Source organism: Cavia porcellus, unplaced genomic scaffold (assembly GCF_034190915.1).
Source record: "Cavia porcellus strain 051 isolate PalLab524CR breed Dunkin Hartley unplaced genomic scaffold, mCavPor4.1 scaffold_15, whole genome shotgun sequence".
Taxonomy (NCBI): Eukaryota; Metazoa; Chordata; class Mammalia; order Rodentia; family Caviidae; genus Cavia; species Cavia porcellus.
In genome coordinates this window covers 30,740,947-30,813,035 of record NW_026947498.1, presented here as the reverse complement: position 1 = coordinate 30,813,035, position 72,089 = coordinate 30,740,947, and positions in this window count along the sequence as shown.

Below are 72,089 nucleotides of genomic sequence, written 5' to 3'. Positions count from 1 at the left end.
ATGAGGACAAGGGCTAAAAGAGTTAAAGGTGATTGGTCAGCAAATCCAACAGTGATAGGAAGTTCAAAGTATGCCCAAGCCTCATATCTCAACATGGTTGGTAAATCAGTGGGCTGGAGCAGGGTGGCCCTATACATGTGTCTGATAGGGGCGGACCACAAGATAAGATCAAAAAACTCTGGTGGTTGAGGAATGAGTCAAGCTGCTAATAAAAATAAGCTGCCTAAATCACGGGGAGTTAATCTGGATGCTCAAACTTATGATATTCTACAGGCCACTCATGAAGCCTTAAATGCTTCCAACCCAACTTTGGCTAAAGAATTGCTGGTTATACATGGCACAGGGCTCCCCCATCCCCCTTGCCATCCCCAACAGTGTTTCTGGCTACACTGGAGAAACAAGATTACTTAAATTATAGTGCTGGTCCCCCTTTTAGAGTGCAACCAGTAGACTTCAAGGACTCTCTCTGTCTCCAAGGAGGTTTTCATAATGATACCTCCAACATTGACATGGAGTTCGTTACATTTACTGATTACAGTTCCATAGTTAACCAGACTACCTCCTTTATCCTGCCAAAGGACAAGTATTTATTTGTGGAAGAAATATGGCCTATACTTTCCTCCCAACTAACTGGTCAGGGATATATGTAACAGCTGTCCTGTTGCCTGATATAGAGATCCTACCCGGGGATGAGCCTATCCCTATTCCTAGTTTAGATTACATCACAGGCCACTCAAAGAGGGCAATTCAATTTATTCCTTATTGGCAGGCTTAAAGATATCAGGAGCCTTAGGTATGGGGCAACAAGAGTAGGGGTTTCTGTCCAACCTTTGAACCGATTGTTAGTGATGTACAGACATTATCTAATACCATTCAGGTCATTCAAGACCAAATAGATTTGTTGGCTAAAGTAGTTCTCCAAAACAGGAGGGGACTGGACCTACTCCTCCCAAAGGAGGGTGGCCTATGTGCTGCTCTTAAAAAAAAAAAAAAAAAAAAAAAAAAAAAGAGTGCTGTTTTTATGTTGACCATTCAGGCATAGTAAAAGAAGCCATGTCCAAACTCAGAAAAAAATATCAAAACTAGAGAAAAAATATTCTTTAGAGACATCCTTCCCTTCCCTATGACAAGGGCTAGCTCCTTATGTTGTCCCCCTCCTAGGCCCTTTAGCTGCTTTGCTCCTACTCCTTACAGGTGGCCCTTGCGTTCTAAACAAGATCACACAGCTGGTGCGATCACAGGTCTCCCAGGTAAAGATGATGGTCTTGAGATACCAATATGATGCAGTACCTACTAATAATCTCTAGGATTAGAGATCCTCACAAAAAAAGGAGGGGAATGAAGAGTTAAAACATTCAGGAAACCCCTCTTGCCTTGTCACTCGGTCAGAACAACGAGATGTTCTGACCTGATAGGGAAGTTGTGATCCAACGTCCCCAAAAATAAGCGCACCATGAACTATCAATCCTGCCAGACAGGATATAAGTTTTCAAAAACATCAAGCCACCTGCAGCAGATAGCTCACCCAGCAGTAAGCAAATGACACAACCCCTATTAACCAATGCCATCTGCTTCTGTAACCAATGCTTGCTTTGCGGCTTTTGGCTTTATATACTTTGCACTTCCCTACTCGGCACTCTCCTGCTCCCCTCTCCCACCAAAGTGCAGTCAGAGGGTCCCTCGCATGCGTGGACAATAAAAACCCCTTGATTTTTCATGAGAGCTGGATCCTTGGGGCCTTCTCCACGATGGTGATATTACTATATATATATTTGTCTTTTTCCTTTTTATCGGTACCAGGGATCAAACTCATGAATGCCTGCTTGTAAGGCAGGCGCTTATGCTGCTGAGCTAAATCCCCCAAGGATAAGTATATTTTAAGAAAAAGAAATATCCAATTTATTCATGAAGAAGATATTTCAAAAATGGATGTATCTTTTGTTACTTTATGACTCACTGGATTTATTCCATGCAATATTTCAATGTGTCTAATTCAACACATTAATAAAATAAAGAAATAGAGTAAATGCTCATCTTTCAAATATTACAGTTTTTCTCCATGGCTTAAAAATTTCTAAATTAGGAATATGAAGAACTTTCTTTATTTGTAAAAATGTGTCACTATAAGATTTTGTGGGGGCTATACTTTATTGTGCAATATATGAGAATTTTCTCTTGAAAAAAGAAGGCTATTAACTAAATATATTCATATTCATCTTATATTTAAAGTGCTAGCCAGTGCAACAAGCCAATGAGGGTATTAAAAAAAAGAAAAGAAAGAAAAGGAGTTAAGATTAGTGAAAAAATATTATTCAGACAACTTTACTGCAATTTCACATAGTGTTAAAAGTGTTTTTGTAGTCCAGTAAAATTTATAAGGGGTAGCTGGTCATGATGGTACATCTCTGTAATCTCAGAACTCAGAAAGCTGTGCAGTAGGACTGCCTCATCACACTTGAGGTCAACCTGAACTACATATTGAGACCCTGTCTCAAAAAAAAAAAAAAAAAAAAAAAAAAAAAAAAAAAAACAAACAAACAAAAAAAGACATAAAAGATTTACAAAGATTTACAAAGTGTAAAATTAAGACCCTTCTATTTCTAAGTACTAGTTACCCATAGAGTACACTTTCTGTTCACATCACCTAAGGTAGCCTAAAAATTTGTATGAATTTAGATATAATGATAATGATCCAGAGGAATTGTCAATTGGGCAGCCTTAAGTAAAACAAATAATGCATTCTTATCAGTTCCTGAGCACATGCACAGATGCGTGTGCCCATTTATATGCTAATCAAGTCAAGGTGTCTTGTTGTATACCCATGAAAGACAAAGTAAGATGACATATTAAGTATAGAAAACCATAGCTTCAGAAATAGAAATGTTTTCTTAAGAGATATACTAATTGAACCAGAAAACTTAAAAATTGAACATTATCCATAAAAATGTTTATAAATCAAAATATATCACTAAGAGCAAAATATATTACAGCATGTAAATATTACTACATATGATAGAACTTTTATATTTTGTAATAATGTCAAAAAATTAAATAGTAAAATATCAGTATTTTGTATTCCAAAACTTGAATGAGAAAAAGAATAATTTGATATAACTTTCAGTAGAAACAATGCACAGGTGCTTCATAAATAAAAGTAACAAGTAGGTAAAACCCCATAGAAAATGTTCATTCTTTTTAGTCAAGGATAAGATAAATAGTGTAATAACATTATCTGAAAAATGGTAACAATTACATAGACTCACAAAATAGGAATTGTTAAGAAACAAGGGTTTTCCTGGGACTCATACCAATAGATATATGTTTTTGCCTTTTCTCTTAGCCATTTGGTTAACAGTGTATATAAATGTAAAATACACATTCATTAGTTGTTAAAAAGTGGCAGATATTTTCCAGAAAATTACAAAACAAAACCTAAGCACACTCTGGTCCCCATAGATGAGAAGGTTTCAGTCTGTGGAAAACTTTTTTGTATAGGATTTTATCCAAATAAAGAAGAAATTCTTAGCTCAGAGATACTATATGCAAAGAGGGAAATTAAAAAAAAGAAAAGTGGAAAAATAACATCTCAGAGAAATTTTGCAAACTGCCAGCTTAGGGAGAGCCAGACCAAGCCTCTCTCCCTGAGTCAGCACCATTGGAGAACTGCAAAAGGAGAGAACCAGGCCTCATGAGGGGAGATCCCTGCCTAGATACGATATCATTTTCACTGTTTGGTTGGGTTGAGTTTGTTTTCTTTTGCTTTGCTTGTTTAACTCTGATGACATGAGCAGCTATTTAAAATATAGCAAGACATGTTATGAAGACTTTATGCATTCCCTACTGGCTTGTTTCGATGTCTTTGTTGCATTCATTGTTTTTATTGTTTCTATTCTATTCTGCTGTTTCATTTTTATTATATCCGAAGGAGGTGTCCATAGCTATTTCAAAGACAACAAAGGTATTATGGTAACTATTGATGATTTCATAAGGTTTGGAAGTCCTATATCACTTATTTTGGTTTATTTTGATTGATTTGTTCTGTTTCATTTTCTTTTATTTTAATGTCTTTAAAATAAAAAAAATTAATAGTATTAGTTAAAAATGGAAAAAGCTTTGTCAGTTTAGTGTAAGCCCTTTAACAAATTTAAAAGGTAGATATGAATAAAAATTTGCTGACTACAAATTATATTTACAATAAATATTGCATTTATGTTACAAAAAAGAATGTTTATTTTACTGTTAATTTTATTTATCAAAATGTAGAAACAAATTCTACATCAAATGTCAAGTGAATAAATGTATTGTGATATATTTAATGAAATGTAATACCACATACCAATTATAGCAAATAATCATCTTTATCCCAAAGAATGAACAGTTATCACAAACACTGGGCAACTGACATTAAAAGTCCAAACCAAAAAAACAAGTAAATGTATTACATAAATCCAAAGCTAAAAAACTATTGTGTAATAGCTTGAATAAATGTTATGTGCTCTAAAAAATTAAGATTGAAATGGGCCCAGAGGTAACTTCCAGTGTTGGCCACTAAATTAAAAATGTATAAATTTTAGAATAATTGATAGAAATTTATGGTTATTTAATAGTTCAAAAGATGTGTTATCCTTCAAACTTTAATGAAAATTCACTTTAAATAAATTCACAGTTTTTATGTCACTCACAGGGGAGTTCAATTCAGACCACTGTTGCTTTAGAAACTATGATACAATAGTCTAATTTATCCTACCTGATAAAGATTTTACTTGTTAAAGTGTTTGAATAAAAAATACTATTTAAGAAATTTGTTTCATATTACAATATTTAAGAATATTTTAAAGTTGTATGTATTTTATTCTATATAATTTGTTAAAATATGCAGATGTTAATATTTGTTTAGATCATTTAGATTTATTATATCCAAAGGAGGTGTCTATAGCTATTTCAGGCGTTTACTCATGGGAAACACTTGAAAATATATTTTGCTAATATTACTGTTGATTAAATTGAGAGCTACAATGGCCTAATGTTCATATTGCTTGTATTAGAAAAATTGCATGATGAACATATGATTAATAACTATAACCCCAAAGGAACAAATTACAGCTCTGCAAATTTTTCTAATTTTTACCATGGAAAATCAGGTGATATTATTTTACTTTATTTTCATTTTGGAGACTAAAACCAAGAAAAATAAAACAGAATAAAGCCAATCAAATTGAGACAGTGTAAGTGACTTGATTTCAAACTAAGATAATAGAAAATCAACAATGGTTACCATAATGTCTCTTGCCTACAAAATAGCTGCCATGACAAATAGTAAAATCAAACAAAAGAAAAAGAATAGAACTCATAAAAACGAAATCATGAATGCAATACAGGTCTTCAAAACAAGATAACAGTAAATCCAAAATGGCATAAATATATCTTATCTGCAAACTAGCTGTCCATATAATCAGATACAACAAAATCAAACAAGATAAAGCACAATAAAACTCAACCAAACAAAATGAGAATGATACAAGATTTCCAAACAAGATAATAGGGAATTAACAATGACCACCACCTTCCTAAGGAGATCTCCCTTACATGCTACTTTGTGTATTGTCATCCTTTGGATAAATGATCAGACTACTAGTTTTAGGCCTGCAAAGTAAGTGCAACACTAACCATTACAAGCATTAAGTTGCATTTTACCTCATTAGCTATCATCACAGCCTGTTGTTTCTCCAGATAAGCCAATCTCTTAAGTGATGAGGGGAAGGAGAAGCACTTAGGGCTCTTTCTTGGCTCTCTCACAATCCACCTGAAATTTGTGCCAACTCACAGGAGGCCTTAGCTTTTGTTGATATCTTGCTGCTCTCCCCCACAGTCCACAAATGCTCTGACTCACAAGAAAGGACGGCATCTTCAGATGATATTATTTTAGATGGAAACATTATACTGCCTAATTCCTTGGAATTTAAATTCAATGTTAAATGCTTAGTGAATCTAGCAAAATTTTTTCAGTGGTTTTTAAATAGAATATTCAATGTATAATTTTAATTGTAATAGTGAACATTAAACACTATGATATTTCTCTGAAATTGAATTACAAAAAAATTAAAGGATGGAATTTTTATTTTGGTACAATGATATTTATTCTCTATAAGAAAATTATTATCCTGAGAAAGATAAGAACCAACTGGATAACACTAATAAATGAGCTAATATTGTTTCTAGTTGAAAGAATCTCAGAAAACTACACAACTAATCAATTTGTTAACCACTGTTATGCCACTTTCAAAAACATTTACATGTCTTTCCTAACATGAATATGCAGCAAATAATCATTGAAACCACTTTTGTTAGCAAAAAGACTTTTACAATATTTACATTAATCTACTATTTTTATAAATGTTAAATAAATAAATAAAATAATTTAGAGATAATCACAATCTGAAAAATTTCAAGCAAATCTTATTTCTATTGTGTTGCTTTTTGAAGTAAAAAGGCCAGATGATGTAGCACACACCTATATTCCAAGTACTCATAAGGGCGAAGCAGGAGGATCCCTACAAATTGAAGCCCATCCTGGATTCTATAGTGAATGCAGTGCCAGTCTAGATGAACTACATAGTGTGAACCTGCCTCAAAAAAGGAAAAAAAAAAAAAAAAAAGAAAAAAAGAAAAAAACCTACGCGCGTGCGCACACACACCCACCCCCCCACCCCCCCCACACACAGTCTGTTTACTGACCTTCTTGAATATAGCTTTATATTCAAATGCAGATAACGTATTAACAACTTTTTTTGAATTCAAGATTTGAGTATGATAAAGGCAAATTTTAAAAAAAGGCTTCAGAAAAAGTTCTACAGCAACACTGAAAATTAGTAATATCGACTATTTATAATTTGATGTTGTAATATATATATATATATATATATATATATGTATATATGATCTGAAAAGAAAAAAAACTAGTAGAATCACTCTTGAAATCAGATTTTTCCCTTCTTAAGTAACACTGAATGCTTCTGTCTTGGGTACACATCTCTCATTGCTTAGACAAAATATCTAATGTCCAAAATTAGGGAAGAAAACATTTAGTTAGCTTACAATTTTTTGGAAGTTTCAGTCCATAATCAGCTGGCTCCAAGGCAGATCTGCATGGCACTGGGGCAACACTTCAGGGTAGCAGCCAGAGCAAAAAGCAAACAAAAGTCTTCTCCTCCTTTTTATTGTACACTCTCCATCCTTCAGGGTATATGTAGCACTCACAAAATCTCCTTGCCCTCCTTTGCAAAAGAAGAGGATATTTACAAAGCAAGAAACCTGGCTTCATTCTGAGTCTCTCAGTTTAACTTCTAAACTGAGGTTGACAAATATATCAACCAGAACAGTATCACTTCAAATGGTGTACAGTACAAACATAATACAATAGTTGAAGAAAGAATTAAACTCATAATGATAAACAGCATTGTATTCCCTTGTACTATTTTTTAAAACTCATAAACTTAACACTAGAAAATAATTTTACTTTATAATAGCAACAAAAACATAAAACAATTATAAATAAATTTAAAAAAGAACTACATACTATGTATAATTAAACCCAGAAAACACTTTTAAATGAAGTTACAGAAAATTCACATAAGTGGAAATTGTCCTGTGCTCATGATTTGGAAAACACTTAGTGATATTTCCTTCTCTTCATTAAAACAAGCTATTCTTTTCTAAAATTTGAGAAAAAGCAGGAGAATAAATAAATCATAGCTTTTGTAACCACAATCCAATCAGAGAAATCTATTTAGACAATGGTTCATATTAACTAAATAGCCTCTCAAGGCTTTCTCTGTATATGTAAACTCAATTTTAAGACTTACATTTTATTGAAGATAATGGAGCTTTTGCTTTGTCTCATGTATTGAAAATTACATCTTAACTTAGAAGTGGAACTATAATTGAAACAAGAGAACAAAACGATATTTAATACAAAGGACACAGACAAGAATGTAAAAACTTTGTAAAGTTGTGCACTTGAGTTTCCTAAAAAGGATCAGAGTCATAATCTCAGAGATGTTGACTTTGTTTTAAGTGGAAATTTTTACAAAATCTTATTAGTATATGATAACTATACAAAATAATAGGTTTCATTTTGGCAGGCTGGTTTATGCATACACCATACTTTGATCACTTCTACTCTTCTGTACTTTTATCTTTCATCCATTATTTCTTTCTTCTTCTCTAGTGTCGCCCCAAAAGTGAATTTTTAAAACTGCAATATAGGTTAACTTTCAAATATAGTGTTTAGAAGTATAAAAACTGATAAGAATTCAAATTATCTTTACTTTTAATCAGTATAAAAAGAAGCAAGCAACCATGGACATGAATAAAAAAGACTTTGATGAGATTTACTTTCATATCAGAAATCATAAAGTGAACGAAGATTTCCAAATTAATATCTGCATGGAAATTCCAAATTATCCAATCATAAATAATTCATTCTTCAAAAAAAAAAAAATTACCTTAATGCTTGCATGTGTGTGAGAAACACACAAAAATACTAGCTTTCTCAAAACAAAAGAAAAGAGAGTCTTATTTTTGGTTTGGGCAAATTGAGTATACATAAAATATAAATGAATCAATATTTTGATTAATTCAAAACAAAGCAAATTTTTTGAAAATGATTAATCTTAAAACTAAGATGGACTTAGAATCCCTCTTCTCAGAAACTACAGGGTTAAGGCAATATGGAAAGGTGATTCTCAAAATTCCTTACCTGAATATTTTTGGCTAGGTTTTTTGTTTTTTTTTTTTTTTTTTTTTTTTTGTCTTTTTCCTTTTTACCGGTACCAGGGATCGAACTCACGACTGCCTGCTTGCAAGGCAGGCGCTTATGCCGCTGAGCTAAATCCCCAGCCCCTTGGCTAGGTTTTTAATGTTCTCTTCATTAGAATCACAGTAGTGAACTAGGTAAGAAGATTTTTAGAAATATTTTCCTTTTGATATTAAAACGATTTTTTACTTACTTAAATCTGTTTAAATTCTAATTTCAACTTTCAAATGATTAGTCCTAAAAATTTAGTACTTTTGGTATATTTTCTTGCTCTAGCATTCCATATTCACTCCTTGACTTACTATTTAAGTGTTCCTGTAACATTTGTGGACATTCTAAAAACACTTTTATCAAAGGGCACAATGTTTGTCATTCTGCCATTAGAATATTTTCTAATAAATTTATCTCATGAAAACATAAGTTTTAAAATAAAAGTTTTAAAAAGTTTTAAAATAATTTTATAATACTGCAGCAATGAGTTTCATGAATCATAACATGAATGAGTTCAACAACTCATACATGAATAACATGAATGAGTTCAATATTAATGAATATCATGAATGAGTTCAACAACTCATTCAAGAGCTTACATTTTACTTTATAACTATTTGATGATAATTTTCTTATAATTTCCAAAATAGGTACAAAATTCTGTCTCCTCTCTTTTGACTTTTGTAGCACAGATATTTTGCCACTCAGATTTCTATGTGTACTAATCACTTTCCTTATCACTGAGACACAATATCCAACACCCATAACTTCAAGTAGAGGTTTGTTGCTCAAGTTGGTATAAGATTCAGGTATTGCTGGCTGGCTTCAAGGCAGGAAGAGCGTGCTGCGATTGTCTGGGGGAGGGAAGCTGGGGGAACCAGGAGGCAGAGATCATGCAGAGAGGAGGTGGTAAGGAAATCATTTTATCAAAACCCATGTCAAGCAGGAAGTAACCAGTTAGTCCCAAATTCCTGAAGCGCGTCTGTTTGCTGAACCCATTAGTGAATGAATCCACAGGTAAGTGTAGCGCCACACAATCCAGTCAATCATCTGCCAAAAGCCCCACTGTGAACACATGAGAATTTTGTTAAACAGTATCTAACCCATAATAGTATCTTTGTTTAGTAGTACGTCATTATAGGGAGGTGTTCCTTATTATTTAAAGTCAGAGACTTCCACTTGGTAGAACATTATAATTGTTTAAATAAGGCAAAGAGAAATAGATTCAGTTAGCTGAATTTCCTCTGACAGGGATATAAAAATGATTATATCCTCTTTAGTTCCAGCTGCCTTTCAAAAGTGAAACAACATTGAAGTAATTCAAAAGGAACTTTAGCAACTCATCATTGGTAAGAAAATATGCATGATTTCAAGTTTAATTATTGTAGATCCTTATCGTTTTCATAAATCTTTATAATTATGAATTCCTTGCATTTGTCATCTTGGTAATTTGTCTTCATTTTTCATTGTCTTAATTTCTATTTTTTTTTTAGTTTTTCCAATCCAATATTTTGTTAATTAATTCATTATTGTGTCTCTTCACTCTGTTGAGAGTCTGATACAATAAGGTTTTTAGTCAATACAACATGACTTTTTTTAATTTGTACACATTATGCACAAATAAAATGAATGTGAAAATTTACAATGTTAGAGACAGAAGAAATAACATGAGTTTTAAAGTTAAATAATTCAGGTTAAGATATTTGAATCATATATATATATATATATATATATAGCATAATTTTTATGATAAATGAAATAATATACATAACATTTTTGACAGTTACCATATTAGTAACTCTGGGACACAACAACAAACAATAAAAATTAAAATAACAACCAGAAGCAAAATATTCTACTTATAATTTGAAAACTTAGAAAGGACATTGTTTTATTTTTTTGTAAATGTATGTAGGTTGGATTTGCAGAGAAAATTTCTTAAGCAAAAACTGAGAATGTAAGCTAATATTTTTCTGTTAATATCCAGAGTATAGTTTTCAAGCCATTTTGTAGAGCTTACAACATATTTTCAAAATGTCTTGTTGAAATTGAGGGTGCTTTCTAATTTTTTTTATTTAAAAGATATAACATATTTATGAGATGATTTCTTCTGATGGCAAAACTTTAAAATACTTACTTTGTTCAGAACATTTCTAAGTGTTATCAGTTGTAAAATTTCTCCTAAGAAACAAATTTCCCTTGCTCATTATTTTATGCATTTTGAAAATATTTTGAGTGTTACTCATCTGTTTAATTTCTTGTGCATAGTGTGTTCTTATCTTTTGCTGAAATTTTTCCTCAAACTTGTTGTGCATACCTAGTATGTTAAGATCATCAATATTTTATCAAAATGTTTTCAGGGTATTTTTTTCATTTACCGATATAACTTTTCAATGATCATATATTTGATTATTGACAATTATACATCTTCATTGATATCATTATTTGATTTTTTTTTTTCTTTTTGTCTTGAGACAGGGTCTCACTATGCAGTTTAGGCTAGCCTTAAGCTCACTTTGTAACCCAGGCTGGTCTGAAACTTGCAATGATCCTCTGCCTCAGCTTTCTGAGATCTGGGATTACAGGCATGTGACAGTATGCCCAGCTTGTTAATTGATATTTAGGTCATGCCACTAAAGCCTGTAATTTCATTCTCTTTACAATATGATTTGTAATCCATTTTAAATTTTGATATTTAATGTAAATTATTTTTAAATGGTTTTTCAGCATACGTCTGTGATACTGAATAATTATGTGCAGCCTGGGGGATTGATATGTTGAGGTTCACAATTATTTTAATTTTCTCTATCATTTCCCTTCATCAGATCTCCTTCCTATCTCTATAGATCCTAACACTCTGCATCTGAATATATACCTTATATTACTTTTTACATTATTTAAATATTGGTTCTCTCATCTTGTGAAAACCATGTAAAATTTACACTTCTTATTAGTTTGTTTAAATTTTCGAGGTCTCAATTTTTATGTATTCACCTTTTTAACATTTTTCACGTTGTTGTTACATTACATTTCAAAATTCCAATTCTTTATTTTCATTTTTTCTAATGATTTTCATTTTAATCATGCATTAGGATCTGATTTGGCAAGTAGGACAGAAATCTGTTTTTACTAATTGTATTATTTTATGTGTTTTATTTGCCATCCGTCTTGTCTATTTTCTGAATGTTATGTTTAAGATAAGAGACTATATTGCATTTTATATGCACTTTTTGGTGCACCACTCATCAGAACAGTAACACTGATAATTAAAATAGGTAAGTGAAGAGGATAATAACTGTTTCACCTACTTCAACTATGAAGTCACCTATTTAGGCTTTCTACATAATATACTACCATTATCCTAATCAGTAAGACTCCAAATGTAGGTGATACTTTTGAAACAAAATTTTGCTTATATTCAAGTAGTTTTTAAACTGCAAAGCTCTTCATGCCAGTGTTTTTGGGCTGCTCAATAAAATCTACTCATGGTCTTTGTTACTCTGATTTAATTTTCCATACATACTCTCAGAGTAACAATATGGAAGCTTTTTAGTTTTTTACATTGTTCTTATTTCTTCAATCATTGAATTGCAATCTATTGGGCTTTTTGTTGTTGTTATTGTTGTTTTTTTGCTTGTAGCAAAAGAGTTTTTCATTACTTTTTACTGGCATTCTGTTGCTCACTGAATTTTTTTCACATTGTATGAGCTGGGCTGATACAATTATCATTCAGATTTTAGCCCAGGATATTGAGTTACTTCTTATCTGCACTGGGCTTTGAAAAACATCATCAATGTTTGTACTGTCTATTGTCTACTGATTATGTCTTTGTTTTAACACATTAAGTCTTCCCATTTTCATCTTTTATGAAACAGCCTTCTAAGCCCTACTTATTTTTTCCCCATTATATCACTTCCTTAAACTTGTTTTAATCAGTTAAATTAATCTTTTCTAGGATACTTTGTAGGACATTGTTTATGTTTCATTATACCACTAATAATTCCATTTTTTAATTTTTCATTTTGTATTTAAATTTTCCTTCATTTTCAATTATTAATGATTTGAATATAGACTCGTTTGGCCCTTAAATATAGGTCAATTCATATTTTTATATTTTTTCAATTTTTAATCTTTTATTTGTTTATTTGTTTGTTTGTTTTTTGTCCTTTTTTTTTTTTTTTCATTTTTATCGGTACCAGGGATCGAACTCACTACCGCCTGCTTGAAGGCAGGTGCTTATGCCGCTGAGCTAAATCCCCAGCCCCAATTTCTAATCTTTTAAAATGCCTAAAATTATAATAAAACTTGTCTTACAATTTCACAGCATTTGAATGAGGAATTTATGTTAATAGAATATCTTTTAAATAATTCTACAAACAACAAAAAAGAAAAAAACAAAACAAAACAAGAGAAAGAATTGGGAAGGCTACTTCAGAGGGTTCCCTGGAATATTTTTAATAGAATGAGAACAGAGTCACTGGAGACTCTTGGGGAAAATTTCTGAGGAAGGAGTCACATAGAGGAAGAATATATATAAAGGTGAGTAATTTAAGGTGAACAGATATAACCATTTCTTCGATCTTTAGCTATTTCTTAGCCTTAGTTTTTTTATCTTGTATCTAATGACATTTCCAAAAACTGATTGATAAGTCTTCTTTGAAGCACCTGTTTATAGCAGCACAATTTGTAATTGCCAGATCTTGGAAACAACCCAAGTGGCCATCAACTGAGGAATGGATAAAAAAGTTGTGGTATGTCTATACAATGGAGTATTATTCAGCTATAAAGAAGGATCACATTGAGATATTTATCAATAAGTGGGCGCAGCTTGAGACCATACTAATAAGTGAAATATATCAATCTCACATGTGTGAATACCGAATAGTTTCCCTAATGTAAGTAATGATTCAAATATATAAAAATATGTGGTAATCATGATTCTCCATTATGTGGCCTTGAAGCCTTATAAAGTTTTCACTTATTAATTGGAAAGGCTTTATTCTGGGCTTCTTGATATGCAAATATTTGAAGATATTGTATATAAAGCTTTATTTAAATATTTCAAGGAAAAAGACAGACACTATGGTAACTACTATTAAGTCGGGTTATTTGGTGGTGAAGCACTAGGTTGCTGAAACAGTCATGCTTTGACCTGTATTGTTATATTGTTATGTCCTCTTTTATCTCAATCTCTCCCTTATTTATTAAAACATTATTTAGTTATTTTTATGTTTGTTTTTAATTAAGGGGAAAATTTTAAAAATTAGCAGGATATATAATAGTAACATTTTTTGATTTCCTATTAACTTGTTTTGAAGTCCTGTAATACTCCCACTATCTTGTTTTGACTGATTAGACTCTGTTCCATTCTGTATGATAGTATCAAGTTTGAGGGTATAGGCAACTACTTTGAAGGCAATAAGATTCACTAAGATGCCCATTCTGGTTTGACTATTGTCTCCTTTGGAAGTCCTGTAATTAAAATATTGAAGTTTTATTGCTCTTGTTCTCTACTGATTTGTTCAACTATATAACATCTAATGAGATAGACAATTGTTTTTAAGGAAACAAGAGACATTGTTGATAACCATTGTTGATAACCTTGTACTCTATTTTACATCATGTGCTATGTCTATACTTGGTTTTGACTGACAGCTTTGTTTTGCCATATTTGACTTTATTCCCCTCCCAAAAAAAAGTAATAAGAACTAAGGAGTAATAAAACCCAAACTGTGTGGATTTTGTTGTAAAAAAGAGGGGGGTAGAGCTCTAAAGGATACAACAGCAAGTGTGTTTAGGAGTGTTAAATAGCTGACCATATTAATGTTTTTGGTTGGATCATTGAACACAACTGTTTGCAGTCTCACTGTTTGAATGTCCACTTTATATGCTTTGATACAGTGATTTGAGCAACTATCTCTAAGATGATAATATGTAATCTATTAACTGGTGATTTCTTACTTTTTTTTTTTTTGTAGTTCTGTATTACCTGTACCCTTACACTGCTTTGTTTTGTTTTGTGTTTTTCTCTTTTTCCTTTTAAATAAAATAAAAAAAAAGAAAGAAAGAAAGAAAGAAAGAAAGAAAGAAAGAAAGAAAGAAAGAAAGAGTCACCATTGCTAGTGGCTGCTAGTAATCTGGCATTTAATACTTCATGTTTAAACTAATCTCTAAAGTGATGTCTCCCGATTACTTTTGGGCAAATAAACCTCTACAACTCTATTGAAAATGGTTTCTTTTTTAAAATAGGCATTACAGTATCAATTGCATATATTAAGAATAAGACAAAGAAAATTGGAAATCAGATTCCTACATCAAAATACACATGGAAATAAGTATTTTAAGATTAATAATGGAATAATGTAAATGTTCAGATGATAATTCTTTTAGAAACAAGTGAAATGGGTTACTTCATGAAAGTTTATCTTCAACAGGACATGAAAATCATTAATAGCAAGATAAATGATGAATGCATTGGACTATATTATAATTATGGAATTTTATTCATCAAAGTATACCACTAAGGTTGTAAAACTAGTAGAAATTCAGTTAGAAAGGTCATGTGCAATATCAATATCCAACCAAACTTATCCAAAATGTACACTGCATTGTTGCTGCTTTAGTATCTCCCTTTATACATCCGCACTGCCTAAAATACTGCATAGCTGGCCTCCATATGTGCTGGTTCCACACCTGGGAATTCAAATAACCACCAGCTCAAAATACGAAAAAAAAAAAAAAAACCAAAGGTATCACTCTTGTTTATGTATAGGCTTTTTTATTCTTATCATCATTATTTGTACAATACATTACACTAATTTAAATCTTTGCCTAGGAGTTTCAAGATACTAGGTGGTATGGGTAATGTAGAGATAATTTTAAATATAGGGCACACAAGGAGAGATATTTAAGGCATATAAGGAAGAAGATGTTATATGCAAGAATTCCATTATTTTGTATATTTGATAAAATACATATTTTCATACATACATGTGACTGTGAAATTAATCTCTCTCAGAGATAGTACTATCATTATATTAAATTTTAATTTCTGTTACTATGATTTCCTATGTTTATTCTCTATTCAGATTTCAAGGCATTATAATGACTGTATTTTTATCATGTTCAAATAGTTTTGTTCTTGCAACATTACGAGTTTTTTTTTTAAACTATATTAACTCTACAGAACAATCTGAGTTGAGCTCAGAGTAATTTTGGAGGCTCAAAATATTGAGAGGAGTCATTTGACTTGATTGTATATTTTCTGTAACTAACTTCCCTCAAGATGATACAGAAGCACTAGGTACTGAATTCTTCTTCTTCTTTTTTTTTTTTTTTTTTTGTACTAGGGATAGAACTCATGACCTCATGCTTGCCAGGCAGGTACTTAAGCCACTGAGCCAAATCCTCAGCTAGAGATTGGTTTCTGCAGTAAATGGAACACTGATATTCCATGACTTGACATGTTCACAGAGATACACAAAATATCAATGTTGAATATACCTCATCAAATTTAAGGAATTCTTCCTCCATCCTTCCTTGGAATTTTGTGCAGTACGAAACAACCCTTCCTTAAGTCTCTGCCTGCCAATGTGCTTTGTAGTTGTTTCATGTTCCATGCTAAAGTTCATGTAAACCGATTCCCTAACAACATTCAAAATTCTTTTCTTTCCCTCCCTTTAACTCTAGATATAGATATAGACATAGATATATAGATAGAAATACAGATATTAGAGATAAATTCAATATAGAAATAGAGATAGCTACAGACATAGATATAGAACGATACATGAAGATATATAGGTATAGATAGGAATAGATATAGATGATTGATAAATATAATATATAGATTTCTCATACATACATGTGCAGAGACCTTTTCATTTATACATATTTGGAAAATTCTACTTCAGATTTGGATCTTTAAATCTCTCAGTACACAGATTCAGTATTCCTCTTTTATTGTTGTCTTATTTCATTCTTTTCAGCAATTTGTCATTTCATTACATATATTTAGAATATGCTTGTATATTTGCTCGTTTAAACCTAATGTTTATATATATATGACTTTGGGAGTTTATTAAATTATTTTACTTACAAAATGTAGATTTTTAAAAATTTACAAAATTACAGTTTGCAATGATAATGCACTAGATTTTGTTATACATTAAATTAAGTTAAATTTTGTTTTTTAAATTTCTGTAATGGTATAAGCAGATATTTTGAATAAAACAAGACATTATAATAGCTAGTGCTGATTTAATATCATCTTGTTTTGAAGTCCCACCAAGCTTTTGTTTTTCTGTCTCCATCAGTTTTATCATGTTGTACCTTATTGGTTTTTATTATATGTGGTAGTATAAACAAAATTTTTATAGACAAGGGGATACATACGAACCATTGTTTGTTTTCTGTTAGTTGGTTCTGAATACCCTGTAATATTTTCGTTCTCTTGAAGTTTTACACTGTCTTTTTTTTTTTTTTCCGTTTCTATCGGTACCAGGGTCGCAAGGCAGGCGCTTATGCCACTAACCTAAATCCCCAGCCCTTGCACTGTCTTTTTATGTTTGATACTATAGCATATGAAGGTATACTCAAATATTTCAAGGAAAGAGACACTATGGTAGCTACCGTTATGTCGGGTAGTCTTGTGGTGAAACACTGTTACTGAAATTGTTCTGTTCTGACCTGTGTTATGTCCTCTTTTATCTTAATCTTTTTTTAAAATAAACTAAATTTTAAACAAAGATAAGGAAAATATTTGTTTATGTGTTGTTTTGCTAAGAAAGATATATTCAGGATGTACTTTTTCACATGTAAAATGTAAAGTTTAATTAATTATTGTTCAGACAATTTTTGATTCTATTATAATCATTTTAACTTCTGAGATTCCATTTTGATGTGAATTTTATCATTCCCGATATTGGTAGTTTTTTTTTTTTTTTTTTTTTTTGTTGTTGTTGTTGTTCATTCGGTTTGTTTGTTTTTGTGTGTTACTAGGAATTGAATTCAGGAGTTCTCTCTTGCCAGGCAGGCTGTGTGCTCCTCAACTATAAACTAAGATACTCTGCGTTTTTTATCTTACAAAATTATCCATAGTTTTGTGGATTAATTTTTTAAATGTCTTGCTTTAATTTTTTTCCATTTTCTTCATTGTTCTTATATTTTAATATGCCATTTTATATTGCCTTCTTTTATTGTTTAAACAATAATTTTTAATCTAGTGACTTACACATGCTGTAAATTTACCTATGATTATTCCTTAGCAGAACATAGTATCTATATTATTATCACATTAAAACTATGTTATAATTTTCATTGTAAATCACTTTATGCTTTATATTTTGTAGGTTCTCAGATATATTAATTATTAAACATTGTTTTAATTTTATACTCCCACATATAATTTAAACGTAGTGTTCATTTCCTAGGAATCTGTAATGACAGGGCAGAGAAAATCATATCCTGAATTAATTTTGTAAGGTGTGTAAATACCTGTGCTGACAATGGCACCTGCACTACAGGAAAATAGATATATATGGGTGTGGAGTAGATGGCAAAATTTATAACAAAGTCATTTATTCACAATAACAATTTTATTATCTTTCAGTTCTTATTTCACACCGAAAGAACCATTGCCCCAATTTTTAAAGGAGGGCAGCAACAAATTTTAGGACTATTTTTAATGATGGGTTCAATTAATCAATACTTGTGGAATTAGCATCTATAAATATCTTTATCTTTGTTAATTACAACTTTTGGAAACTTCCATTGTACTGATATGGCTAAGTTTATTTCTGCTTTTCCCTGCACTCACTTGCTGGCTATTTGGAGACCAGAACTGATTGACAGGTGTGCAAGTGCACTGACAAAACTGTGATCTTTGTGGAATAACTTTTTGCAACCCAGGAGGTTGACTATGCAAATACTAGCAGATGGCTATGTGAATGTAAATTTAGATTTTTATTTTTTTAACTGAAGTTTGACATAGTGTTAAATTTAATTAATTTTGCATATATTAATACTTTTCTTGACAATTTATATTAAATGTTTGAGCATCTTATACATTGCAGAATTTTTCTTACCTTTTAGTTTGGCTGATAGGCATCTTGAAATCTTGGCAGAACATTTTATAGCTGAAAGATTTCAATCTCTGAGAGTATTACATGGCAGATGGCAATGTAAAGGAACTACTCAACTACCTGAGTGCTATGTTTACGTAACCATCTGCTGGGTATTCATTCCCCTGGGCCTCTCAAACTAGAGGCTGGAAAGTATGACTTTAGATTCCAAATGCTCAAGAGTCCACACTCTTTCTTATGCTTATCTATGACTGTTACAAATATCTACAAATATTTTCCATGTAATTCTAAACTTTAAAGTTTTAAAAAACTTATTTCTTATAATAAAATAGACAGGTACAATTTAAGTGTCTTGTTTGATATTTTATCTAAGAATCTTGTTGTAAAATCCATCAATATTTAACCTTAATTTATTTAATGTTCTTGCAATGTATTTAAGATAATTTTGAAGAATTAATGACTTCTTCATATACACATAACTTCTTCATACACACATGACTATATTAGTATATGAAATTTTGTAGATTGGCATATTTAAACAATAAATAAAATAATAAAATAAGATATAAGAAAAATTAAGCCAAGAAGAGTTAAAATGTAAATGAAATATTTCATTTTTAAAAATTTTGTTATCTCTCTTTCTTATGGAGATTAAGTAATAGTCACATTCATCTAGCAAATACTTTATAACTATTGCATTATTATCATTCAAAATATTTATACAAAAGCACATATTTTGGAAAAAAATTTTCATAGTAAACAACACATGCTCTGTGAATTTTGTTGTAATAATTTTTGTAAATATCCAGGGTTATTGACAAGTTAAGATGTTCAGAGGGCCAGGGATGTAGCTCTGTGGCACAGCACCTGCCTGGCAGACAAACATCAAGTCTTCATAGTAAAAAAGAAAAAAAAAAGAAAGACAGAAAGATAAAAAAGATATTCAGAGAGTCAGTTGAAGCTGTGAGATGAGTATAGACTTCTGTCAAATGAAACTGACTTGAAATTAATATCAAATTAAATGTATAATGTATAGATTGTAAAAGTATTTTGCTCAATTATAGACAAAATTTAATAATCTGACAAGGAAAAGTTACTTAGTTTCTTCTAACAATTCTTTATATATGCAATGTCTCAGGAAATTTTCTGATAAAAAATTATATTACTAAAGCTTAAGCAACGCTCTCAAAATTTGTTTCCCATGATATCTCTGAAGTTTCAAGACATCTAATCTAGCCAAGTAGGATTTTTCTTCTTTTTGATAAGCTATTAGTTCAGTTTAGTAGTTTGGGGAATTTACAATAATTTGCCTATGTATTAAACTCTCTGATTACATATTTTAATGTTGCCTGTGGGACTACACCCCTTAAACCTCATCCTGAGTTGGTGAAAATAATAAGTGGCAGACAGAAATTATATTATTCCTGGTGCAATTTGGGTACAAAAGATAAACTTATTTTAAATGAACTGTCTTTTTATTTATTAATTTGTTAAGTAAAAAATACAGTCATGTGCTCATTATGAAATATATGCTTTTATCAAAAAGTTTATAAGGTAAGAAAGATGTATACATATTTCATATCTGATTAATTATTTTCATGTTAATTAATTTGTTTTCCATTTTACTTATGCGAAATTTGTATAGTAGCTTGTAAATTTTCAGAAATGGTTTAAAAATCACATTTATAATTCTATTATGTGAATTTCACTGGTTGTTTATATACTTAAATCAATATCTTTTCAAAGATCATTGAACCTAAATCTGATATCTGACACTTTCATTTTCTAGATGATTTAACCTTTACTCCATACTTTAAGACATTTTGAAGCTAGTGTATATGACAGCCCTATTCCTCACCTTAGAAAAAAATGGAAAACTTCACTCTGTTACTGAACTACAAAATTAAAAGTTATTCAACACAATATAAAAGGGGCCCACCTGGCCTTGCTTATTGAAATTTGGCGTGCATTTTAATGAATGCAATATTTTCTAAAAGCAGAGTGGATAAAAAGTTAATTTTTGCCATAGTCAAACAAATATTATTTTGAGAATTTCTGACTAACAGATAAAAATCTAGCATATTGGGATAGTTCTCTTTAATAAGCAATACACAAGTTATATTTTAAATATATTATGAATGTGGCTACATTTTAAATATTGGACGATGCATCATGATAGATTTTTAAAAATTATTAAGTACCAAAAATCTCACAGAATTCAGAAAATAACATATTAAATGTTGCAAATATGTATAAAATATATTTACTACCCTCATTAAGTATAACCAGAAAGGACAATTTTTCTATTATAAATAAAAGAAGCAAAAATCACATCATCTGTAATTGTAGAACAAAATGTTTTCCTTTCTAGTAAAATAAAAAAAAAATATTATCCACTCATTGAAATATATCTTTTAAGTAATATTTGAATTTGGAAGAAACTGTAATATTTCTTACTAAACTAACTAGTATATAGAAAATATTACATAGCCTACTTTCAATCCCAATCTATATCAAATTTAATTGTTCTTCCACAAACTAAATTCTTTACATCCTGAGTAGTAAGATGGCTTTATATTTTGTGAAGTGATAAGCATTAACTTGTTATAAATCCATTATTTTAGATTAAATTCTGATGACAAGAAAACATGAAAACAACTTCTTGTAGCACATCAGGGAAAACATCTAATTCTGGTCAATCAAGACACATAAAGGCTGGATCTTTCATACTGTACTTAATCTCCAAGTATACAAGGATATGAGGAGATGTTCCAAATTCTACCATTACCTTGCCTCATAGTTCAAAAGGCACCAACTTCTATCACAAAGCAAAGAAGTGATGATTTATCTACATGATTTTGAGTTGGTGAATTACGGGGCTACCCAGACTTTAACAGGCCATATCTTGTTTGACTTGGGCATGCTTCCAGGGGCAAGGAAGCATATGCTTCACAGTTATGCCACTTAGGACATATAACTACCAGTTTTTGTGATAACTCCCATAGAATATGTGTCAGATTCCTTGTTTATGATTAAGCACATAATATTTCAGCTAATATGGATCCAATGTCCATAGATTTTTCCATTAACCCTAATCTGGGGTGTGTGTGTGTGTGTGTGTGTGTGTGTGTTGCTTGGCCATTTGTTCTTGTTTGTAGTTGTGTCCCAATATTTCTAATTCTAAAGAACACCTTTCATTGCAGAATAATTTCATTCAATAAACTATGAAAAGATGTGTTCATTTTTAGATCATGTTATTATAGCTATTAGGACTTGGAAAAAGAAAAGGAGCTAGAAATTAACAGTTAATTTTGCATAGAAAATAAACCAAAATAAGGACTGCATATTGTTTAATTTAAGAGAAAAAGACAGAAAAGAAAAACAAAAAGCAAAGAAAGAACAACAACAAACCAAATATAATAATAATATAAGTTTACAAAACAAGATGATAAGAATTTGACAGTGATTGTAATATTGCATATTTTTACCTTCAAAAGAATTGCTTAGATTAACAGATATGGATAGGTAAAATTGATATAAAAATATGAAAATTAATTGTTCTTTTCCAATAACTATTATAATTAATAGTATATTCATTTTATTTATCTTGTATATAGGTATATACATTTATGTCTATTGGGACCTGATCTAGATCCTTGATCTACTAAATCAGTGTACAGCAGAGATTAAGTAAAAAGAAACAAATTATATGGTACTAGAGCTCCAGGAGGGTCAAAACCCTTTAGATGAACTCGAGAATCTGAGGGCTAAGACAAAGACTTCTCTGCATCAGCCCACTTTTATTAGGAGCAAAAACAAAATGCAGGGAAACTGAGGAAGTACAAGCAACGAGCAGGACCATGCAAGTCACTTCAGGGACGTCTCCAAGTAATGAATCAAGTCAATTCAGTGAAATTGTCTTATCATGAAGACATGGTAGGAGTGAGACTGTAGGAATAATTCCTGCAGCTACAGTCTCTATCTTATTAATTGGGGTTGAAGTCAAGTGTCCACAGCTGTGGCCTTAGCTTGCTCTTTGGAGTATCTCTGGCCTTATAGGCCACTACAGGCCTCAGCCAGGATGAGTGATTCATAGAGGTTCACTTACTATGAATCAGCTCATGTCACCAGGCCAGGGTCTGAGGACTATGACAGACTCACAGATAAACATAGAAAGCCAAATAGCGAAGTTTAAATCCTGCTCAGAACCACTTCATAGTCATTTCCAACAATGTCTTTTTCCTTTTCCTTTCTTTCCTCCTTTACCCTATGCTAATTAGTTTTACTCCTTTACTCTTACAACTACATAATATTTATTTTAGAGTTTGGATCATGTATAGTTTTAGAGTTTCTTGAACTAGAAAGACAATATGGTATTTACAAATGTGAGTTTGATTTATTTCACTTTTGAGTATGATCTCTAGTAGCATCCATTTACTTATAAAACACTGGATGCAACATTCCTTTATAGCAGAGTAGTACTCCATTGTTATAAAAATACCACATCTTTTTTTTTACCCATTCCTTGATTGACGGGCAACTTGAATGTTTCAAAGATTTGGCCACAGTAAATTGTTTTGTTATTAAAATGGGTGCACATATATCACTGTAATATGATGTTTTCAATTCTTCTGAGAAAATGCAGAGAAACAAAATAGCCAAATCAAATGGAATCTCTAAATGTAGCTTTTTGAAGAATCTGCACACTGGTTTCCACAATGGTTGCCCCAGCCTACACTCCCACTAACAGTGCATAAGAGAGTTCCTTTTTTCCACACAGCCACACAAGAATTTGTTATTTGTTGATTTGTTGAGCTTGTTTTCCCCCACTAGGGTGACACAGAATCTCAGTGTTGTTTATATTGCATTTCCCAAATGACCATTGATGTTGAATATTTTTAATATATTTATTTGCTATTTGTATTTCTTCAGTTGAGAAATTTATATTTATCTTAGATGCCCTTTTTTGGATTGGATCCTTGAATTCAGGGGGGGTCTGATTTTTTTTTAATTCTTCATATGTTCTGGATAGAAGTACTTTATCTGATGGACAGTTGACTAAGGTATTTTCCCTATTCGTGGGTCTTCTTTTCACACTGTTGGAGATTTCTTTTAACATAAAAAATTTTTTTAATAAAATGAGAAACCAGTTGTTTATTCTGGAAAGAATCTCCCATGCAGTTTGATTTTTATCATTAACTCTTTGTCTACTCCTATCTCATAAAGACTCATAATTACTTGGTCTTCAAGTAGATTTAGTGTTTCTGTTTTAATATTTAGAACTTTGATCCATTTTGACTTTAATTTAGTGCGTGGTGACAGGCATACATCTAGTTTTAATTTTTGGCATATGAAAAGATAGTTTTTCCACAAAATATTAAACAGGCTATCTTTCTTCCTGACCCTTTTGTCAAAGATAAGGTGGCTGAGTGTGTTGTAGTTGTGGATGTATCTTCTAATCTGTCTTATTGATATTCAGATCTGCTTTTATTCCAGTACTATGATGATTTTCTCACCATGACTTTGTAATATAATTTCAAGTCAGGGATTTTAATGCTTCCTTCCTTACCTTTATTGCCCAGAATTGCCTTTGCTATTCTAGGTCTCTGCTGGTCCCAGATAAATTTTAGGGTGATTTATGTAGATCTATGAGGTATGCAAGTGGTATTTTGATTGGAATTGCATAAAATACATTAAAAATTTTTGGGAGAGAGGCCATTTTCACAATGTTTATTGTTCCTATCTATGAACAGGAAATGTTTTTTTTTTTTTTCCATTTTCTTAAATCCTCTTCAATTTCCTTTTTCATAGAAATTTAATTTTCATTGTATGAATCTTTTACTTCCTTTGTTATCTAAATATTTCATTGCTTCTAAATATTTCATTTTTGGGGTGCTATAGTGAAGTATGTGGTTTCACTTATTTCTCTCTCAGTGAGTTTGCTGTTTGTGTTCAAGAATGTTATCACTTTAAGAATGTTGATTTTGTATTCAGCTAAGTTGGAGTTAGGGGTTGTGCCAAGAACAATTAGAATCAGGACATGGAGTTTATAATATTATTTTTATAATGGTCATCTGGAGTTAATGCAGGAAATCTATCTGCAACACCAGAAACATAGAATATTTAGTCAAGGGCCTAAATCCCACAGCAATGTCCTACATAAGTCCAGATAAAAACCCAGAGCTCATGAAAATGCCTCTGAAGAGTCCAACTAGAAGTCCAGAGCCCACAAGAAGAACTCACGCAAGTCTCTTTTACGGATCTGTTCCAGGAAGGCCCAAAGATCAGTGGTGGAAGCCAGGAAAGGCCATGCTAGCAGACTGAAGTAGCTGTCCTGGAAAGATGAGGGTTCTATGCTGGAGCCGAGAAGTCACACTCACAACAAAGACTAGGGCAGTCCTGAAAGACACCACAGCTATCCTCAATGACACAGAGGCCCCAAGCTCCTCCAACAACAAGCATAGTTGGGTACATGCCATGAAGCAGGGTCACAGGTTCATCCTGGAGAACAAGTGGCACACGTCTTCTCTGGATCCGGGAAGCAATGCTCAATGTGAGGACCAGAGCATCTCCAGAAGAACCAACGGCTCAAACAGCAACTCATGAGAGAATCCCCAGTTCCACATTACCTCAATGCAAGAACACATTAATGCCTCAACAACTCCACACCTCCATTCTTCTCCACCTATATATCCTGGCAACTTTCTGCAGGTGGAGCATCTTCGCTCATTGCCATGCTAATGTAATCCAGCTGGTGTTAAATTGACCACCAGTTCTTAATCCATAACAAGCTACATTATTCAATTTAGGTATTACATCTCAAAGTCTTTCAATGGAGTTTTGGGGTCTTCAACATAGAGCACCTTATCATTTGCAAATAATGATAACTGAATGTCTTTCTTTCCTAAACTTATTTCTTTTGTTTCTCTCTGTTGTCCAATTGCTCTGGCTAATCTATGATTATGTGACTCTTTTTCTTAGCTCTGTTGATATTGTGTTTCATATTTATAATTTGCATATGTTGAACCACCTTTGCATTCCTGGAATGAATCCCACTTGATCATGGTGTATATTCTTCTCAATGCATAACATTTACCAGTATTTTATTGAGGATTTTGCATCTATGTTCATTAGAGAGATTGGCCTGTCATTCTCTTTTTTGGTTGGATCTTCCTCTGGTTTTGGTATTAGGGTAATAATTGCTTCCAGGAATGAGTTAGGAAGAATTGCTTCCCTTTCAATTCCATTACAGAGTTTGAGGAGTGTTGATATTAAGTCTTTTTTAATTTCTTGTAGAATTCAGCTATGAATCCATAAGGACCTGGGCTTTTCTTTGTTAGTAAGGTTCTAAATATGTTTTCAATTTCATTAACTAAAATTGGATTCTTCTTCTGTTTTACATATTTGTAATATGGAAATGTAATATGTATGCTTTGGTAATCCATACATTTCTAGGAATTTGTCCATTTATTCTGTGTTATCAAACCTATGATAGTAAAGTTTTTTTAAACTAGTTATTTATGATTTCTGTGTTTCCATAGGGTTTATAGTGATTTTACCCTTTTCATTTTTATTGTATGTGGATTTGAGTTTTTTCTTTCTTTTTTTTTTTTTTGATAAGGTTGTCTAGAGATTTATTCTTTCAAATAACCAACTATTCAATTCATTATGTATTTGTATTGTTTTCCTAGTTTCAGCTGCTGCGTTAATTCCGGCTCTGATTTTTATAATTTCCCCTTTTCTTCAGATTTTGGGCTTCACTTGTTCTTTTCATAGAAGTTTGAGGTGTAGCATTAGAGGTTTTTTATTGTGTGTGTTCATTCCATTTTCCTGGTGTTGGGATTTAGTGCTATAAATGTCCCACTGAGGACTGCTTTCATTGTTTCTCAGTTTTGGCTAATCAGTATTTGCATTTTCACTTGATTATACATATTGTTTAATTTCCTCTGTAACCTGTTAATTGTTTAGGACAGTGTTATTTATTTTCCATGTGTTTATGGAGTGCGTGTGGGGTTTTTGTGTCATTAACTTCCAATTTTAATGTGTATGGTTATTTAATGTACATGAGATTATTTTAACTCTTTTGAATTTACTTAAGAATATCCTGTGGACTAGTATATCATCTATTTTTGAGAACACCCATGTGCAGCTGAGAAGAATGTGTATTCTGATGTTGTTGTTTAGAATACTTGGTACACATCTACTAGTCCATTGTTCACAAGTTTGATTTAGTTTTGTTATTTCTTTGCTGAATTTTTGTTTGGTTGATCTCTCTTTTTGTGATAGTTGGATGTTAAAGTCCTCTTTTATAACTGTATTATTGTTTGTTTGATTTTTAACTGTATTAATATTTGTCTTATTTATTGGGTGTTTCCATATTTGTTGCATATATATTTATGATTATAATGATTCCTCTTTAAATTTCTGCCTAACAAGTATGTAGCAACTTTCTTTATGTCTTTTTATCATTCTTTTTGAAGTTCATACTGTCTGTAAACAGAATAGCTATCCCTGCATTATTTTGGATTCCTGTTGCATGGAGTACTGTTTTCCATCTTTTGACTTTTAATCTATGATTTTCCTGATGAGTTAAATGTGTTTCTTGTATACAAAATATTGTAGAATTTTGTTTCTTAACCATTCTGAGAATCTGGGGTTCTGGGCTGTTTCCTGTGAGGATAGTTGGGCATTCCACTAATTGATTGTACTGGGATGGAGAGCTAGACAGAGCTCAGATCCTCCAGATAGCTAGCAATTACACACCTCCACAGTGTGATGCTGGGGCCTTACCCCTGGCTGGGTGGAGTTCAGACCCTCCACGACCTAGGCAGCTAGGTGGAGTATGGCCCCAGCAAATTGTGGCCAAGAACTACATAATTTTGTGAACACTCAAATAATTTTATTGTTAAATAATCCTGCTAAATAAATTCTGAGTTCTGTAAAAGTGTTTGAATAGGAATTCATTTCTTCATTGAAATATTTCCTGAGTACCACAATAGGAATAGGAAATCCAAACCACTTTTATATTTTATGGAACTTAATTTGTATTGAAATTTACAGAAAAATATTCAAGAATTATATATTCATATAAAGACAGATTAATCTAAATGGGAGCAAAGAGAATTCTCAGGTTGGTTAGTGAAGTTTATATGAACTGACAAGGACAGTAAAATTGTGTTTTCTTATGTTTTAGAGTGAATTCTCAAAAAGTAAATATAATTAATAATTTTTATAAAAATAGTTTATGAAATAAATGACTTTCTGAACTCATCAGAAGATACTGAAATCAACAACACTATGAGAATATACCTTTAGTATTATAAATTGAAAATATGGTTAATAAATAACTTTTCAATAATAATTGGCATATAATTTTAAGCATCTCTGAAATTAGTGAAAACAAGAGAATATTTTTATATGAGATTTCCAAATCTACGATGTATGAGATATAATATTTGGCTTTTTCTATTTTATTTCAAAGTGGGTTAATACATTCAAATAGTTTCTGCGTTACTCTGTCTTTCTCGCATCATTAGTCTAGATTTACTGCTGAGAAGCAGCATTACATTGGCAGCTTCCTCTGAGAGCCTATTCACACCACTGAAACTTATGGAAATTTTAAAGTAGTGACCTGTATTTCTAAAAATTCTTTTGAATTGCCATATTTATGTTGTTGGTAATGCTATCCAAAGACAACAGTCAACACTTAATATGTTAAAAATTAGAGCTCAATGTTTCATTAGCTCCTGGATATCAACTAAAATCAGTCTGAAACATGCAAAAGCAAGTAAATACTGGGTTATATAGAGATAATTTGTCCTAATTATTAGGACAAACTGTGGGCAATGCGAGAAGCTGTTTTCTTTCTTTTTGAATTTTATATTTTATGAAAATCTTTTAAAAACTCATAACAAAATGAGAGAAATAATTGCTGATACAATGTGCATCATTGTATTCAAATTAGTTATGTAGTGTACAAGACATCACTAAACAGATTTTCCTAAAAGACATGTGTAAACATCTCATTTTCGTATTTGTGTGAAAAACTGAGCAGCTAAATAAGATCCAAAATATACAATAGTTACTGGGAATGAAGGAAGAAAAATGTTCAAAGAAAAGAGAAATGATAGTTGGGTAAAAATGAAGGGAAGGAGATGTGAAAAATACAGTATGTATACACACATATATGTATATACACATACATATACGTACATACACGCATACTCACAAGATAGTCATATAGCTTGTTTCTCTTAGTTCACTAAGAAGAAAGGTTTGTGTTAATATTGTTTGTAGAAGATATTATCTTGCACTAACATGAAGATAGTAATACACAATTTATGATTGTTACTTCCCTAATATCTGTTTTGTTTTTTTGATATTTTTATTTTTCCTCTTTAATATAAAATACATAGAAAATAAGACAAATTTTCTTTTCATCAACTAAAATAAACTAGTAGGATAAATTACACAAATTACATTATATATAAAGTTTTGTGAAACCACAGCCTATGTTACTTTGGAAGTATTTGAACTTCTATTTCCTATTTATCTGTTTTCTATTTTGCTCTCCCTCTGACTCACTCTTTGTCTCTCTTCCCTCTCTCACACACACATATTCCTTCTCTCTCTGTCTCTTTCTCTAACACACTCTGTCTCTCTCTCTAGGAAATGAGCAATATATTAGATAGATATAGGTAGAAAGATAGAGAGACAGATAGTCTTATATAAAAGAAAATATTCAGTATTTGTGATAATTGAGCTTGTGTGGCTGATTTATTGCACCAAACATGATGTTCTCAATGTGCACCCAGTTCTCTACCAATTCTTCAATATTATCTTTATTTATCACAGCATAAATACCATTGTGAATAAATAATGCTTTCTCCTTATCCATTTAACTGTTGATGGAAATTACATTGTTACCATGACCTAGATAATTTAAATTGTGCTGTTATAAATATGAATAATCATATATCTGTGTAATATGATTATTAATGGCTTATACAATGGAAAAATTTCATTTTCAAAAATGAGGCAGGTTCAAAGAAGCTATATTTGATAACAAAGTTTCATGTTTAAGTAAAATGCATAATAAAATCATTTAAGGAATCTAATTCAGCATAAACAGATTCAATTATATTTTAATTTTTATAAATTAATAAATAACAGATTGAGAGTTTAATGTCATACCTGTTTGTCATATCTTTATTATTGAAAAGTTAAAAAGTGATATGATTTAAGAATATGTTTTACTTTAAAGAACAAGTAGAAGAAAATAATTCAGATGTTCTTATTTTCCTATCCACACTTGGTGTCATAATTATCCAACTTTTTATTTATCAGTAGGTATTGAGGTACTATTTTACCACAAAACTGTAATTTTCTTTAGCTTTTGGTTGTTAATTTCCAGTTTCTATGTAGCTATGATAGAAGAACAAAAATAGAGTTAATTATAGCTGAATGTATACAATATAGAGGTGAATGATTTTTACCACAAAATTAAAACTCCCTTAAGTGAAATGAATTTTGGCAATGCAACTAAAACTTCAATTTTTGTTAGTTTAATTTTTATTAATAAAATTGTATTTGTATTTATTCTTGTATATTCTCAACCTTATTGAAACTTAAGAAAGTTCATTCTTTTGTGAATGAGAAAAGGACAAAGAGATGAATGTAGGGGCTGGACAGGATGGGCAAGGTGATAAAAAAGAACTAAGATGTGCAATGTACATTTACCAACTCCCCATGAAAAGTATAATTATGTCATACCCCACACATGTACTAAAAATAATGAAATACTATGGCAAGAAAAAGCATAAGTTGTACATATTAATGTAGTACTATATATTATTCAATATGTGTGCACACTTTTTTGTTTATATCAGCTTAATCATATTTTCTTAATATTCATAATTTCTTTATATTAAGACATCCAAAATTCTTTCTAATCATGAAACATACGGCTCGTTGTTTTATCTATGGTCGCCCTGCTGTATAATAAAACATGAGGACTTTTTAGTGTGAATTGATCAAATTTACTCATTTCTCCACCACCCACTGCCTTCGGTAGCCTTTGATGACCACCATGTTGCCCTTGTATTTTATTAGATCAGTTGTTTTAGATTCCACATATTATAGTAGTATCTGACTTAATTCCTTTAGCATGATGTGAAATTCCATCCGTGTTGGCATGGAATTTCAGTTGTCTGTACTTCATCATGTATATAGGTACCATATTTTCTTCACTCATTCATCAGTTGACTGACACTTCATTTGTTTCCATTTTTTATCCCTTATAAATAGAGCTACAGTAACTTTTGAGTACAAATATCTCTTAGACTGATAACCCTCTTTTCGATATATCCAAATAATAGGATTCTATGTCCTATGATAACTGTATTTCTTATTGTTTGAGCAAACTTCATACTATTTTCCATCTGGCTTGAATAATTTACATTCATTCTAAGATTGTGAAAGAGTTCCCATTTTTCCCTGTCCTTACCAGCACTTGCTACTAAATTTAAGACTATAGACATTGTTTCTGCAGTGAAGGGATATTTCATTGTGGTTATGATTTACATTTTCTTCATGATTACTGATATTCAGCATATTTTCTCATACTATTTAGCATAAAATATTTTTAGGTCTATTTCCATGTACTTACTGTGTTTTGTTTTAGTGTTGAATTTTTAGAGTTCTTGTGTACTCTTGATATTAAACTTTTTCAAATGCATAATTTGAAATATATTTTCTCATCTCTTTAATGATAATTTCCTTTGATGTGCAATATTTTGTTGCAATCCTATTTTTCCATCTTTGCAATTCTTCTCAGTGCTTTAGGTTCTTCTTCAAAGTGTCTTTGTCCATTTCAAACTCTAAAATATGTCCATTTTCTGCTAATAGTTCCATGACATTTAAATAATTTAGATTTGATTTTTATAAGTGGCGAGAGGTAGGCATGTGGGGTTTTTTTTCTAGATATTTAATTTTTCTAGCACCACTTTTTCATGAAGACTGTCCATTTACCAAACAATTCAAAATCATCCTCAAAACCACTTGATGATAGATGTTTGGGTTTACTTTCTGCTAAATTTTGTTCCTTTGCTCTTTGCACACCAACATGCTGCTGTTTTGATTCTTATAACTTTGTGACATATTTTACATCAAATAGTATAATGTTCCCTCCTTTGATCTCATTCTTGAAGATTCATTTGACTGTTTTTTATGGTTTCTTAGAAATTAACTTTTTTTTCCATTTCTGTAATGTCATTGGTACTATACAAAGTAATGTCATTGGTACTTACAATTCTATGTAAGAATTACATAGGCTTTGTAGATTGTCAAAGACACTTCGTATATTCTAATACTGTATCTTCCAATTTATGTGCATGAAATATATTTCCCTTTTTATGTAACTTTCAATTTCTTTCATCATATAATTAAAAACTCCTAGAAAGTGACAAGTAAAAGATTTTACTATAATGATTTATCACATATTTAAATAAACATAATTTGAAAATGTAGCTAGGAGATAGAATTATTACAATTGCAGAGAAGAAGCATATTCAACTATTTCATGTAAAATCAAAATGTGATTATAATTTATTAATAAACAAGAAAAGCATGGAAGTGGCTTAAATTTTATGAATATGAACTTATTTAACAGCACATATCATATATGATATATATGATACATAATATATATCATGTTGCTGAAAAGATAAATCATGTGTAATATTTGCATTTTGTAGTTACGATCACAGAATGACTAATATGTAAAACAGAACCTTGTAACAAACAGAATTTCAAATGTGGCATTTTTATTGTTTCATGAACTTAAACAGAGTCCTTAAATTTCAAGAGATGATTTGTTTTGGCATGTAAGTTAAGTGAGGATATTCTTATATGCACTGTGTATAATTTACATAGCTCAATTTAGATATTAAATTCACATTAGTCGAATCAGTATCAACTTACATTTCCTGCAATTCAAAGATGCTGTAGACTTAACAAGAGGAAAAATGATTTTGAGATGCTGTGCAGTTCAAAACTGATTAGGATGAAGTCCCGGGTTTCTCATGGAAGTTCTTAGGACCTGGCATCAATTGGTCTTCAACAGTTAACTCTAGGATAAAAAAATATATCATGTTGTTTTTAATAGGAGAAAATGAACGAGAAATACCCATGGTATGGTGCTCAATTTTTCCATGATATTTAGTTTTTCTAGAGCTGTATTGGCTCTTTGACCTCAACAAACTTTTTTATATTTCATCATATGCTTGTCATAAAAAATTTGTCAGACTCTGCAGCTATTTATGTTTCTCTCAGCCTGTATTGCAGATGCCCTAACTCCCCGGAAGAATATATATTCATTTTGATTTTGCTATCAATTTATGTCTAACAAATGCTGTATTTCTAGAAGATGGTATACTAGATTGTCGGTGACTTTTACCTAGAATGAAACAACACAATATATCATTCAGAATAGTATCCTTTTGCAATTTCATGAATTATTTGTAAGTCTAAATAAACTTTCAATGAAAAATGATTGAGTTATATTTAAATTAGAAAAAGAAATTCTGCTTAATTCATGGAAATTAGAACACTTTTGATTTTTAAAGAAACAATTAAACTTTAAAAGTTTGTGTTTTTATAAGTGAAAATTTATTTAATTATCTGGACCTACATTTTACGATGGATCTATTAGGAACATGAATTCTTTTATATTACTTATGATATTTCATTTTATTATTTTGAAAGCTCTTACTCTGAGGTTTTGGAGCTACATTTGATTTTCATATTTGTCAACAAACTTGTCCTCTAATTAGCTTTATAAAGTGCTACTATGGTTCACAAACTTTTTTCCAGTGGTACTATATTTAATTCTTTCTCATATACATTCTAGCCAGTAATAAATATGAAAAATGACATGCACATTTTTGTGCATAAATATATCTGTCAGTCGATCCTCTACTTTTTCTGTTATTCTACTGTTATGAGATATTACATAAAGACCTGAGTTAAAACACAATGTACCAGTGGAATATTTTCTTCTCAAATTTGCATAATCTATAGCTCTCTAAGTTAGTATACAGTCAATGTACAGTTAAAGTGCTATTTGATATAGCAATTGGCTCAAGGAATTTGTTCTCTTTGTTCTTTTAAAATATTGGAAAAAATTGATGGTTACTTTATTTACTTTCCACCATTTGAAATGTCTTTGATATGAGGCAAAAGAGAAATGATATTGAAAAATGATTCCAGTGTTTGGACTGATGATAGTGAAGAACTCATGCACTAAATTTGGAATACACAAGTCCTTTCCTTCAAAATAGTATCAAATTTTTAAATGAAACTCTAAAAATATTAAAAAAACAGAGTTTTTACAAAAATTGTTGGATTACTGAGATTATTCTTATGTAATTTGCAGGCATCTCTTTCTTATGATTTTATTCTGTATGTGGTTAAGGTTCTTGTAGCCTGATTGTTTAAACTTTTATGACTACTAAAGGAATTATTATATAATGAATGCATCAAAGATTAGTCTCTAATATTCCTGGTCTTACTCTTACAATTAATGCTTGCATTTTTTTGTTTGTTTTTGAAAAATTGACTATATATGACTTTTATGAAACCAAATTCTATACCAAAATGTTTTCAGAAAAAAAAAGGGAAAAATTAACTAAAATCAAATCTGTTAAAAAAACAATGTTAGTGTTCTATCCTGGGCGTAGGAAATGAACACAGATTTACTCACTGAAAGAGAGATATAATGATTTATGTATCATGCAGCAATCAAGAGACAAGGAGATTAGCTTCCAAACGCTACAGTGACAGATTATATACACAATAACAAAGAATGAAAATAAAACTACAAAATAAACTATAAGAGGACTTTAATGTCATTTATGGAAGACCTGTGAGTGCTGCAAATTCTGCTTTAAGATACATAGGTTCTCTTAAATTCAGCAGCATTTTAGCAGTATTATATTTTTCTTTTCATCTTTGATAAAATTGATACAATGTTAGTTAAAGAACACCATGTACTCTGTTTTATATCTTTTGTTATCCTTTACAAATAATTTCATAAAAAGATCAACAAATCAAGTTTGAGCTACAATAGTACTCTAAAATCACTCATTACCACTAGTAATTTCAAGAAGTAAAAAATAATTTATTACTTGAGGAAAATATTTAATAATTTGAATGTTAATTTTAAAAATAAGAATTTTCAGACAAGAAGTAATTTTTTTTTCATTTTTCCTACATAAAAAGGATTCTGAGACTCACAGTTGAAAAAAGAAACACAATAAACACACAAGTTTCATGAAGTTGATACATGTATTTTCTATTATTTTTCAAGCAGGATTTGTGCCTAATAAAAAACTAAAATTTTCATCTAATCCATTCAACAATAAAGCTTATATTTATGGTCAGATGTGTGGTATAAGCCTGTAATTTGGTACTAAGGAGGCTGAGGCAAGAGGATTGCTTTTGAGTTTGAGGCCAGCCCTGATTATGTAGTGCATTAAAAACTGTAGCTTAGCCCTATTTCAAAACACCAAAAATAAAATGAAATATGAAAAATAAAATAAAAATTTGGAATTAGACATTTTGAGAGAGCGAAGGTAGATATTTTATACATAAATACACATGTACAGATATCATGCAAAGGGATTCTAATATAGGCAGAATACAGAAAACAAATAGGCCCACAGATTGAAAAGAGAGATTATCTCCACAATAGTGGGTGTTTTGTTTTGTGTTCTATGTCTCGCATGTAGAACAGCATGTAGCACTGATGAAAGAGATAAAGTAGGAAGTCATTTTATATGTCTCTGCAATTGGATACCTACTGTGATAGGTTAATATCTGTGTCTGGATTATATTATGATGCTTTGGAAAATACTGTGAAATACAATACTTTTGTCAAAAAAAGAATAGCAGAAGTTTAGAAAATAATAAACTGTGAATTTCTGAAAGCTTTGTAGGTGTTTTAAAATTAAACACATCAACTAAAATAATCGTAGCATTTTTCAGTAAAACAATACTTACCAGTATTCAGCTAAGTATTTATGAAATATATAATGACTATATTATTAAATTTATTTTGTTTATAAAGACAGCAAGCAAAACTCATTTGTTATATCATTTCTGTTAATATTCTTGATATTTTGTGGTGTGGTATAATATCAATGAATCTGACAAAGCCAATTTTAAACAAGAAATTATGTAGTTAGACCAAATAACTAAGCCTTGTTTCCCAAAATTGAAGTGGAAAGAATATTTTACTACATTATACTTCATATAACTATGATAAAACTCTATGTAGATTGTGTAGACAGAAGACTGTTGCTTTATCCTTGTGATCATAAAACATTTGCACAACCCAGCAGTGGAATAATATTTTCTCCTTCAGATCTATTCTTATTGACATAAATTTAATGTTCTCTTGTGGTGTTTTACACATCTGAATAAATAAATATTGCAAAAATATTTCCTTAAATATTTGTATTCTAAATATGTTTTTATGCATTTGCTAATGTGAATTTTTGAATTTGTATAATCATTTTTTTAGACTTGGAGCTAAGTTATATGAGGTAAATTAATGGTCCATTAATTTGTTGTGCCTTTCAACTTATACTCCTGGTTTGTCTTGAGGCATCTGCTGGAAATTGTGTATTGATTGGCAGTGTCAACACAAGAAAGATTTATGGAGAGTGCTTTCACTTCTTTCTTATGTGTTTGCCATTGCTTGAGAACGTGTTCGAGCAGGCCTGCTGAAAAATAAGGAGTACAAAGATCAGAGTTAAAATGTCCCAATAGCCCCGGACAATGCCAGTAGACAAATTCATGAACAAAATACATTTGAATAAAAGTACTAGTCTCTAATCGATTACCCTACATAAGTAAATGACTTATTGTTTCCTGCCACTTTAATCCTATGTGGTAGATTTCTGTTGTCATGGTTTGTAGTGTCTGTGAATAAAGAATATTAAACACCTTGAAGAAAAATGTTATGATACAAATTTTATTTACAAGTTGATTTTTTTTTTTAACCAGGGGTTTTCTTTTATACTATTAAATCGGGACAACCGCCTTTTTCTAAAGAACCTGGCAATAGTTATTTCAAACATGTTTAAATTGCTGAACTTTTTGAAAACCACACTAGCCATTAGACAATTAGTAATGTCTTTTCTGTGTACAGATAGTGAATCAAAATCTGATCGAACTGTCTGAAGGACACATTTACACTATGTCCTCCATACTGCTGTTCAGAGGCCATAAGTAATCTATTATATAGTGAAAACTAACCTTCATGTGTACCAAATACATGTCATATATCCATAAACCTGATCATTTCTTAAATAGCATACAAACAACTTTATGAACATGATAAAGTCAAAGGTTTTTCCAAATATGAGTCTAAAATTCCCAGGACCCCTGTAATCACAGGACCCCTGTAATCTTATGAGGACTGTGAAGAAAGAATTAGAGTTTGAGGGCAACTGGACATGTTATAGTGATGTACTCAAGATGGAAGAATGTCCTACAAAGAAATACATGTAGTCATGAAAAGTGTAAACCTGACAGTGCTTTTAGTACAAATCAATTTGTCCAACGTCTGAATTTCAGCACAGTTAATTCATTTTCATACTTTCTAATTACAAAAAGTAAAATAAAAAGGTTTTGTGGGGTTTAGATCAATAAATCTGTAATAACTTCATCATAACCATGTAACAATAATACATGAAGAATGTCTATTTTTAACTCTATCACTTAGTATTTAAGGTAATGTTTAGTTTTGTTTCTTTGTTATATAAAATAATTCTGCCCACTTTAAGTAGATTTAAATAAGCTAATTTTTAGACTTTGCATTCATTCTCTTTATTTCTTATATTCATAAAACGATAAACACAATTAACATTTCATACATGGTTAAAACATAGGATCATTGCCTTAATCAGTTTTTTAATTGCTGAGACAAAATATATGACTTCCAAAGTTAAAGGAATAAATTTTTGTTTTGGTTTATAGTTTGTAAAAAATTTAGTTCATAGTTGGTTGACCCCAAGACAGAGCCATATTGCTAAGAGAAGCAATTCATGCCAAGTGGAAAGAAGCAAGCAAAAACTAGTGAATACCAAGAAGGAGGATGAAGAAGGGGAAGAGGAGGAGGAGGAGAAGAAAAGAAGAAAGGAGGAGGAAGAGGAGGAGAAAGAGAAGAAGGGGAAGGAAGAGGAGGAGGAGGAGGAGGAGGAGGAGGAGGAGGAGAAGGAGGAGGAGGAGGAGGAGAAGGAGAAGAAGAAGAAGAAGAAGAAGAAGAAGAAGAAGAAGAAGAAGAAGAAGAAGAAGAAGAAACAACCTCTCTCTTTTATCCCTCCCTGTCTACTCAAACGCACTGTGAAGTCACTCACTCCCTGAGTGAGCTTCACATTTCCATACCCATAAATATGCCAAACCTAGCAGTGGACTTACTTAGTAATTACACACCTTTAGCATTGCACACTTAATCTCAACAGCACACACCCTATATTCAGTCACCTCTGTTCATCACACCTGTGTTCTCCTGAGGTTATGGGGGAAATCCAGATACAAGTCATAACAGTCATAAATTTTCACTGAATACAAACATGTACTTTAAGGGCACATATAATTATTAATTAAAATTTTTGATAATGGAAGAAATGGCAAAGTAGTGATCAGCAGCAAAGTACAACCACTATATGTCCTGAAGTGAAGACACTGGGAAAACTCAACTTTGTAAAGATAAAAACAAACAAAATTTTTTTAAAAAGTAGATCTCAATGAACTCAGAAGGAGCTAATAGGAAAAGCAGAAATTACAGGAAAGTTAGAGAAATTAAACACAATAGAGAGAGGAGAATGAAGCAGCCTTCAAAGCTCACCATGGCTCTCACTAGGCAGCAATTGTCTCTCCAGTCACAAGGTAAACACAAGAAGAGTGGCAGTTCCAGTGAGAAACAAGGGCCCAGGTCATAATGTAAGCCCCAATAAATTATACAGCTATTGTAAACTGTAAAATAAACGTGCAGTTTTACTACAAAAAATGATTCCACATAGCATGATAGAAATCAAGGATAGCATCTGTCATACTATGGAGTGTTTCATTCAGCATTCATTTTACAAAGGGCTTCATTATTTAATATTGAGCCACAAAACAACTGCAAAATTTCACTTCATGTATTCCAATTATGCTGTTCCACAGTGACTGCATGGAAGACAGTTACAAGTCACACTGCTGGAGAGAATATGGGCATAGACACCTGAGAAAAATCAGATCACATCAGGAAAAACTAGTTGTCCCTGCTCTCAATGTTAAGGGACAAAACTCCACATGTGTGACTTTCAGGGTACGCTGGGTCTGCAAGTGGTGGCATTAAGTCTGCTATATCACTGGCCTACTGCCTACATAAAGCACAAATGTCAGTCTGATTCATTTCCCATCCTCCACTGTGAATAATGACACGTCACCTTAGACTATTGCCACAATCTGAGGTGTACTGACAGAGGAGATCTAGAATGAGAGTGGCATCTCACAAGACCAAAGGTTATAAAGAAAGATGAAAAAAATCTTGTCTTGGGGTACAGTAGGACAGAAACTCCAAATGACTAGAAAAAAAGAAAATCTTAGAGAAAACATCATTGACACATATTGGACAATGGAAAAAACATTGCAAAAGTTAGCATTCACACATAAAAATGAGAATGTGGATACAAAATAGTTCTTAGCAATGATTTAAGTACCTCCCCATTTTTGGTTAGATTCAAAGACTGCAGATCCTACAAAGAAACCACTCACTCAAAAACACAAATTATTTGTTTTACTTCATTTTTTTTCTTTTTTCCTCTGAACGTGATTTATAGGAACTAGAGATATATTTCTGTTTTTGTGTTTTGTTAAGATTTTATCTATTCTTAGCTTTCTTTAATACTTTCATTTCTTTCTGTTTGTCTTATTTATTACTTTCTTTTTTTATCCAACTGTGTTATTTTCCTTTTACTCTGTAGTAGGAACAATTATCTCACTGTCTATCTTCTCTTACATTTCATATTTTAAATTTAAATTTCATCATTTTCCTGTTCAAGGTACTCTATATTTTCAAGTAAGAAAACAAACTTTAGTTAACACTACACTATTACTGTTGAATTGATTTCTATTTTTAGTGGAGGTATTGTTACACTAATGAAATATTAACTTTGTTTGCTTTAATACTTTAGTGCTTTAATATAATTTTAGATCACTTCTTTTGTGGTTAATAGTGCTATATTCTTTATTGTGGATTGGCAATGTCCAGTTTGTGTTTGGAGCTATTATTGTTTGCAATTTTGTTACCAAACCCACATAGGAATAATTCTTAATGACAATATCTTGATTGCTTTCTGTCACTAAAAATAATTGCAGTTGATTCCTGGAGAAGTGGACGCTGGGCCACTAATACCGAATTTTCCCTTCCTAGATTAATGGAAGAGATAAGATCTTTAGATAGTTTTAAAAACCCATAGTGAGTATTTCCAGGATGCATTGCAAAAAGCAGACACTAGCTAAAAGGTCTACATAATAACATATTAGAAAAATAATCTTTCAACTAGAATTAATCTTCAAACCTCAAAACAAACAAAAAAATAAATAAATAAATAAATAAACAAAAACAAATACACAATGGAAACACATGCATCATAATGCTTCCAAAACCTGAGGTCTTTCAAAGGTGACTTGTGGAGGACTGAGGGGGGGCAAAAATGAAATGCAATACAGCTAAATTATTTAGAATGGTGAAAGTGAAGATAAAGAATGATCAACATGGTGCTTTGGAAGTTAAAAGAAAAATAAACAGATAATGGAATGGATAAGCTAAATGATCAATCAGTTTACAGAAAACAGCAATAAAAATCCAGAAGAACTGAACAGAAGATAAAAGAAGAATAAGCAATTAAGAATGAATTGGAGGGGCTGGGGGTTTAGCTCAGTGGCATAAGCACCTGCCTTGCAAGCAGGCGGTCATGAGTTCAATCCCCGGTACCGATAAAAATGAAAAAGACAAAAAAAAAAAAAAAAAAAAAAAAGAATGAATTGGAGTCCACTGAAAATTATCAAACAGAAAGGATGAAGATTAAAAATTATATTGAAAGTGTCGCCATAAGAAAGGACTAATGTAAGGTCAGTGCGTTAGAATGAGAATATTCTAATGACCATATTTTCAGATATTTCTTAACAAAAACTGGGTATCTTTGAAAATAGATACAACAGCTGTTAAATGAGGACACAGAGATTGATCTAAACAATTTTAATTTATTGAAAAATCATAAAACACCATAAATGGCATAAAATCTATTTACCAAAATAATACAATAAAAACAGTTTTAAATTAAATGAAAAATTTACATATAAGTGATACATACAGAACCCCAAATATCCTGAGTCAGAAAAGACACTCAACCTGTAAGCAAAGTTCCAGAAAGCCAATACAAGAACCAAATTTTAAAAGTAGTTGGAAAAAAGGGACAAATCACTTAAAAAGTTAAAGCCATTAGAATTTCAACAGACTCCTCATTTTACCTTCTGTACCTTATAGATGAATAATATTTGGTAGGAGGTGTTTCAACCCCTAGAAGAAAACAACTCCAAAGTTAGACTGACATATCCTACAAAGCTATAAAAATTTATATATAAGTAAAGTTGTTCCAAGATAAAGAACATCTGAAAAAAATTAATGATCTCTATATAATATGCAAAAGCTTCTCTAAGATATCATAAAAAGATACAATGAAGGAAGCAATGCCAAAATAACTAATGGAATGAATACACAAGGCAGAGTTATCAGTTAAGGCAATAGAAAAGGAGAAATTGATAACAGGTTAATAACACAATGAATGGGATAAAGTGATAATGTTCAATAATAATTCTCAACATGAATGATATCAATTCTGCAAAGGGACAGATTAGCATAATGCACTAAGAAAGCCAATAGTGATTCATACATATGAAAAACATTAATCCACAAATAAGGAGCAGACTAAATTCAAGCAGGAAAGCAATCTTCAAAAGGAGTTAAATTGCAGAAATAGGTATTATTTTTCTCAGAAAGTATGGCCTTCAAGCTCAAACTGTTCAGAAGAGGCAAAAAAGTTGACTACCTAACTGTGAGGGAACAATTCAATAAGAAGGGATAACAATTATGAACATATATACCCCAAATATTGACACATTCAACTTTATGAAATAAATTCTATTGGTAAAAGAATATTAAATATCCTTCAACAAAATTATAGTGTGGGCCTTAATAATTCATTACAAGTAGATAAACTAGGCAAAAATCCAATCAATGATTATCAGAATTCAGACAAACCTTTAAAGAAATGGCCTTAATACGTGTCAAAAAAGTGTTCCACCTAAAACCTAGTATACATTCTTCTTTGTAATAGATGGAATTTTCTCCACAATAAAACATATCAATCCCAGAAAGCAGCTTAAGAACAAAAGAATTAAAATGTTCCCATTCTTCATATCAGATCATGGTGAAATGCAACTATAAATTAACATCAAAAATGTGCAAACAAAGGGAAATTAAATAATATGCTGTTGTATAATCATAAATCAAGGAAGAAATTTCACAGTTTCTAGAATGTAGTGGTGTCGGTATAATGTTCCAAACCCTTTGGGACAAAATGAATGAAGTACTAGGAGTGATGTTTAAAACAGAGCATGCCTACAACAGAACACCAGTGCGAGTCCAAATAAATAACCTAATTAAGTACTTCATGACAGTAGAAAAACAAGAACAATCCAAAGTTAAAGCCAATAAAAGGAAGACACTTAGAATCAGAGCCGAATTTAATGAAGTGTACACTAGGAGACAATATAAGAAACAATGAATCAAAGAACTGGTTTTGCCTTATTTTTTTCTATAAAAAATAATAGCAACAACAAAACCTAAAAACTGGTTCTTGAAAAAACAGTAGGCATTTAGGTTTTGTTACCAAAAAGAAATGAATACATCTGAATCAATGTGATATGGGTAAAGGAGAAAAGAAAGGAAAAAAAAATATATATATATATAATGTTATATGTATATATATATATATATATATATATATATTATATGTAATATATTAATTATATGTAATATATCAACTATATAATGTATTAAATATGTTATATAATGTACTATAACATATATAATATAACAATAAATAACATATAATATATAATATGGTAGAATATTACAGTGTATACCATATAATATATGATCTTTTTTACAAATCAAATTCAAAAATTAATTACAATTATTTTATGATATATATATATGCAAAATAGGTGACTACATTATTAATATATTTTTTATCAAAAAGTGGCTTAAATGTTCATTGTATGACTGTTTATCTTTTGTATGCCTGTATCTTATAATCTAAACCACTACTTTTTAAGTAAACAATACACAATATATTAATCATTGCTAATCTCCTATTTTGTTTTGAAATTCTATATCATCATTTCTTGTATCTTTCTAATTTAATTATATTTCTAATTTAATATAATAAAGAAATTAGAAAGGCAAAATCATGGAACATTATTAGTAAATACTTTGGAAAGTGATACTCTAATCAATTTTAAAATACAGTAAAAGTGAATATAGTCCTAGAAACCTATATTTTCAAAACCTAAACCCTGAATAACACTGGAAAAAAAAATGAAATTGAAGCAGTACCAAAAACCTACCAACTTACTAAAGGCTAGAACCTGATTGCATCATTGCTGAATTATCTGGGAGTTTCAGGAAATATATCAGATATTGACACTAACTAATATTCTTGAGACTCTTAATGAAGTTGAAAGGGAAGAAGTACTCCTGAAGTTATTTTTGTAAGCTAACATTTATCTGATTGCCAAAGCAAAAGGGATACAATTAAAAAAGAAAACTGTAGCAAAATGTGTTTTATGGCTGTAAAAGTAAAAAATCCCGAGACACTTCTAAGAAGCATGCAACAAATCATCAATACATCATTATCAAATAAACTTGTAGCTATAGATGCAAGTATAGTTCAACATGTAGTACATCACAAAAAGAAAAGCATGGATAATATACACATTCATCTTGATAGCTTTTGACAAAATTCCACCTCCATTCATAATACAAAAGAAAATCCAAAAGAAGTTATAAAACGATGTTCTTTGCAATAAATTTCATTTATCGCAAACCTACTGCCAACACCATAAAAAACAGAAAATACTGAAACTTTGCTCTCTAATATCATGAACCAATATTGTCCCCTGCAATCACTCCTGCTGTATATGGTATTTAAAACATCAGGTAAGAGAAATAAATAAAGCAAATATATACAATTTGTAGGGCATCACTAAACAAAGAAGACCAAAATTCCACGAAGTCCCCTAGAATTAACATACATATGTCCAATAAATACATGAAAAATATTCAACATTTCCACCCATTAGAAAAGCACAACACTGAGACTGCATCTTACTTCAGAAATTTGATGTCATCAAGATACCAAATAGAACAATTGTTGGTAAGGCTCAGAGGGAGAAGAAGTCTTCACATTGTTGGTAGGAATGCAAACCAGCGCAGCTACTATGAAATAAGTATGAAGGTTGCCCAAAAAGTAAAAATAGATATTATGTTGAACCCAGGTACCCAAGAACCTTCCTTGAAAGTGATAAGTACATCATATTACAGATAGATAATAATACTCATGCTTAGCTGCATGATGCATGATAGTTAAATCTTGGAGGCAGTTAGTTTATCCATCAACAGACAAATGGGCAAAGAAAATATTGCATTTACACACAATGGAGTGCTACTCTAGCATAAACAAGACATTTGTGGGAAAATGGATACACCTTAGGACCATAATGTTAAGTGAAATTGTTCAGACACATAAGAATAAATAACACATGACTTCTTTTTTATGAGAAACCCAAAAGTGAATATAGAGCAAAATAAATAGATAATAGGAAATGAGAGAGATCTTTTCAAAAAGGAAAGGGACCAATAGAGGTGTATATGTGTGTGCTAGGGGAAGTAGAAGAGGATGGAAGGAAAGTATGATATATACTCATAATGACTCTACATGTGGACTGTAATTATTATTGAATCCAAATATATGCTAATAAAAATTTAAAAATTTAACAAATTTGTTTTACTATATAAGGTGAGAATCATAGTTAGCTTCCCTGTTTTTCTGAACAAACTTAAAACTTAGGATTGCAACAGACTTTTCATTAAAAGACTATAGTACCATTGTTCATAATTTTACTTAATTTTTAATTTGCATATGTTTTTATTATTCATTTTTTATGAATGTGATATAATTTCTATAAAATTTCTCTTTACATTTACTATAGTTGCAGAAATTGCTTTTCTATTTATCCTGATAATACTTTCAGATTATGTATCAAATATCTTTCTTGTTCTGCAAGATGAAATATTTTATGTATCTGCATCTTTCATGTTTGTATTTATGTGATTATTTATTGTTTAGGTGCCAGGAACTGATCTCATGAACTTGCACTTGCCACGCAGGTGCTGTGTCACTAAGCTATACACCTGGCCTGCATATTTTTCTTGATCACTTTACATCTCACCTTTTTCTCTAGTAAAACAAAATTATTGAATTGAATTCATACGTGTATGTCTCCCCATAACCTTGCATAAGCATTTTTTTATTAAAAAAGACTTTCCTACTGGACTAATTTGTCTTTATTGACTGGAGTAGTTTTGGTGAAAACTACAGCAGGAAATATTTACCTTTATTCCTTGGTAGGCTATTTTATTTTATTTTATTTTTTTATCAGTACCAAGGATCGAACTCACGACCACCCACTGGCAAGGCAAGTACTTATGGTGCTGAGCTAAATCCCCAGCCTCTTATCATTTTATTTTAAAGAAAATAAAACAAAACAGAACAAAACAAGACACATCAGGGCAAAACAATGCAAAGAACACAGGATTTCGGAATAAGACAACAGGAAATCAACAGTGGCTACCATAATATCTTTTGTTTGCTTCAAAATAGTTGTCCAAACCTTCATAAACAATGAGTTAATACAAATAAAAATAATATAAAAGCAACCAAAACAAAAGAATACAAGCCTTAATGGCTTTCAAGACCAGTCATTAGGATATCAATAATGGCTACAATAATGTATCTTGATTTCTTGTCTTTTTTTTTTTTTCGTTATTATCTGTACCAGGGATGGAACTCACGACCACACAATTACAAGGAAGGTGCTTATGCTGCTGAGCTAAATCCCCAACCCCATATCTTGATTTCTTCAAAATATCTGTCCATACTTTCATACATATTGAAATCAAATAATTAAGAACAGGCTAAACTCAATCAAAACAAGAACAAAAGCATTATTGGATTTTGAAACAAAATGATAGGAAATAATCAATGCTAGCATGATGTCTCATTTTTTCAGTGTAATTGTTCCTCATATCGCTCATAATGAAATCAATTCTTGTAAACACCTTGGATGGAGTGCTAGGCGTATATAAGCTAATATATGCATATCTATAATTTCTGTTTAACAGGGAAAAGCAAAACAACAAATAAATAACTATAACTAAGAGAATGATGTAGGCTTTTAAAATAAAGTCTTAGGAACATAACACATTTTATGGTTTTGCATATTTATCTTCAAAAGTCTTAGTCGAATTACCAGACACAATCATGCTAAGTTGATCTAATCCTATGGATGTTAACTGCTTTGTTCCAAGAACTAATAGAATTAGTAGCACAATCATCTAGATAATCTTAAAATATATATATATATATATATATATATATATATATAATTATTTCTTTTCTCTTCCTTTTTTTCTCCTTTTCCCTGTCTGGGTTATTTTTCACTCTTTGAGTAGATTCTTAAACTTTCAAAATATTCACTGAATAGTTTTATCTTATTTCTTCTTTTAGTTTCTCACACTATGAAGACAATATTGTATTTACACATTTGAATTTGATTTATTTCACTTATAAGTATGATATCAAGTCACTTCCATTTTACTATAAAAGCCTCAATGTGATCTTTCTTTATAGGTGAGTAGTTTCCCATTGTATAAAAATAGCACATCTTTTGTATCCATTCCTCACATGATGGGCATTTGGGTTGTTTCCAAGGTTTAGCTATTACAAACTGTGCTGCTATGAACATGGGTGCACATATGTCACTGTGGTATGATGTTTTCAGTTCTGATATTATACACAAAAGTGGAATAGCTGGATAAATTGGGACTTCCATTCCCAACTTTTTGAGGAACCTCCATATTGATTTCCAGAGTGCTTGCACCATTCTACAATCACAGCAACGTGGAGAAATGCTCCTTTTTCCCCACAACCTCTCCAAAAGTATTATTGATCATTTTCTGGATCCTGGCCATTTTTATTGGAGTGAGATATATCTTCACCCATGTTTATAGCAACACAATTAGTAATAGCTAGATCTTGGAAACAACCTAAATAACCATCAACTGAGAAATGGAAAAAAGATGTGGTATTTTTATACAATGGAGAAATACTCAGCTACAAGGAATGACCACATTGAGATATTTATAAATAAGTGGATACAACTTGAGACTATACTCCTAAGTGAAATAAATCAAAATCACATGAATAAATAAAATATTGTCTCCCTAGTGTAAGAAATGGTATGAGTACACAAGATAAAAAATCTTTAATAAATACAGCAAAAGGATAAGAATCTGCCCATAATAACTCACATAAAAGGAGGGAAAAAATAATATCTAAAATTATATAATCATGCTTAGGATAGCTAAGATGCCTGTGCTACAAATTCTGTAAGTTCTTGGAACAAAAGGGCTAACATGCACAGGATTGGAACAATTTTTCATTTAGTACCTGGTGATCTGAGGAAATCTTGAAATAATATGTAAAATAACATTCCTAGTTATACTCCTAACAGCTTGCTATGAAGGCCTATATTGTCATTGTTTTGGGCTCTTTGCTATTGTTATTTATTTGTCTTTTTTGTTTCATGTTTTTCTAATAATTTGTTTTGTTTTGCTTTATTTTTCCTTCTAGTACAGAAAAGATAGGGATACATGTAGAGGCTTATACATGCATACAACTTCCCCTATGGAGTATACGAGAATCAAGTACATTATGCATGATGAAATGAACAGCTACTTTGAAGAAAAATAAAAGACATCATGGTGCCCATTGTGGATACTGTATCGTCATGGTGTGAAATCTAGTAATGCTATTATTCTTTGTTCAGAGTGGTTTCAGCCTGTTTTGTATTGTTTAATTTCAACATCCATGAAGGTATGGACAGCTAATTTGAATGAGAACAAGAGACATGAAGGCAACCATTGTTGATTTTCGTATTCCCTGGTTTTGAAGGCCTATAATGCCTTCATCACTCCATTCTGATCAGTTTAATACTATTTTGTTTTATATAAATTCATTGTGTGTGAAGATATGGACAGCTATTTAGAAGCAAACAAAAGGTATTCCAGTAGCCATGGTAGATATCCTATTACCTTTCTTTGAAATTTGTGTCAGTGTTTTCTTCTGATCTGCTTTGTTCTATTTTGTTATGTTTAATTTTACCCCATTAAAATAAAAAAGAAGTCTTTGACAGCTAAATATAGAACATATGGTTTTGACACACAGTTGTTTGTATATTGTTTTTTTTTAAATTTAACAGATAGTCAAGTGATCTATCTGAAACATTGTGTTCTTGTTAGTCTGCTTTTATGAATCCAACCTGTTAATTTATTCTAGTGACTTAGCTGAAGTCATTAAGTCAAATGGATGTAATGTTCTTGAAATATCTTTCATAATTTAATAATTTGTATAGAAAAATTAAAATGAAATTTTTAGTATTTGTGGCCTACTTTCATTTTGTGTTAATGTTAGATGTCAAAAATCAGTGTTTTTCTTTTTTAAATCCACCTTCTTTCTGTAAAATAAAAAATATTCCAGCTAAGCTTTAGTGATATGGATCTTATGTTGAATAGGAAACTAATCATAGTCAGCATCTCCTGAGACCCAGCCATGCTACAATTTAGGGCTCTGAGCAAGAAAGCAACATGCCCTCCTTCCTGGTATGTGCTGTGGCACAAGTGACTGGTGGGCAAGCCTGAAAGAGAGCTAAACAGTGACTCCTGTGAGCCTGCCACCAAACCGTCTGAAATCAAACATCCCCCACAACCCACCGCTGTTAGCAACTGGGTCCAGAGGTCTGAGCATCTCTTGGGAGCATGACCACATGCAATACAGCAAATACAAGGATTTCTCTTTATCTTCTCCTTGAAGGCAAATATTGTTTTCCTTGTTTTAATTTGTTCTGATTACTTGTTTTGCTCTATTCAATATTCTGTTGTGATTGGTTTTGTAATGTTCTGTTTTGGGTTTTATTTTGCTATACCTGATTGAATGGACTACTATTGTGAATATAACAGTTAGACATACTACAGTGCCTATTCCTGTTATCCCAGTATCCTGCTGTGAAGTTCTATACTGATTTCACTGTATTGTCTTGATTGGCTTTGTTCTGTTTTGTTCTGTTGTATTTTACTACCTTCAAAAAAAAAAAAAAAGTAAAAAGCACGTATCATAATTGAAACTGTTTTTTAAAATAAAAAAGTCTGGAAAAATTTTGTTTTTGTTTCCAAACTTTGCATCAGGTAACAAACATGACCAATCCATTTTTTCTACCCAAACACAAATGTGGTGACATTTTCCAAAATCATAGAATAAATACATCTGTGAAACAAGGTAGCACTATATTAATGACATCACTTTGGAGAAATTTTCTTCATTTCATTCAAAATCTCTATTCTCTTGAAAAGTGCATAGATGACTCGCCTGGAGGAGGGAGATGGGCTGAGCCATTGGAAACTGCTCTGGCCTTCCTGACCACCTTCTTTCCCTGGGAGAGCACACTGCAGCTGCTCCACCTAGAGGAGGGAGCTGAGCCAAGCCAAAGGAACCTGCTCCAGTCTGGCCTGCAACTTTCTTTCAGCCTGGAGAGCACCAGCACTACTGCCACCACTTGGAGGAAGAAGCAGACATGCTGAGGAGGTCATAGGGGTGACCTTCTATCAGCCTGGGGAGATTTGCCATCCACGGAGGTGGAGGTGGATGGTTACACAACATCCAATCCCTGGGGGACTATGAGATCCTTGCTGTAAGGGTTGGGGGCTTGCTGGGCTTGCAGCCACACTAGATTGGGCTTAGCAGGATTTGAGCCTGCCTGGACCATGCTGGGTGGTCTTCTTTCCCTCAGGGGAGCTTTGCTGCCAGAGGGGGAAGCTGTGCAGCTTGAGGAGGCTTTAGGCCCACCTGAGAGGAGCCTGGCAACTTTCTTTTAACCCAGGGGCCTCACTGCCCAAGGAGGGAGCTATGCTACTAGAGGAGTATGAGGAGCCCAGGACATAGGAGACACACACCCAGGGAATGCTTTGGAACAACACTTGAAACATGGACATATAGGAAAATGACAAAACAAAAGACCAAAATGCAACCTCAAACATCCAGCCCATCCCAAGAAAACCTAGGAGCTAGGAGCTATGTACATAGAAGAAGATACATGCCATTTGCCTGAAATACCTGAAATAACAGTAACTGAAATAAAGAAGCAACTCCGGGAAGCTCTAAAGGAATTCAAACTAGAAATAATCTCCCAGGTAAAAGAAAAAAAGATAAAAGAAATGAAGGAGATGCTGAACATATCTAAAGAAGACACAGTTAAAAAAAAATTGGCAGAACTAAACAAAAAGATAGAATCCCTGGATGAACAATATAAGAAACAAACAGAATACATAAAGCAGATGCCAAGAGATATACAGGAAATCAAAAATTCCAGTGAAAGTTGTAAAAACCACTTCAATGAAAGTGAAGATAGAATTTGAGACCTCAGAGACAAGATTGCAGCCAGTGAACAGGAACAGAAATATATTTTAAAAATAATAAGAAATCAAGAAAGAACAATTGAAGAACTGAAAGATGACACAAAGAAAATAACCTAAGACTGATAGGGATAAATGAAAAAGAAGGGGATAATGTAAAGGATGTCAAGAGGATATTTAGAGAAGTAATAGTTGAAAATTTACCAAACATGATATTGGAAAGTGATATCAGGATCAGTGAAGGATATAGAACTCCAAATAGTCGTAAGCAAAATAAAACTACCTCCAGACATATAATAACCACGATTCTAGGAAATCCAACAAAAGAATAGAATATTAAAAGCTGTCAGAGAGAAAAGACAGATCACTTATAAAGGAAAACCTATCAGAATCACAGCAAACTTCTCAGCACAAACAATAAATTCAAGAAGAACAAGGAGTGAATTATTTCAGATATTAAAGGAAAATGATTTCCAACCTAGACTGATGTACCCTGCAAAACTATGCTTCAAAATCAATGGATAAATAAGACAATTCCCATGACAAAGAACAGCTGAAAAACTTCATGATCACCAAGCCAACCCTGCAAAGAATACTGAAAGACAGGCTAGATGCATCTAGGAAAAAAACACTAAACAAAACAGAAAGATAAAGGTGCAACAGCAGAGAGATAACATGTCAACAATAATCCAACATATAACAGTTATAACCATTAATGTAAATGGTCTCAATGCACTGATTACAATAAACAGACTGATAGAATGGATCAAGAAACAAAATCCAACCAAATGCTGTCTAAAACAAACCCACCTAACTCAAAAGGTTACAGACTGAAGGTCAAAGGATGAAAAACAATACTTCATGCAACAGGAAACAAACAAACAAAAAAAAAAGTTGGGTAGCTATTCTATTTGAAGACAATGGGAACTTTAAACTAATACTGATCAGAAGAGATAAAGAAGGTCACTACATACTGGTAAGGGGAAAACTTCAAGAGAAAGAGATAACTATCTTAAATATATATCTACCAAATTCCAGAGAACCCAGTTATATAACAAGTATTAAAAGAAATGAAAAACCAAATTATCAGTAACACAATTCTAACAGGTGATCTTAACACACCATTAATACCAAGGGACAGATCAACTAAATAAAAAATCAGCAAATAAATAACAGAACTGAATCACACCTGTGAACAAATTACTTGATAGACATATACAGAGTGTTCCATCCAACAACAACAGAATATACATTCTTCTCAGCAGTACATGGATCATTCTCTAAAATAGACCATATATTAACTCACTGAACATATTTAAATAAATGCAAAAGAGTTGAAATTATCCCTTGCAAGTTATAGGATCATAGCACTATGATATTAGAAATTAATGACAAAAGATACTGCAAAAATCCCACGAACACATGAAAAATGAATAAAACACTCTTGCATAATCAGTGAGTCACACAGAAAATTAAAGCAGAAATTAAACAAAACCACAAATACACTTACCAGATTTGTGGGATAAAATGAAAGCCATCCACAGAGGAAAATTTATTGCACTGAGTACCCACATCAAAAAAACACAACGAATACAAATAAATAACCTGATGTTACACCTCAAACATCTAGAAAAAGAATAGCAAGTCAAGCCCAAGGCAGAAGAAGAGAGAAAATTATAAAAATCGAGCAGAAATCAATGTGATAGAGACTAAGAAAACTATCCAAAGAATCAATGAATCAAAGAGTTGGTTCTTTAAAAGAATAAAAAAAAAAAAAAAAGAATTGATAAGCACCCAGCTAAACTTATTTTAAAAAGAGAAGAAAAAGCTCAAATTCATGCCATAAGCAATGAAAAAGGTGAAATCACTACAGACTGTACAGAAATACAGAAGATCATCAACATTTATTTCAAAAACCTCTACTCTCAAAGGTTTGATAACACAGAAGAAATAGACAGATTCCTAGATGCATATTAAGTAACAAAGCTAGGTCAAGAAGATGTAAACTGCTGAATAACCCAATTTCTATTAATGAATTTGAAAATCTAATTAAGTCCTTATCTACAAAGAAGACCCCAGGCCCAGACGCATTCACTGCAGAATTCTACAAGAAGTACAAAGAAGACCTAATGCCGACACTCCTCAAAACCTTCATTGAAATTGAAAGGGAAGCAATCCTTCCTAAGTCATTCCTGGAAACAAATATTACTCTAGTACCAAAACCTGAGAAAGACCCAACTATAAAAGAGAACTACAGACCAATCTCCCTAATGAACACAGACGCAAAAGTCCTCAATAAAATATTGGCAAATAGGATGCAGCAAATCATCAAGAAGAATATACACCATGACCAAGTGGGATTCATTCCCGACATGTAGGGATTGTTCAACATATGTAAATCAATAAATGTAATCCAGGACTTCCATTTAGCCAAAGTAAGAATCACATGATCATAGATGCAGAAAAAGCTTTTGAAAGGTCCAACATTCATTTATGATAAGAACTTTACAGAAAATTCGAATAGATGGTCTTTACCTCGATATAATAAAGACCATCTATGACAAACAACAGCCAGTATCATATTAAATGGCCAAAACTGAAGGCATTTACTTTAAAATCAGGCACAAGACAAGAATGTCCCTTATCATCAATCCTATTTAATATAGTACTGAAAATACTAAGCAGAGCAATTAGGCAAGAGAGAGAAATGAAAGGGGTAAAGATAGGAGAAGAGATGTTAAATTATAATTATTTACAGATGACATAATTATCTACATAGAAGACCTCCAAAATGACATTGAAAGACTTAGGTACAGGAAATAAATTCAGCAATGTAGATGGATACAAAATCAAAACTCAAAAGAGCATTCCTATACACTAAGAAAATCACAGAGAATGAATTAGGAGAAGCCACAGCTTCACACTAGCAACCAAAAACATGAAATATTTATGAATTACTCTCATGAAAGAAGTGAAAGACCTATACAGGGAAAATTGTAATACACTAAAAAAAGTTGATCTCAGAAAATGGAAAGGCATCCCTTGCTCATGAATAGGAAGAATAAATATTGTGAAAATGGCCATTCTCCCAAAACTCTTATACAGATTCAACACAATCCCAATAAAAATACCATGAACATACCTCATACATCTCGAGAAATCACTCCTAAAATTCATCTGAAATGAGAAGAGACCTAGAATAGCAAAGTCAATTCTAAGCAGCAAAGGCAATGCAGGAGGCATCACAATCCTTGACTTGAAGTTATACTACAAAGCAACTGTAGTAAAATCAACATGGTACTGGAACCAAAACAAAGCCAAGAATCAATGGAATTAGATTAGAAGATACAACCACAACTACAAAAACACTCAACCACCTTATGTTTGATTAAGGGGCCAAACGAGTTCACTGGAAGAAGGACAGCCTCTTTAATAAATGGTGTTGGGAAAAACTGGCTCTCCATATGCCGAAAACTAAAATTAGACTCATGTCTATCACCATGTATTGAAATAAAATATAAATGGATCAAAGATCTGAATATTAAAACAGAAACACTAAAACAGAAACACTAAAAAAGACAAATTGGTTAAAAACCTTGAAGACATAGGAGTCAGTAGTGAATTCCGGAACAGGAATCAAAGTGCTTAGGAAATACTACCCAGAATCAATACCTGGTATCACATTTTATTAAAACATTTCTGCACGTGTTTGAATTTTATAATGTTTTCACTCATTAATTGGAATGCTTTTATTCTGGATCATTTGATTTTATTGTCTGTGATAGTATGAACAGCTATTTTGAAGAAAACAAGGCATCATAATAACTAGTACTGATTTAATATCATCTTGTTTTGAAGTCCCATCAAGCTGTTGTTCTGTCTCCATTGGTTTTATCATGCTGCATCTTATTGGATTTAAATATATGTGATAGTATAAAAAATTTTTATGGGCAAACAGATAATATAGAAACCATTTTTCATTTTCTGATAGCTAGTTCTAAATACTTTCATTTTCTTAAATGGTTTCACATTGTCTTCATATGTTTGATGCTATGGTATACAAAATTATACTCAAATATTTCAAGGAAAGAGATACTATGGCAACTACCATTATGTCAGTTTGCCTGTTGGTGAAAAACTATGTTGCTTAAATTGCTGTTTTCTGACCTGTGTTGTTATGTTGTTTTGTCCTCTTTTATCTCAATCTACCCTTTTTTCCTTCTTTTTAAGTTAATTTTTTTAATTAAGGGAAAATAATTTAAAAATAGCAAGATATATTTATAGTAACTTTTTTGTTTTCCTGTTAACTTGACTTGAACCCCTGTATTTCTCTCACCGTCATGTTTTGACCAATTTTACTCTATTCTGTTTTGTTTTATAGCATCAAGTTTGAGGGTATAGGCAACTATTTTGAAGGCAATAAGATTCACTATGATGCCCATTCTGGTTTGATTATTGTCTTCTTTTGTAGTCCTGTAAGGTCTCCAATGTTTAGGTTTTATTGGTTTCGTTCTGTACTGTTTTGTTCAATTTTATAATACCTGATGATATAGGCAACTCTTTTTATGGTAGCAAGAGGCGTTTTGGTAACCATTGTTGATCACGTTGTATTCTGTTTTTACATTATGTACTATGTCCACCCTTTTGTTTTGACTGACTCCATTTTGTTTTGTCACAGTTGGTTTTATTCTCTTCAAAAAAAAAAAGTAATAAGAACTGTGGAAGTAATAAAACCCAAAATATGTAAGTGTTAGTGTATAAAAAAGAGGAAAAGAAAGTGCTCTAAAGGATATAACTGTATGTATATTTAAGTGTGTAAGATAGAAAACCATATTACTAAGTTTTTTGTTGGATCATTGAACAGAACTGTTTGCAATCTCATTGTTTGTCCACTTTGTATGCTTTAATTTTGTAAATTGAATAACTATTTCTAAGATGACAATATGTAATCTATTAATCAGTGAATTCTTCTGTTTATTTTTTTTTTGAAATTCTGTATTACTTGTACCCTTTTACTGTTTTTTTTCTCTTTAAATAAAAAAAAAATTAAAAATGCATAAAACTGAACAAATCTCTTTTGTGGGAAAATTAACTTAAAATTATTGGAAGTCATGATGAATTTCTAAGAATTGTCTTGTATATGTGCCAGATATTTTTACTCAAATGATAATTAATACTAACTCTCTGCACAAAACTAGTTTTAGATAAAAACAAAATGCTGTTCTTTTTGAAATAGATTATTTAAGAACTTATTCTTACATTGGCTTTTGAATTTTCTTTCTGATGCTATTTACATTTTCTGAATTAATAGATGAATATAAATTTTAAATTCACATTAGAGGATCTCAAGTAATTATTCCTGATATGAAACCCAATTAAATACTGTCTAGTTTTGCAGTGTTGAACTTGTTATAATATCCATCAAGAAGGATCTTTTGTTATCCAAAGTGTTACTATTATCAGATAGCAACTAGCCCAAACAGGAAAATCTATTCTCAACACTCTGTAATTCTTCAACAAAGATACTTTTACTTGCACTCTGTCTTTCTGAGACTTCCTATTTCTGGAACCAGCGTGACTTGTTCCACCAAATATATTAGCCTAAAATGAGTGCTAGTGTTTATATAAGTTATATGCAAATCTGACATTTCATGAAACTTGAAATCTTCTCTCACATGTCCAAAAACTCAGTAACTTTCACTTGTTAATTCTGGTGTGCATATATTTTGCTGCAAAAAGTGCAAATATTTAAAGAATTTTTAACAATTTCATAATTTGAAAAAAATATGTTCACAAAGGACAACATTTTGCTTAAAGTTAAATATAAGAAATTAATACATAAAATGGAGATCTAATTTTTGTTGTTGCTATCTCTAGTGATTGTTGTTGCCATTTTTTAAACATGAGTTTGGTTCAATAAAAAGTGGAGAAAAGGCTTAATGAACAAAAGTAAAATCCAAAGATCATTTTAACTATCTTCTATTTCTTTTGACCAAAGTATCTAAATGATATGATCTTGTAAGCTACAAACTTCTAATATTTTGCTAACATAATCTGGAGATAGCTAAAGTTAGAATCAATTACAAAGGTGAGCAAAAGGAAATTTGTATTACTGTATAAGTTTCAAAGAATGAAATTTATTATTCTCTTTCCATTTATATAATAATACTGTTGAATATGCCACTGTTACTTCGTAATATTAAATAACTCAAATCAAGTATTAAGACTCATAAAATGTATCACTGTAGTGTGACATATTAAAAATTAAAATTTCATAAATGTTATGATCTTACTCTCTATAAGAGAACATAAACACTTTATAATACATTTAAATAGAAAATTCACAAAATAAATCACAAAACTTTTCATCTATAAAACTTCTGCATTGGTGTCATTATACCAATTATACCAATTTGAACATGTATTAGATTACTCAATATTTCAGTGAAGTGAAATGATTATACTCAAAGGTTATTGATTCCAGAAACACATTAAAATTATAGATCACATACAATATTCTTATTGATTGACAGGGAACTGTTGGGGTGAATTATGTTTACTTCACTTGTTGTATTTTACTATCATTGGCAAATACTTGCAGAAATTTCCTTCAGCATATTATTTAGGGCCACCAGTTAAAACAAGTACAGAACATGTGTCCTACAAAATGTACTTTCTTTAAAAGCTTCATTTGCAATTATTACATAAATATGAAGATAGTAATTTGTATGTATTTGTTTCTTTTTGATGCAATTTTTTAAAAAGTAAAACAAAACTCACTCAAAATTGGACAATTGTTTAATTTTTTATGTTTGTATAAAATCTTGAACTATGCGTTAAAGGAACATTTTCCATGATAGTTTACAGCACTAGTTTTGGCACCAACATACTTGATTCCAGGTATGGACTATATTAATTAACAACAGTGAGTTGCTGTAAATGTGGTTGGTAGTATGACATGTGAAAATTTTTATAAAGAATTATGTTTAGAGATCCTAGAATAGTGGTTAGTAAAAATTATGAAAATTATTGGTACTTCCTTTGCAACATATTTATGTACATTTTTTATTTTCATAACTTATTTTAGTGTTTTTCTAAAAGTTTCAACTAAGGCTACTCTATGACAGTACTCATTACTGATTTATGGTGTCAACATTAGCTTGAAAACTACTATCATATAATATCAGGTAGTATTGATTCAGGTTACAATGTATTACCACTGGCTTATGAGAGAGGTTCTTTAAAAGCAATTAAAATGTTTTTGCTCATAAATATAAAAATCCTATTTGTGTTTGTTAAATAATCAACTATACATTGTATCAATATGAATGGACCACGAATGAAATCTCACCGATCATTCTAACCAAGATTATATTTTTTCAAAAAAGAAAACAAAAATTAAAAGATGGGACATAATAACATTCACATGTTTCAGTAATATTTTATGTTCTTTATAAATCCAAATTTTATCAGTGTTTTTGCAGGATCTAAATTACCTCTTTGGACATAACTGAGTGATATGTTAATAAGGAAAGGATTATAAATTTTGAAAACTCATTTGTCTGTGTTTCTCTTCTTTTATGGTAGCCTGTACAGGACTGTGCCATTCATGTCTTTCTTATTGCTACTGTACACATTTTACATTTTCAAGTATCACAGTTAGAAGAAACACTGCCTTCCAATTAAAATATGGCTTTGCAATTAGAAGAGTTTGATATCAGTTTTTTATGTAGTGCAGTTCAGGATAAACTATAAAGGAAAAAAAAGACAAAAAGTGACATATCAATTTATTTAATTTATTCATTTTTTTTTAATTTTAGGTTTTTCAGACATCTTACTTCTGTAGTAAGATAAGTAATTTTAAAATAAAATTTTAAAGCTATTGTGTATACTCTACACATGCTCCATTGAGATAAAATCATTCCCTGTTCTTTCAAATTTTTCCCAGTTGTTCTATGGGTTTTTACTGTTATATTCATAATTGATCAAAAAACAGATTAAATAGACATGCTTTTAGTTTTTATTCCATGTAGAAGTCTAGTGGTATGCAATCACTTGAAGTTGGATCAAAAAAGATTTTTATTTAGTAAAAATGAAAAAACTTTGTCTTGACCTTATAATGAAAACTCAAGTAGCAACTGGGTAATAAAGTGACTGAATGAAAACTATGATATCTTTGTATAACAGAGGAAGTAGTGTAAAATTAAAGCCTATAGTTTTGAAGGAAATGACATTAAAGTATACATTTGATTGAAGGTTATTAAAATTGTATTGGAAATCCAACTCAGTAACACCAAAGAAATTTCAACAATGACAATGATTCTGAACAAAAATTTCTTAAAAACACAGCAAGAAACATCAACAGTAATATCCCTTATCAAGGAATTTTGCTCCTTTTGACATTAGATATATGTTGTCAATAGAAGTCTGAGAATATGAAGCAGAAATTTCTAAAAAAAAAACCCTGTTGTATGTTACATGATTATCCAGGTAACGTGGTGAAATTTTGTTTTAATTATCACCTTCTAAAAATTCATTTTTGGAGTATATAAATCATGTATGTTATTGGCTTACTAGACACATAATACCCAGATCTCTTGTCAAGCTGACTATTTCGTATCAGGTTACTTTTAGTCAAGTAACCATTATATTGCTTAGTTCACTTTGGCAATTTGGATATGCTGAAGAAAAACCATAAAGTGCTTTGTTTAAATTTAAAAAAACTTGACTTAATAAGATTTAAAACACCATACTCAAACTTTCTACTGTCTATAGTAAGAATAAGTATGCAATCTTTCAAACTGTGAGAAATAAAAACAAAACAATGCTAGTTTCATTGTAAAAATCTCAAAAATGCAAAAGTTGCAGCCCCCGTATATGATAAATGTTTCATAAAAAAAGAAAAAGCCTTAAATTATAGGATTCAGTTCTCCTACCTTTGGCTTGAGGCATTCATTGGGATTTTAAAACATTTTGCTGCATAAGGCAGGACTACTGTATGTGGAAAAATGGCACATTAATGTCAAACTGAGGTAACGTCTCACACCTGTCAGAATAAAAAAGAAAGGTAAGAGGTGCTGCAAATGATTTGGGTATAAATAAAACTTTATATACCCTGCTGGAGGAAATTAATTCACACATTATCAAAAATAATTTCATAGCTCCCCAAAATTGAAAATCAAGTTGCCATATGGATTCATTAATCACGGGTCTAGGTATAAATCCAAGTAATATATATAAACAGTGTATTGAGAAGTTTATATACTATTATCATTGCAGCATTATATAAAAAATATATCAGGAAACAACATAAGTACAAATAGAGATGAGAGAGACAGCAAAACAGGAAAAGAGAGACAGAGAGAGAGAGAGAGAGAGAGAGAGAGAGAGAGAGAGAGAGAAAGAGAGAGAGAGAGAGAGTTGGAAGTGGAGGGAAGGTGGAGTTAGACATAGATGGACATGGAAACCAAGACCTAGACCTAGACTTAGAGACCTGTTTATTCTTTAAAAAGAAGAAAAACTTGTAATTAATGACAGTATAGAAGAAAATAGAGGATATTATATTAAATGCAATACACTAAGCAAAAAAGTGACATGGTTTGATTTTACTTATACGTGAAATCTAGAAGAATCAAACTCATAAAAGTTTGGAAATCAATTACTCCCAAAGTTGCAGGAAGAGAGATATATACATGATTGCAACAAACTACATAATATCAACTGCAAATAACTTCTGGTGTTCTATTTTACTAACTAATATATATTTTTCTTTGAGTAGATCTAAAATGTCTTCAGTGCAAAAAACTAAAACTGTGACAGTACAGGAACATGTTTACAGCTGGATTTAGTCATTTTATAATATGTGCATGTATCAAAACATATTGAGACATAAATAGTGACAATTTTGTCAACTTTCAAAAAAAGCTCAATATCAGTAGAAATATATAGCTTGAGACAATCTTACGAGTCATCAATTATAGGATGAGTATTGCTGTTTCATATGCATTAGTTTCATTAATATTTTCAAATTCCAACAATGGTGGTAAAATTTCAGAGGATAGTATTTTATACATAAATTTACTATCACTGCTCTGCCCATGATAAATACATTTATATGTATATCTCCCAGGGGGAAACACAAAATAATTCTTCACACAATGCATTAGCATACATGTAGACTAATTTCAAATCATATATCAGTTGATAGAAAATCAGAGTCACATATGTATAGATGTATAGATGAAAAGTTACATAAAGGGTGATGATTTGAATCCTAATCCAAAATCATGATGTCAAGATGAAAGTCGTGACATATACTCATTCACAGATATTCATATTCACAACTAAAATATCATTGCATATGTAGCAAATGGGCATCAATTATTTTAAATATTTGTTGCAGTCAGTCTCTAGCAAGGTAAAATGATGTGTGTCACTCAGAAAATTCCTGAATCTTACTGCCAGGTGGAAACAGATGGTAATTTTATTTTGTTTTATGTAAATAAACAAATATGATTATGATCCAAATATTCTACATGCTATAAATAAATATTTGGGAAGAAATAGAATCTGACAAAATCTATTTCATTTCTAAATTCTATTGACACTTTCACTAGATACACAAACACATGGATATATACAAAGGAAGGTAGTCAATGAAATAGACAAAATGAAGCACAACTGTGCACACTCAACTAATGAAAGGCTTGCAAGATTTGTCTCTGAAAGCACTGACAGAAAAAGTGGTAAAGACACTGTTAAGAATGGTTGTGAACCAGGCCTGCACCTCCTGCCCTAATTTAGGAATTAAATCAACAGAGAAATTAGATAGCCTATCCATAAATCTGGAGAGGTAGGAGAAGAAAACACCTGTGCTGTCTTTGTGGTCTGGAATTCAAGGCAAGGGCAGCTGCTCAGCATTTCCTCATGTTACAAGGGCACGGGATCAGTCACACAGGAATTGCTGTGTGGGGCATAAATGCAGCAGTGGCAATCCATCACACAGAGAAGCAACAGCGTGTTTCTAGTGTTGCAATGAGCTGAGGAGAAAGTGATTGTATTTTTGTGTACTACTAAGGATGGCACACAGAAACAAGTTGCAGCAAGCTTACAAATTTTAAAGGTAACACGATTCTGCAAGGTGTGCTGCTTGGAGAGGCGGACGAGAAGATGGAAAGATTGATAAGACGAAAATGAGAGTATCTCAGGGCTTGAATGTGTGCAAGGTGAGAAGAGATGAGAATTAGATAAAACTACATGCTTATCTCAGAAAATTTACGTTTGGAAAAATGTCTTCTAAAGATCTGATACTTCTATCTGACATTGCAATGCCAATGTAGAGAGAAGGATGAAGAGGAAGGTAAACCTTGAAGCACCGAACTTTACAGTAAATACTTTATATTGAAAGAAGTTATTTGGTTTCCTTTTAAGGGACATCATTTATATAAATCATATTTAATTTTAAAATTTACAAAGATAACCAAAGAAAATTTTAACATAGCAAAACATCTTTATGTATTTATGAATAATACATGATTAACTACATGTAATGGTAGAAAGTAAATGGATACACTTCCCAAAGTACAAAAAAATCTACCACTTTTATGAATATCATGATAACATGACTTCCTTAGGTTTGTAAATCATTCTGAGATTTTGTGGGCTGCATTCAGATTGCTTTCATAAAACATTATGTATTTTAATAACACATTTCCTTATGAAAAGAGTTCAAAGATTTCTTAATTTAGAGCTGTGTTTTCCGTATAGCATGAAAGTTTCAAACCATATCATACATTTATCTGTCTATAAACTTCTAATAAATACCTAAATTACTTATTCTTTCACAATAGTGTGGACTATTAGTAAGATAAGAACTAGCAATATTTTTCTACTATTAGGACATATGGTACCATTTATTGCTATTATGATAAGTAGTCTCACAGATTTATTATTGTCAGTGAAAATTTTGACTTCATTACTTATGCATCTCATCTTTCTCTGATATGTCTTTGATTTTACAGTTTTATTCTTTCAAGAAATATTTCTCTCTTTAATTTAGACCAAAATCTGTGTGCTCTTTTAATAGAATCTTTGAATGGCTTAATTATTTCATTCTTATACTTTCTTCAAATATCCCATCACAAGATTAGTGGTCAATGTAGTTCATTTAGTATAAAATTATGCTAAAAACCTTCCCATAAGAAGACAAAATGCTCAGTATCAATCAGAAATACCTAACATAAGAGATTTACATAAATAAGAAAAATTAACCATTGTATGAATTGTGACTAAGTACGTTAAAATAATGCATTTTCAGAATACACTGAAATATATTATCTAGAACAGTAAATGGGTCTTAAGATTAATTTCAGTTCAACATTTATGAGTAGCTTTAGTGCATTCTCCAATGTTTAAAAAACATTCTTTCTTTAAAAAACAAATTCTTTACCCCTAATAGGTAGTCAAGCTCCTAAAATGCATAAAATTTGAGATTTTTCTTAGAGATGTTAAATATGATAGAAACTATAATTATTCTTTCAACTCTTTAGATCAGTAGAGTAAATAATATCATGTTTGCTCATTATATTTATGTGTAACTAAAAGAAAAAAATATTTTTGCATATCCAGTTCAAATTTTAGAAAAAATATAAACATTTCTTACACTGTTATTCCATTAATATGAAAGAGGGTTTGTACTCTGGCCATTAGCTTAGTACTGACAATCTATATATATTATGATATTAAATAAATATGAATATAATGTCAGAGTGTTATTTTTCCATTAAGTTACATTAAATAGCCTTCAAATCATTTGCAAAGAACACATGATATTATTGCTTACAGTTTTTAGGTATTATACAAACTTCAATCATATATAAGGCTTTCAAACCAAGGATAGAACATTACAAGGCCAGTTGAAGAGATCTATTACTTACAAAAGCATTCATAATATGAATGAAGCATTCTTTGACTTCTATCTTAACAAGCGATTTAGAAACATTACTCAATAATTTGAGATAGCTGTTCAGACTTCTGTGAATTTTGCTATTGCTCCACCTATACTCTGAGAGCATGAAGACCAATTACTCCTCAAACTTACACAGAAAACTTTTAATTTTGCCTCTCCTGAAAGAGCAGATTTAACAGTAATATTTAGACCTTAAATAGTAATGACATTACTTAGTACTTTTTTTGAGTGCTAATTTTCCAGAAAACTTTTAAATTTTAGGAATTTATGTTGATGGATTAAGAAGATATTCACCTTTATAATCTAATTTCTCTAAATTAGTGACTTTCTGTCCTAATTTATTTAATTTTTCTTTTCCAGGTATATCATCATGCATTTTATTCAAAAATAAATACCTTAAGAAACTAGTATCCCCCATAATCAACAGTAGGTTTAAAAAACAAATTGTTCAATGAAAGAGAAAAAATGTTACAAATTGAAAACATATATATTCTGTATATTTTTCTGATTTTTCAGTTTGGGGAATTACAAATAATCACTCACCAAACTAGAGATACCTCTGCTTCCCTAGGATAATTTACAATAGTCTTATAACTGTATCTTTCATGTTTATAAAGACTTCATGAACTCAAGTGTCTCATCTACTTGGAAGTTCAAGTATAAGAAACAATTTATATCACCTTAATGTCAGGACTGGTAGGAAACACTCTATGGTTCTATGATGATAACTAATTTCTAAGACTAAATGTACCTAACTAAAACCTAGCAAAGGGCAACTGGTTCAATAGTATATATATATATATATATATATATATATATATATATATATGCATATGCACCTTTGTATTTTTATATTTTATGTATAAAATATAATTTTGTATATAATTTATGTAGTATTTTATTGGTATACATTCATGATACATAATAGCTATAGAACTTTTTTTGGAAAATTTGTACACAATTTAGGTCACTCCTTTTAGTATTAAAAGGACTGTGGTGTCCTGTCTTTCACAGGAATTCTACTTTCATTCATCAAGAATGGAAAAAGTCATAATAAAGCATGGACATATTAAATAACTAACTGTTGGGGCTGGGGATATATCTCTGCTGCACAAGTGCCAGTCTGGCAAACGTGAGGACCTTGCCCCCCCGCAAAAAAAAGATGATTTAAATAATCAATTTTCTATCAAGTATATTTTATTTTACTTTTATTTATTCTACAGTATTATGTGTGTTACATATTATTGAGAAGAAAGTTTTAAAAATTAAAGTCTTAAGCAATTTTGTACTCTGATTTAGAGATATATTTGGTTAAAATTTCAAAATTAAAAAAGTTATTTTTAAAACCATATGCATGCTTTACAAATAATTATAAACAGCTGGCAATAAATCATACAACTATAATAACTAGTTTTGTTTCTGTAGTAAATCTATAAAAATAAAATTCTGTAAGAAGATAAAATTAACTTCCTACAATATTAAAAAAAAGTCATTTGAAGACAATTTCAAAAGTAACACTTAAGTGCCACAGATAATTATAACATAAGAATACAATACTTTGGAGTAATTTTTAAATCAAAGTTACTAAAATCGTGCTATACTAGGAACATAATATTGATCAAATATAATAAGTGTAATTTATTTAATTCATGAATGGCTACTTTGAACAATCAGTAAAATCAATTTTCATTGTGTTGTGTTACTTTTTTGATGAACCAATTTTTGATTAATTATTTTAAGCACATCAGTATGTGTCAAGTGCTAATATTTATTTATTAATGCATCAAGAGCACACATTAGTTGTAGCATTTTATGTAACACTAATTTATAATGCAAACTCATTTTTATTCATTATTATTATTTTGCAATTGCTTATTAATAAAAGTAACATTATTCAAGCATCAGTAAAATATATTTTGTAGTTTCAAGTAATTATTTAATTAGAGCTTTTATTGAAGAATACCTTAAAATAATAGATTATTAACAATGAATGTATAATTCAGCTTTTTTATCAAAAAGCAGCACCTTTTTATTATTAGAATATACAACAGTCAGCCAAAATAAGGTGTTAAATTACACATATTAATGAGGCAGAAAGCAGCTTTTCCTGTCTATTAGAATTTTTTCAAATGGATATTATTTTTGTCAATATGTACATATATGCACAATTATAGCATGAAAACCTGTACTTTTTAAGTTATATTCATTTCAAAGTATTTAAAAATTAAATTAAGCATGAGTCAATCTTTTCTTAAATAGTGTGAAATTTACATTTGACACATATTATATTGATGTCTTTATAATTAAGAAATATAAGTGTGTATATGTGTTTTGTTGCTTTGATATATCAGTTCTCGGCACTGTCTACACCTTGGAATCATTTAATGATGTCAGAAATTATCTTTGATGGCATGTCTAGAGATTAGATGAATGGGACGAAGGCTTAGTGTTGGTGCAGTTTACCATGACAAGATTGTAATGAGCATTTGAAGGATAAATATGACTCGATTACAGTATTCTCTGCTACATATAACAAGAACAGAGAAAAAAAGTAAACAAGGGGTTAGCATTAGCTGTGAAAAGGCAATTTCTTCTTTCACAAACTAGACTTATTTCATTATCCTATTTAGGGAACAAGTGTTGAGAATAAAAGTAATCATTCAGGAGCCAGTATCTGTTATTTGTGTTCATTTTCCTTCTGCCTATTTGGTTTATAACTTGCAACTTTTATCTTTTAATATCCATTAGTAACATTAAGGTGTTTTAGAAAATGGATGCAAAATATATTCTCTGTTTACAGTCACACTGTGTTTATACCCACTATGCAAGTCTTTCTACTTGTAGCTAGAACATTAATAAATATTTGGCATCTACTATAAATAGGTTTCCCTTTACAGGTTGTATCACTATGTTTATTTAAAGATATCATAAAGATGTTTTATTTAATGTGATTTAGCTGTTGAAAATTTTTATTTAATGTGAAATTTCAGGCTATAAAATGTCAGAACATACATGTAAAATCAGAAAAATACAATTACTGTTTATGGCACAGTGAGACTGTATTTTTTTAATACAAATATTTCACATTCATGCTCATTGTACTATGCAGCTACTCTGACAATGTCCATTTATATTTTATATTCAACACTATGTATATTACAATTCTATGTATTGCATTTGAAGGGATACAATTCAGGTGACTGATCTATTAACAAGTTTCATCAGTTGACACTCATTTAATATAACTATGTTGTAGTCAGGGATTGCAAGAAAACAATTACACACAGGACAAATAATTCCATTATGTTACACTGGTCACCAAAGAGTCAGACACAAATGAATCTGTTCACAGGCTAATCACCCCCAAACATCCAGATGAGGGCCTGGATCCCACGCCAGTGTCTTGTATGGGTCCAGTTATAGACCTAGGGCACATGACAATGCCTCCCTCTTCTGTGAGACCAATAGGGGGCCTAGAGACCACAACATTTTATGCAAGTCTGTTTCAGAGACTTGTGCTAGGAAGGCCCAAAGGTCAGCAATTGAAGCTAGAAAGTCTGCACCAGTAGGATGGAGGATCTGTGCCAGTAGGTTGAGGGTTCTGCACTGAAGTCAGGAAGCAACATTCAAATTAAAGATCAGGGTTTCCCTGATAAGTGTCACAGACCTCCTCAGGGAAGACAAGAAGATACTGAACTCCTCTGATGATGAGAACAGATGAGTTCCTGTCAGGAAACCAGCAGAGCAAACTTCTCCTGGAGATTGAACAGCACACCATTTTCACTCTGGAGTCATGAAGCAATACTCAAAATAAGGACCCAGCCAACTCCAAAATGAACTGCAGCCATTCTCAGTGACAACAAGATCTTGAGATCCTCCAGAAAAACCAACATCAGGAGAACCAACCAAGTTCACATCAGGAAAGAAGCTCAATAAACTCCCCACAAAGAACCAATAGCATGAGGACAACCAACAACACTATAGAGAATACCAACACTAAACTCTGCCTCTACAATTCTCCTTTTTGTCTTGGCAAAAAATCCTTGAGTGGGCCATTCACTCTTAGTACTAAGCTGATTCAGCTCAACTGGTATTACAAGTTGGCTACAGTTAACAATCCATCACAAAAAAGTAGTTGTTATATTTTTGTTTTTAATGACACTAGTCATTAACTACTTTTTATAAATATTTGTCTTGCATTTAGATGGATAATATGTGATTCCTATTCTGATTTGATATTCCATTCTAAATCACACACACACACACACACACACATGTGAAATGTGTGACAAAGAGAGTGGGTTATATTTTCATCATCAAATTCTTTTTTAAGTGTTTCTCAAGAAAAAAAAATTTCCATCACAATTCTGTAAGACCTGCTTCTCAGACTTATTTAGGAAGCAAAACTGAATTTAAGAAAGTAAACTGGGTTAGGATTGGAAATAAATGCCCCAAGCTGTTTCTTCATAAAGAATTAGCCACTTATGTGGTCGTATGTGCCTATGTGGGTACAAGCTTATTTTCAAGGCAACATCTAATTTCTCTACATTTTGCTTGGGTTAACTTTGGGAGAGTCCTAAGTTATACCTAAATAGTGCAAGGGAAGATAAGTTGTTTTTAAAAGACAGGAATGCGAACAATATGCAGTCAAATTCAGGAGACATTTAAATTGTTACAGATCCTTATTAAGACTCAAAGAGAAGAGATGAGAGTGTGAAAGCACATGTCAAAATGAAGCAAAGATGTCACATTGCTGGTGCTAATGTGAAGGAAGGAGCTACCAAAGGACGACTGTAGATTACACCTCCATGTTAGAGATGGTGAGGAAGCATACTGCACTTTAGATCCAGAAGTTATGTAGCCTTGAAGGTCAGTTGAGCTTTCTGATCTCCAGAGCAGCAAGCTCTAAGTGCTTTGTTAAACTATTGATTTGTAGTAATTTTTTATAGCACCAATAATAAACTACTAGAAATAGTATTTGCTTCAAAGCTATCCTTCAACACTTTGTGAAACAGTATCCTTAACAAGCATTTGAAAAATATGATATAGATTTATTTTATAGCACAGATTTTACTTCCTATTAATTAAAAAACAGAATTCATACACTCTTACTCTACTTTATTATCCTTACTACATTTGCTAGATGTTATATAAAAATCTGTTTTCCCATTTTAAACTTTATGTGTTTACATTCGCAAATTTTCTCGATATAATGTATTAAATAGAAATTAAAGCTTTTATTGTACTTGTGTATTTTAATTATTAATTGATTTAGATATGCTATCAGTTGCATTTTATAGTTGTTTTATTTTAAATCAAAGTTTTATATTACTGAATCACATTTATCTCACTGTATAATCTCATAATAATCAAAACCTCATTCTCTTTAAATAGGGTTTTGAAGGATAAAGAAGATACTGAGAGTTGTACATAAATCAGAAATATATATATATATATATATTATACATAAGATAGCCTGTTCCAGACTTAATTGATGAAAATGGTTTCAGGGTTATTACTTCTCAAACTACAAATCAATTTAGACATAAATACTTATTATGTCTATTATTATTATTACTCAATTCTTCATTACATAAGTATTTATTGAATGCCAATGGCACTAAAGCAACTGTCCTGAAAGTTAGTCTACAGTACAAGTAAACCTCACATAGCTCTGGTAGCCAAGATGCAAGAAAGAGAGAAATGTTTACTTTAAAATTAAGCAAGAAAAAGATAGGAAAAGAAGTAAGGTTAAAAAAAAAAAAAAAAAAAAACCCTAAAATTGGAAACAAAGATAACAGTAATGAGAAAAAAAATCTTAATAGTGATAAATACTCCAAGAATATGATCATAAAATGTAAGCAAGAATAACTGGAAGAGTGGATTTATATATGATATTGTAGAATTGGGGAACATATTGGTGAAATAATTGGCACATAAATTGAGAGTGAAAATGGAAACGGAAATATCAAGTCCTCTGGAGAAAGAAGGTGGGGAATTCCAAGAGAAGGCACAACACAGGATTAGTTACATTTGTTCAGTTAAGAATAAGCTTAAACACTGCACAGTTTGTCTTGGAAGAAAAACTCAGTGTAAACCTAATGAGCAAGATAAAAATCAGATAATGAGAAATAGGGAAATAGATCTTTCTCAAAGGGAAGGGATCAATAGGTGGGTGGAGGGCTAAGGGAGGAAAAAGAAAGTGGATGAAAAAAGAGATGAATTATGTACAAATGCCAACTTTTCACAAGGAATATAAATATTAGAACACTAAAAAACGTAAGCACATAGAAAGAAAGGAAAAGGATCCATAGGTGGATGGAGAGGTAAGGGAGGAAAAGAAAGGGGTTGAAAAAGGAATTAAGATTTGTTATGCAAATGTATTGACTTCAGGCGAGGAATGTTAATATTATGAAGTACAAACTGTGCTAATAAAGAAAATGATCAGAAAAACAAGAGAGGAAAAAGAAAAAGAAAAAAGAATATGTGCATGTGTTCCTGAGTTAAAAGTAAACTGTGACAAAATTTAGGGTGAATGTGCAAATTTATTGTCAGACAAAATTTTATGTATGACAAAATTTGTAGATTTTTTCAAGTAGTGATAAGGAGTGTGGATTGACTTAGCATTGTAATGCAGTGTCATTTTTCAGCAGGGAGTCAAGTAATATGATTTATACTGTTTAGATAAAGCTGTTCCCTCTAGCAAAATAAATCCTTTGCAAAATAGCCCTATATCAGTCATTAAAATACAGCATTGATGTTGTCATTGAAATTTTTATTGTTATTACAGTTTATGATCTAAAATTTAGATCTAGGATTATTACTAGTGATATCAGTAATTAATTTATTGTTTACTTTGGATAAAATAAGGCAACCAAAATATTTTAAATACAAAATGGCATTTTAAATACAAAATGTTACTCAACCCATACAAAAGCATTCAACACATCACTTTTCAATTAGAATCTTTTTCCTTTTAGGAAATATTTCATGGAACTCCAGTACACAATATTCTTAGTCATCATGGCAAATGTTTTATATGTATAATACCTTTTCTTGCATAAAATCATTCCCTTAACTTTAGGTGATATGCAAGTTTGTTTTAATTATGGATATTATACTTTTTTTTTTCTTTTTTCATTATTTTGTGCTGCGAATCGAACTCACAACCTTGCACATCTCAAGGAGGCACTTATGCTGCTGAGCTAAATCCCTGGCCCAGGATAATATACTTTTTTTTGTACCAGGAATTAAACTCAGTACCTCACACTTGCAAGGCAGGTGCTTATGCTAATGAGCTATATCCCCAGCTCCATGATAATGTACTTCTTAACAAAAGAGAATACACTGAATACTTTGATAACAGTATTTGCTACCATCACTCCACTAGCATCCAGACATAATCTCCTTAGTTAAGCAACTAAAATTATTCTATTCTAATATTAATGCAGCCAGAGTAATAGATACGAATGGATAAATGAAACTTCAGACAAGTAGTTGATTCCAATATTAAAATAGGATTTTCTCAAAAATCAGATTAAGATTTTGTACCATACAAAATATATAATTAAAAATCAATAAGTAAGCAAGAAACAGATTGAGATGTTAGACATGAATTATTTGTTATAACATGCAGCAGGAGTAACAACACTACCAGTCATCACAGTACTACTATGAAGAGCAACAGTTGTATAGGAAAAGGAAGAGGATTATAAGGAAAAATAAGAAAATAGGAAAGACTGGGAACAATGGCAACAGAAATTGTGTTAATTGTAGTCCTAATTCAAATAAAATATACTTACCAATACAATTCTAGCCAAACGTTATAGCTCACTGGTTTTAAATATCTCAAATACTACATGGGTAATTTCCTTAATTTCTTCCTTTGGTTTTATCAATCTGTACAATTTAAAATGGGTATTGCTAAAAAGGATTGTCCTGATCACTTGTAAATTCAGTCAGAATTACTCTCAGTGACAGACTCAGTAGTTTTATTCAGCAGAGAAGCAGTGAAGTTTAAATGAATAATTAATTCATTAAAAATTATATCACAGAATACGGTAACAGAGTACAATTCTCACCTATAAAATTAATTGTCTGAACTAGATTTATCTTGTAAACATTTGAGTCATAAAACAGAATCGACTTATCGAATTAAAGCAGATGCTGTTCTTGTTAGTAATGATCACTTCAGAGTAATGACTTATTAATATAGGTCTATGAAATGCAACAACAGGAAAACTTTGTTATTTGCAGACAAAATAAAATGATTTGTGTAAACTGGTTCAACTAAACAAATTCACTTTTTGT